This window comes from Pseudophryne corroboree, chromosome 4 (genome assembly GCF_028390025.1).
Source record: "Pseudophryne corroboree isolate aPseCor3 chromosome 4, aPseCor3.hap2, whole genome shotgun sequence".
Classification (NCBI taxonomy): Eukaryota; Metazoa; Chordata; class Amphibia; order Anura; family Myobatrachidae; genus Pseudophryne; species Pseudophryne corroboree.
The window spans coordinates 366,803,416-366,875,504 of NC_086447.1; positions in this window are offsets into that span (position 1 = coordinate 366,803,416).

The window sequence follows — 72,089 nt, forward strand, 5'->3', positions numbered from 1 at the left end:
AAACTCCAAAAGCTGGGACTCTCCGCTTTCAGTGGACACTGGCAGCTTGTCTCTACTATGCCCAGATTCAGAGATATCAGCCTTCAAGCAACTGGTCCCTGCTACAGCTCCACATACCTAATATGCAGTTTTATATTTTCGTCGGTGGATTGCTCTGGCTCCTGAACTCTGATCTCCAGGTCCCCAGTACCTCCTGAAAGGCGGGACTCTCTAGTTTTTTTTCTTTATCCCATTCAAAGCTACGAAATCTATTTCTAGGAACTTGAGATATCTGCAGTCAAGCAAGCTGCACTCCCAACAGAAAATGATGAATATTAAGCCCACTCCTCTATCCACCCCTCACCTACATATTAAACACCCCCTACCACCCTGGAAGTCATGTACCAGGGCCCCTTCCTTCAGCACAATGCCCCCTTCTACAGTTTAGTGTTCTCCCTCCCGCCCCATCTTTGCAGTAAAGGAGTAAATAGCAGAAATTACTGCTCCAGGTCCTACATGCTGAGCTGAAGATAGAACAACACCTACTGCCAGCGGGACATCAAAGCTGCTGCTGACAGCACCCCCCACCACTACCACTGGAGGATGGGTAGGGGCCCCAGTACATTGCTGTGCCCAGGGGCCTACACTGCTGTTAAGGGCACTGCCGCAGATACCCCACCGCCTGCATCCACCCTGTCGCCCACAGCTACGCTGGAGGTAGCCTAGCTGCGGCTTTCCCTCCTGTCTGCTACCATGGCATACTGTGTGAAAAGGGCTCTGCTGTGGCGTAATATGTATAAGTGGCTCTACTGTGGTGTAACATGTATAAGTGGCTCTACTGGGTGGTGTAATGTGACTAACAGACACCAATGTGTGGTGTAATGTGAATAGTGGACACCACTGTGCTGTGTAATGTGAATAATGGATACTACTGTGTGGTGTAATGTGAATAGTGAACACCACTCTGTGGTGTAATGTGAATTGGTACTATTCTGTGGCCACTCCCCTTACCCATGAAGCCATGCTCCTATATATTCCACTTAGGGGCGCCAAAATATATTTTCACTTACCAAAAAAATTAGGCTCGAGCCGACCCTGATTAGACCCCTGGAACGACATGGCAGGTAAACAACGGTTCCAGTTCTGAAGTGTGCAAGTTGCTTATAGCTGCACTTCGGTACTGCAGGCTGAGGGTTTTAGCCAGCAACGTGTTTCGAAAACCACTGTTAACTTTTTCAAGTGTAGACGCTTTTGTTTTGCTAAATACTAAGGAACCGCTCATGCTGCACTTTCCGAACAGAGGTTTATTATCCTCAGTTTGCACCATATGTGAATATTTGAATTTCTTTTTGTCTCTCTGCAGTATACTGTAGTAAAAGAGTTTCAAGCAGACACATACTGTATGCATCTAGCTACTAGATTTTATATGTCTTTTTTTGAATAAAGTCTTTGCACCTATTTCCTTTTATGGATAGTGTTTAATTTTTTTTATTTAGTTTCAATGTATATATGTAATATTTACCATATGTGGACATTCATCAATGTATTGTATTGCTGTTTAAATACAAATTTTTATATAATGGCAATGTGATGACGGCAGGTATGTGCTGTTCTGGACACCCCATGTTTCTATAGCTCATTGCTGCCAAGTTCTTCCAAGAGATATAAATATCCCATTAGCATATCTCCCAACTTTGAATTCTTGAGACAACGAACAGCTCTGTCCGCACCCGCCAGAAAAGGGGGCATGACCTCAGCAAATGGGTTCATGGCTTCACGGCAATGCTACGACTGCCTGCCACGCCTCCCATTATCGTCACAGTGGGGGCATGCCCAGCGCTCTGTGAGCTGCTGGCATGCCCCCAGTCCCTCTGTCTCCTGTGAAGAGACGCTGTGCACATGCGCACAGCATCTGTTCACCGCTGAGCAGAGTGACAGGAGACCTCCCAACAGCCCCACCACCACCACGGGACACTACGCCCCACGGGTGGGAGAACGGGACAGTCCCAAAAAAAAGGGACTGTCCCACAAAAATCGGGACAGTTGGGAGGTATGCATTAGTTAATGGCTCATAGCCTCCAACGTGAAAAAAATAATTTGATTGTTCAAGTACAATGTGGCTGATTACTGCCCAGTTCTTCCATGGTTTATAAATAAATCCAGGTAACCTGTGGCCAACTGCCATCCCATTAGTTACTGGCTAATAGCCTTCAACATGACCCCATCCCACCAGGTACACAATGGCCTGGTCCTGTACTTCTCACTTCATTTATGATTGTAGTCACAATTGTTAAAGACACCCTTCTTATCAATATACTTGTCCAACTGCAGGTGGCTGCAGTCATAAACTGTGGGAAGTCCAGGAGCAGAGCCTCTAGTACCTGGTGGAAGGGGTCATGTTGGAGGGTCTGCTGACATATGTTTTGTTTATGTTGCACTAAATGGGTGCTTTATTGCAAGTTTCTAACGTTTGTTTACATGTTAACTTAAGTATTTTACATAATAACTAAAATATCTTTGGATTGATGCTTTGCATTATATATAGTAAATTATGTTTCCAAAATTACTTTGGAAATTGCATCTCAAATTGTACTGTATTTCATTATGTGGGAACTAGCATGGACACTTTATATATTGTGTTTTAACAACATATAATTTTTTTGTTAATTGTAAAACGTTTTGGATTTCTGTACTTTAATATGCTTGTGCTCCAGGTGCCATGATACCGTCAGCCAGGATGTCGGCGATCAGCATACCGATGCCGGGATTCCGGCCTCCAGCATGCCGCAACGGGACTGCGCTCGCCACAGGTTCTATTCCCACTCTATGGGTGTCATGGACACCCACGAGTGGGAATAGCCCCTGTTAGCCAGGATTCCGTCTGTCGGCACTGTCAGCGTTCTGGATTCCGGTGTCCAGGCTTGGCCCACAGGGGCACAGGGGAAACCACCGGTGGGTCCCACTGCCTGGGGGCCCAACTCATGCTTTAAGGATCAGGTTCTAGACTGTGCACTTGAATTATACATCATACATATGTTACCTTATACTGGACTATGGTGTATTTTCTACAGTGCTTTGCTGTTATTAATCTGGTACATTATCATGCATGCAGCAGATGAATTTACTGTATATATTTATTAAGGGGCCCAGACGTTGCACTCTCTAATGGTTAGTTAAACCAATGAGGTGGCAGGCCACACCCCCTCTGTGGACTGGCCAAACCCCTAAACAGGGGCCCCTACCGCCGCATTCCCCCGGTGGGCCCTACATGCCCCAGTCCGACACTGCCGGCGTCGGTATCCTGACCACCGGGATTCCGACTGCCGGCAATGTAACTGTATTCCTTTGTTTTACGTTGCAGTGTACTAGCAATGCCCCATCAATGTGCCGTAATATTGTGAATGGAGGCCCCCAGCAGGTGGGCCTGTGTGCTCCAAATGCCAGGGCTGATTTTTGGTCCCAGTCCGGCCCTGTTCAGAGATATGTCCTATTTACAAGATGAACAACAATTCATACAGCATTGTTCTTATTCAGATAACTGTATTTTTCCTTATTTTGCAATTCAGAATTTAGATCTTGCTAAACTTGAAGTTCAGGTTTGTGCTGTGCTGCCGTAGTTACTCACTGGGGGCGGGATGTACTAATGTACATCGCCGCCCATCGCCGCCCTGCGCCACGATGCAGATCGCATATGTACTAACATATGCGATCAGCATTGCGGAGGACAGCTCTTCCGATAAGAGCTGTCCTCCGCGATGCGCAGCGGCAGCCTGACTTCCGGGATTCGGCCCCAGGAGTCAGTCTGCGCATGCGCGGGGTGACGGGGGCGGCCGCAGGGCATGCTGGGAGGGATTCGATCGGATCCCTCACACAGCGCCGCGGAGAGAAGCCCATAGGCTTCTATGGACGTACGCCCCGCCGCGGCGCTGTCCTGCCGGCAGGGGGTTAGTACATCAGGAAAATGCGGTAAACAGGGAGTTTACCGCATTTTCCGCTTAGTACATCCCGCCCTGGAAATCACAAGTGATTTCTTGCTATTGGGCCATTGAGTGTGTAAGATAAGGGCCGGTGTAGTATGGTATGCCGGCGGCCGGGCTCCCGGCGACCAGCATACAGGCGCCGGGAGCCCGACCGCTGGCATACCAACAGCGTGGTGAGCGCAAATAAGCCCCTTGCGGGCACGCTGCGCTCGCCAAACTGTGGGCATGGTGCCGCGCTACGCGCGCCACGCTATTTTATTCTCCCTCCAGGGGGGTCGTGGACCCCCACGAGGGAGAAAAAGTGTCGGTATGCCGGCTGTCGGGATTCCGGCGCCGGTATACTGTGCGCCGGGATCCTGACAGTCGGCATACTGAAGACCACCCACAAGGGCTGACCTCTGGCAGTGAACAGGGACTCGGATGGCAACAGGGGTCACTAAACTGACATAACTGTAGCCAGGTTACTTGAGATACGCACACAAATTAGCCTCTGCCAGACCTATCTCCAGTGTCATACTACTGCTGCACTGAGTCTTACTGATTACTGTTGCCCTGTGTGTCATTATAGCAGAGTTAAAAACACAGGGGGTCATTCCGAGCTGTTCGATCTGTATTTTTTTCTCGCAACGGAGCGATTAGTCGCTAATGCGCAATGTCCGCAGTGCGACTGCGCCAAGTAAATTTGCTATGCAGTTAGGTTTTTTACTCATGGCATTACAAGGTTTTTTCTTCGTTCTGGTGATCGTAATGTGATTGACAGGAAGTGGGTGTTTCTGGGCGGAAACTGGCCGTTTTATGGGTGTGTGTGAAAAAACGCTACCGTTTCTGGGAAAAACGCGGGAGTGGCTGGAGAAACGGAGGTGTGTCTGGGCGAACGCTGGGTGTGTTTGTGACGTCAAACCAGGAACTAAACTGACTGAACTGATCGCAGATGCCGAGTAAGTCTGGAGCTACTCAGAAACTGCTAAGAAGTGTCTATTCGCAATTCTGCTAATCTTTCATTCGCAATTTTGATAAGCTAAAATTCACTCCCAGTAGGCGGCGGCTTAGCGTGTGCAAAGCTGCTAAAAGCAGCTTGCGAGCGAACAACTCGGAATGACCCCCACATACAATACCCACAGTACTGGGAAAGAATTTTGACCATAATTTGGTTATAAGAGTTGGAAAAGCAGTAACAACATGTGTACAAGCCTAGCGCTGTATGCATATAAATGCGTATGTTAACAGCACAAATGGTCGCCATTACTTCATCATATATTGGAAATATTTATTAAACTGCAATTTGTCAAAATTTCAAAGAAAACATCGGTTTTCACTGGAGATTTGCTATCACAGCTCTTCCTGTAATTATTGAAGTCTGCATGTAGAGATTTCTCCAGCCTTAGGGGCATATTTGTCATGCATTTTTTTTTTTTTTTTCAAAAATTACCTAGAAACTGCAGTTTTTGCAGAATTTTATGAATTGTTGCTATTTGCTAACAGCCCAGTGCAGGAAATTTCACAGAAATCTCCTGCAGAAGGTTAATTAGTGCTATTACAGTATGTGTGACGCTTTTCAGAGTTTGGTCCTATTAGTTTACACCATCTTCAGATTTTGTAAACCACTTTATGTCTATGGAGGCTAATACCCCTTTTACAACTAGAAACGCGGGTCGCAGCTGGGAGCCTGACCCGGGTGCTAACCGGCTGCGACCCACATCAGCCCCCTTTCCTGCTGCAATCACCAACCCTGGCATATTGCCGGGTTGGTGACGTTGCCGAGGCGGCGCTGGGAGATCACATGATCTCCCAGCGCCAACCTTACATACACTGTGAATGAGAGCCGGGTTGCTTCGACCCAGCTTCTGTTTACACAGCACAGCTTGCCGGGTTGAACCCGTGTTCAACCCTGCAAGCTACCCGAGTTGGAATACCACTCGACCTGGATTATTCCACCTCAGCCCTGTTACACCAACCAGCAACACGGGTTATGTGCGTTCATGTGCAATAACCCGTGTTATATGCTGGTTGGTGTAAAAGGGGTATTGCTTGCAGGAGAGAGATCTCCTGATCCTCCTCCCACAGCCTCTATCTGACAGCAGGAACTGACACTGTGTGCAGGCTAAGACTACCGGACACGTGCACATAGCTTGAAATCCTTTCGCTGGCAACATTGGGGGTCATTCCGAGTTGATCGTAGCTGTGCTAAGTTTAGCACAGCTACGATCGTTAGCTCAGACATGCGGAGGGACGCCCAACACAGGGCTAGTCCGCCCCGCATGTCAGTGCTGGCCCCCCCCCGCACAAATACAAAAGCATTGCACAGGGGCGATGCCTTTGTATTTGAGGAGTAACTCCCGGCCAGCGCAGCTCTTGCGGCTGGCTGGAAGTTGCTCGTCGCTCCCGCTGGCCGCAGCGGCTGCGTGGCACGTCACGCAGCCGCCGCGGCCCGCCCCACCAACGTTCCGGCCACGCCTGCGTTGGCCGGAATGCTCCCCCTAAATGGCGGCTTAACGCCGCTGTTCAGCCACCTCCCGCCTAGCGACAACCTCTGTCTCAGAGGCGATCGCTAGGTAACGAAAGCTGCCATGCGCCGGCGCACTGTGGCGCCGGCGCATGCGCAGTTCCGACCCGATCGCTGCGCTGCAACAAACTGCAGCGAGCGATCGGGTCGGAATGACCCCCATTGGCCTGTCGGATAAGGAAAATTTTCATCACAAAGCGAACTGACCACATACATTACATGTTCTGTTAACATAACAGTCGTGAATGAGCAGAGCTGTGTATTTCCATTATGAATAGCTAAAATAGTATGTCAGGTACTGTCCTATTTATCATTTTCCACAAATGGGCCCCATAAACTATCATTCCTTATAACAGCATATAGTAGCAGTCAGCGGCGGATCCTACCTCTTTGAAGGAGGTAGCCAGCCTAATCCCAGCACCTGTGCAATGTGTCTGGCAGGCGCCGGGACTGGCAAGGCCTGATTAACAATGGGGTGGATGAAGCTCCAGCTCCAGGCCCCCCATTGAAAATAGGCCCACAGGATCTCCTGCAATGCAGCCAGTGTTGACAGTAAAGAAAAACTGGCTGCATTGCGTAGTCCCCACAGAGGCCTGCACTTACCCCTCCACTAGGCAGGCTGCCGTCAGCTCCGATCGGGCAGGGTATGGTAGGTGTCAGCACCCCGCGCAGCAGTGGCGGAACTAGCGAGCGGTGGGCACAGGTGCGACAAAATGCTTTGGCCCCCCACATCCCATCCAAGTCCACCCCCTCACCCCTGGAGAGGATCTGGTGAGGGGGACCTGCTCAGGGCCAGAGAAATGGATACCTAGCAACAGTGCCGTAACTAGACATTTTAGCACTGTGTGCAAGAAACGGCATCGGAGCCCCACCCCTGCATGCAAAACAGGGGCAGTGCGCGCCGTAGGCGCGCGCAAAAATACATAGTGGCGTGGCTTCGTGGGGAAGGGGTGTGGCCACAAAATAATACCAATTCATAAAACGGTGCACAGTAGTCTCCATTCTTCAAATTACGCCGCACAGTAGCATCACTACACCAGGTATAGACCCTTTTACACCTTACAGCGGACAGATTCCTCTTTTTACACATTACGGCAGACAGCGTCCCCTTTTTACACATAACGGCAGACAGCGTCCCCCTTTTTACACATTACGGCAGACAGCGTGCACTATTTACACATAACGGCAGACAGCGTCCCCTTTTTACACATTACGGCAGACAGCGTCCTCCTTTTTACACATAACGGCAGACAGCATCCCCTTCTTACACACTACGGCAGACAGCGTGCCCTTGTTACACATTACGGCAGACAGCGTCCCCCTTTTTACACATTACGGCAGGCAGATTCCCCCTTTTTACACATAGCGGCAGGCAGATTCCCCATTTTTACACATAGCGGCAGGCAGTCCCCCTTTTTACACATTACGGCAGGCAGATTCCCCCTTTTTACACATAGCGGCAGGCAGATTCCCCCTTTTTACACATAGCGGCAGGCAGATTCCCCATTTTTACACATTGCGGCAGGCAGTCCCCGTTTTTACACATTGCGGCAGGCAGATTCCCCATTTTTACACATTGCGGCAGGCAGATTCCCCCTTTTTACACATAGCGGCAGGCAGATTCCCCATTTTTACACATTGCGGCAGGCAGTCCCCCCTTTTTACACATTGCGGCAGGCAGATTCCCCATTTTTACACATTGCGGCAGGCAGTCCCCGTTTTTACACATTGCGGCAGGCAGATTCCCCATTTTTACACATTGCGGCAGGCAGATTCCCCCTTTTTACACATTGCGGCAGGCAGATTCCCCCTTTTTACACATTGCGGCAGGCAGATTCCCCATTTTTACACATAGCGGCAGGCAGTCCCCCCTTTTTACACATTGCGGCAGGCAAATTCCCCCTTTTCACACATTGCGGCAGGCAGTCCCCCGTTTTTACACATTGCGGCAGGCAGATTCCCCATTTTTACACATTGCGGCAGGCAGATTCCCCCTTTTTACACATTGCGGCAGGCCGTCCCCCATTTTTACACATTGCGGCAGGCAGTCCCAACAAAGAAAGAAAGAAAGAGACAGAAAGAAAGATACAGAAAGAAAGAAGAATTAGACTTACCCTCTCCGCTGGCTCAGGCTCCTCGGTGCAGCGTCAGACGATTCCCGGGCTGGAGAGGAGGAGGAGGAGGGAGGTGGAGGAGGGAGCCGCAGCAGCGCTGTGTTATTGGTGGAGGCGCTGCTGCTGCTGCCCCTCTGCTTCACTATAGGCTGCTCTCGGAAGACAGCCTATAGTGAAGCAGAGGGGCAGCAGCAGCAGCGCCTCAACCAGTAGTAAAGCGCTGCTGCGGCTCCCTCCTTCACCTCCCTCCTCCTCCTTCCCCCGTACCGCTGCTCCTCTCCTCTCTCCGGCTGGCTGTGCGCTGCGGGCAGCGGTTGCCCGCAGCGCACAGTGGCATGTAATGAGTCAGTTTGACTCATTACATGCTTTGGGCCCCTGGACAGAGGCGGGCCCCAGTGCAACGCACTGGTTGCACTGGCGGTAGTTCCACCTCTGCCGCGCAGCCCGTATCCCTGATGCTGCAGCCTGTGCTGGTGCTCAGTGGCTGGGCTGTGCAGCACTTCCTGATGCTGCATGCCCCGCCCACTGCATGACATTGTGCAGTTGGCGGGGCCAGCACTCGACACTGCGGCAATCCATGTCACACACTATACTGAGCTGAAGCAGGAAAAGGTAATACCCCTTTTCTCATACGTCCTAGAGGCATACTTGCCTACCCTCCCGGAATGGCCGGGAGGCTCACGAAAATCGGGTGACCCTCCCGGCCCCCCCTGCCCGGCTGCCCACTTAGCGAGTGAAGTGGGCGGTCCGGGCAGGCGATGACGCGATTCTTGCACAGTGGGGGGCGTGGCTTGCATGACGCGATCCAGCAGCCACGCCCCCGTCCCTCCACTAGCCCGCCTCCGGCCCGCTCCCGTGCCGCCTCCGGCCCGCCCCCCTCCTCACATCAGCTCACTGCCCGGCGTTCCCGCCCCCCTGCTGAGCCGACTGGCAGCTCTCTCCCGGAGAGAGCAGCCCAAAAGTCGGCAACTATGCCTAGAGGATGCTGGGGTCCACTTCAGTACCATGGGGTATAGGCGGTTCCGCAGGAGCCATGGGCACTGTAAGACTTTTTCAGAGTGTGAACTGGCTCCTCCATCTATGACCCTCCTCCAGACCTCAGTTTAGAAAATGTGCCCAGGCAGACTGGATGCACTCCAGGGGAGCTCTACTGAGTTTCTCTGAAAGACTTTATGTTAGGTTTTTTATTTTCAGGGAGGACTGCTGGCAACAGTCTCCCTGCTTCTTGGGACTTAGGGGGCAGAAGTAGGAACCAACTTGCTGAATAGTTTCATGGCTCTGCTTCTGGCTGACAGGACACCATTAGCTCCTGAAGGGTACTGAACACTAGCTGCGGCTATACGCTCACTCCCACAGCCCGCCGTCACCCCCCTTACAGAGCCAGAAGTCAGAAGACAGGCGAGTGTACAGAAGAGGATCTTCAGTCATCATGACGGCTAAAAGGTACCGCGCAGCGGGCGGGAACGCTGCGCGCAATGCTACCCATCAACACAAGCACAGCAGGGTGCAGGGCGCGGGGGAGGGGGGCGCCCTGGGCAGCATGAACCTACTCAAAACTGGCTAACAGGGGACATAAGATGCTGAGGCACAGTCCTACCCCCGCCAGTATAAAAAAATAGTATTGAAAAGTCTGAGGGGAAAAGCGCCATTACGGGGGCGGGGCTTCCTCCTCAGTCAGCCAGCACACTGCTCAGCGCCATTTTTTCTCCTAGCAAGCTGCAGAGAAGAACGCTGGTCCTCCTCCACTTCTGAACCAAGTATCAGGGTGCAAAACAGGGGGGGGGGGGGCACAGTATAAATTGGTGCTGTATGGTGAATTTGTAATTATAAAAGCGCTACAGGTCTGTGGGCATTTTGTGTTACACAGGGATTATATCACTAGTGCTGAGTTGTGAACTGGCAAAATCCTATCTGTGTCCTTCTGACAGATTTTACTGTGGGTTTGTCCCCTATAAGTCCCAGAGTGTCTGTGGTGTGGTTGTGCACGTGTGTGACATGTCTGAGACAGGGAGTTCTTCCCCTGAGGGAGCCATTTTAGGGACACAGAGTTGTAATGTGGTGGCGCTGCCGGCACACCACGAGCATGAATGGGTGAAAGAATTACGTGATAGTGTGAATCATATCAGTAAGAGATTGGATAAGTCAGAGTCTCATGCATAAAACTGGAGAAAATCAGTGGAAGATGTGATTTTTCATAGTTCTGCCTTTTCATCCACAGGGGACCCCTCTGGGTCACATAAGAGGCCATTTGCACAAATAGTACAAACTGATACCGACACGGACTCTGATTCCTATGTCGAAACTAGTGATTCCAGGGGAATAGATCCTAAATTGGCAAAAAGCATTCAATATATGATTGTTGCTATAAAGGAGGTCTTAGAAGTTACGGAAGCCCCTCCTTTACCTCAGGAGAAGGCTTATTTTTTATAAGGAAAAGAAAATTAATGTAATCTTTCCCTCCTTCTCTCGAGCTAAATACTCTCTTTGAGGGAGTTTGGGCAAGCACTGAAAAGAAATTTCAGATTCCCAAAAGAATTCAGGTTGCTTATCCTTTCCCGGCAGAGGACAGGAAAAGGTGGGAGTCACCCCCCGTTTTAGTCAGTGCCCTGTCACGATTAACTAAAAAGGTGATTCTTCCTGCGCCTGGGACGGCTTCACTAAAGGAGCCGGCAGACCACAAGTTGGAGACTACGTTAAAATCTATTTATGTGGCTAATGGTACGCTACTCAGACCCACCATTGCTTGTGCGTGGGTAAGTAGTGCTATCGAAAAATGGTCAGACAACTTGTCATCTGAAATTTACACGATAGATAGAGACGAGATACTCCTAACGTTAGGTCATATCAAAGACGCTGCTGCATACATGCTAGAAGCCATGAAAGATATTGGGCTCTTGGGTTCAAAAGCCGCTACCATGGCAGTCTCAGCTCGGAGGGCGTTGTGGATTTGCCAATGGAATGCTGACGCAGATTCCAAAACAAATATGGAGGCTCTCCTGTATAAAGGTGAGGCCTTGTTTGGAGATGGGCTGGATGCTTTAGTCTCTGCGGCTACCGCTGGTAATTCGACATTCTTGCCTTATGCTCCTGCGCCGGCGAAAAAGACACATCACCCTCAGATGCAGTCCTTTCGGCCCAACAGATACAAAAAGGGTAAAGGTTCCCCTTTCTTTGCAGGTAGAGAGAGGGGAAGAGGAAAAAAGTCCACAGCGTTTCCAGGATCACAGGAGCAGAAATCAACCCCTGCTTCTGCCAAATCTGCAGCATGACGCTGGGGCTCCCTTGCAGGAGTCCGCTCGGGTGGGAGCACGTCTGAAACTTTTCAGTCAGCTCTGGGTTCAATCTGGCCTGGACCCATGGGTCTTGCAAATAGTGTCCCATGGATACAAACTGGAGTTTCAAGACGTCCCCCCATGCCGATTTTTCAAATCGACCTTGTCAGCTTCTCTCCCGGACAGAGAAATAGTAACAGCTGCAATTCAAATATTATGTCAGGATCAAGTCATTGTCCTGGTGCCCTTGTCACAACAGGGAGAAGGGCTTTATTCAAGCCTCTTCATAGTTCCGAAGTCGGACGGCTCGGTCAGACCAATTTTAAACCTGAAAGATCTGAATCTCTACCTGAAAAGGTTCAAGTTCAAGATGGAATCTCTGAGGGCAGTGATTTCCATTCTGGAGGAAGGGGACTTCATGGTGTCAGTGGACATAAAAGATGCCTACTTACATGTTCCCATTTATCCTCCTCATCAAGCTTATCTGAGATTCGCAGTACAGGAATGCCATTACCAGTTCCAGACGTTGCCGTTCGGACTCTCCACGGCACTGAGGGTATTCACTAAGGTGATGGAAGAGATGATGGTCCTCCTACGACAGCAAGGAGTCAATATAATCCCTTACCTGGATGATCTCCTGATAAAAGAGAGATCCAGGGAAATGTTGGTGCAGAACATTGCACTCTCCCTGTCCATACTCCAACAACACAGTTGGATCATGAATTTTCCAAAGTCGCAGTTGGAACCGACAACAAGATTGTCCTTTCTGGGGATGATACTGGACACAGAAGTACAGAGGGTCTTTCTTCCAATAGAAAAGGCTCTGGAAATCCAGAGAATGGTCAAACAAATTTTGAAACCAACAAGAGTGTCGATCCATCAATGCATTCGGTTGTTGGGAAAGATGGTAGCGGCCTACGAGGCCATACAGTTTGGCCGATTCCATACCAGAGTATTCCAGTGGGACCTGTTGGACAAGTGGTCTGGATCCCACCTACACATGCACCAGAAGATAATCCTGTCTTCCAGAGCCAGGATTTCGCTCCTGTGGTGGCTACACAGTGTCATGATCCGTGCCATATATCCTTTCTGCCTCTAGGTGTCACTCTCTGCCTCCTGGTCTGTCTAGCAGTTCCCACTCTGTGACCTGGCAGCATTGATTATCTAGTTATGTGCAGCTGTGGTTTGCACCTGGGAAGCTGCTATTTATCCTCTGTTCACAAGCACTCCTGTGCCAGTTCATCAAGTCTATCTTTGAGGCTGCAATATCTCAGCTCATTGTTAATGGACTACTGAGCAGCTGACCGGCATTCTTCCAGTACTCAGGTAACCTGTATTCCTTCAGCTTGTTGTTAAAGAACTGAGTAGCTGGCCTGCATTCTCCCAGTACTCAGGTAATCAGTATTTTCTCAGCCCTGTTATGATTCCCGTACTCCAGACCAGAGGAGATCTAATGGCAGAGGTCTGAGTACTGGAAAGATATGCTGGTTACAGGAGCGGGAAAGCCTAGTAACCCCTGGCGCCCTAACTCCGTTGTCTCGCCCGTGTTATCAGAAATCCCCTGCGAGACTATGGTTGCTTGAGCCCATGGCAGCCGCGTTTGAAGGGCGGATTATGTCTGCCCAACTTCGATGCCCCCTCAGGTCTTAATGGGAGACAAAGGGAAATCCGAGACAGGGTGATAACAAGGGGGCCTCTGACTAAGCAACCAGGCCAGGGGCTACAAGCTAACTAACTTAAACCAAAAGTATGTGCGGACAAACCGCCAGGGAAAAGGACAACCAAAGATCCACTGATCCGTTACTCCTATCCAGCACCGCTGGATACCAGAGTGGATCAGTGGGAGCGGAATCCTCCGCAAAAGCTCCGGAACACAAAGAAACGAAATAATAAACAGTAAGCGGTCAAGCCGCAACACACGGCTACACCGCGACTCACGAACACCACAGGATGTTAAAGGTGCTCGGTCGGACTCCAGGAATAGATGACAACTTCCGAGTACTGGACCACTGAGGACAGGAACAACCGGATTGAGCAGGACTGGAAACTCTCTGTAACTGACACAGCAAACAGGAAGCTATCACCGGCGTCTGTGAGAAGTCCGGAGAGTGCTTAAATTTGGGAGCCCTCCAATCAAGATCCAGACAGGGTAATCACATAATCATGCCGTGCAGCTGCATGCTGCACGGCCAGGATACAATTGAACCGATTAATTAAGACCTAGCAACGGGGAACGCGGTCCGACCGTGGCGTCCCCGTTGCTAGGGTCTGAGCGGCTCCGTGCGCCCGGCGTCTAGCGTTGCTAGGGAGCCGGCGGCTGTCTGCCTGCGGCGTCCCTAGTTGCTAGGCGCCGGGCCACACTGACGGGCGGACCCTCGGCGCCTAACAGTACCCCCCCCTTGAGGAGGGGTCAAGGAACCCCTAAGGCCAGGTTTCTGAGGAAATTCTCGAAAAAATGCCCTTTTGAGCCTCGGGGCATGGAGATCCTCATCCAGGACCCAAGACCTTTCTTCTGGACCATAACCTCTCCAATGTACCAAAAAATAAAGCCGACCCCGGGACAACTTGGAATCGAGAACCTTCTCCACCAAGAACTCCTGCTGACCCTGTACATCTATTGGTGATTTCCCCTGAGAGATCTTGCGAGGAAATCTACTGGACGAAACATATGGTTTCAACAAGGAGCAATGGAAGGTATTTCCGATCCGTAAAGTTTTTGGTAAACGTAACCGGAAAGCAACTGGATTGACTTTTTTGATAATATGAAATGGTCCAATAAATTTAGGACCCAATCTGGCTGAGGTTTGTCGAAGTTTAATGTTGCGAGTCGACAACCATACCCTATCTCCTACTTTAAAAGTGCACGGCCGCCGGAGCCTGTCAGAAAAAATTTTCTCCCGAAATGCCGCTTTTCTGAGAGCCAGGTGCACTTTTCTCCAAATGAGTTTGAGATGAGAGGTCAAGGTCAGCGAGGAGACAGAGGAATGTTGAAAAAAGGAATTAGCTCTGGGGTGAAAACCAAAAACTGTAAAAAATGGAGACACATTGGTGGAGGAATGACAGGCATTGTTGTAAGCAAACTCCGCCAACGGAAGAAACTCAGACCAGTCATTTTGGAGTTTGGCCGAGTACAAACGCAAATATTGTTTTAATGATTGATTAACTCGCTCAGTCTGCCCGTTGGATTGGGGATGGTAGCCAGACGTTAAAGATAATTTCATCTTTAATGAGGCACAAAAAGGCTTCCAAAATTGTGCAAAGAATTGTGGACCCCGATCAGAAACAATATCAGTGGGTAACCCATGGAGTCTGAAAACATGGCGGAGGAACAAGACTGCCAATCCCTGGGCAGATGGCAATCGGGGAAGAGCAATGAAATGGGCCATTTTGCTAAAACGGTCCACTACCACCCATATGACTCGGCATCCGGCTGACAGAGGGAGGTCCACCACAAAATCCATGGAAATATGAGACCATGGCCTAAGAGGAACATTCAAGGGCATAAGTTGACCGATAGGCAAGGAACGGGGAACCTTATGCTGTGCACAGACCAGACAAGAAAAAACAAACTCTTTAATGTCTTTGGAAAGACCAGGCCACCATACTGAGCGGGAAACTAATTCAAAAGTTTTAGCGATCCCCGGATGCCCGGCAACTTTGCTATCATGAAACTCCGTCAAAACAGTTGCTCTCAAAAACTCTGGGACATAAAGACGACCAGCAGGAGTATTTCCAGGAGCTTGATGTTGAAGCTGCTTTAACTGGGTAAATAAATCTTGTGTGAGGCCTGCCCGAATGACTGAAGACGGAAGTATGGGAGTAACAGGACTGTTGTCTTGAACTGGAAGAAAACTGCGTGACAGGGCATCTGCCTTGGTATTCTTGGAACCTGGCCTGAAGGTGATAATGAACTTGAAACGAGTAAAAAATAAAGCCCAACGAGCTTGCCGGGCATTCAGCCGTTTAGCTGATTCAATGTATTGAAGATTTTTGTGATCAGTCAAAACTGAAATGGTATGAGTGGCTCCTTCAAGCCAATGCCTCCACTCCTCGAAAGCCCATTTAATAGCCAGTAATTCCCGGTTACCAACATCGTAGTTGGTTTCAGCAGATGAGAATTTCCTGGACATAAAGGCACAAGGATGTAATTCTAGAGAATCCGGATCCTTCTGAGATAGGATAGCCCCTACTCCAACCTCCGAGGCATCAACCTCAACAATGAAAGGCAATTCTGGGTTGGGATGTCTGAGGACTGGGGCTGAGACAAAGGCTTGTTTCAAGGCCTGAAAAGATAACTCCGCTTCACGTGACCAGTTGGTAGGATCTGCTCCCTTCTTAGTCAGTGCCACAATGGGAGCAACTAGGTCGGAGAAAGAGTGAATAAATCTTCTATAGTAATTCGCAAACCCTAAAAAGCGCTGAATTGCTTTTAAGTTGGTGGGTTGCGCCCAACTAAGGATGGCTTGGAGCTTCTTTGGTTCCATACAGAATCCCCGAGGGGAAATGATGTACCCTAAAAAGGATACCTCCGTGACATGAAATTCACACTTCTCCAGCTTGGCATATAGGTGATTTTCACGTAATTTTTTTAGAACCTGACGCACCTGGGTAACATGTTGTTCTATAGAGTCAGAATATATCAAAATATCGTCTAAGTAGACTACAACGAATCTTCCAAGAAATTCACGGAGTACATCGTTAATGAGATCCTGGAAAACTGCCGGAGCGTTAGACAGGCCGAATGGCATAACCAGATACTCATAGTGACCCGACTGAGTACTGAATGCCGTTTTCCACTCATCCCCTGACTTGATTCGGATGAGGTTATATGCTCCTCTCAGGTCAATCTTAGAAAAAATCACAGCCGAACGTAGCTGATCAAAGAGGACAGAAATCAGCGGCAAAGGGTAAGTATTTTTCACTGAGATCTTATTCAAGGCTCTAAAATCAATGCAGGGTCTGAGTGATCCATCCTTCTTCTCCACGAAGAAGAAGCCTGCACTTAAAGGGGATTTAGATGGCCTGATAAATCCTTTCCCAAGGCTTTCTTTAACATACTCATTCATGGCCACAGTTTCAGGTCCGGACAATGCATATAACCTTCCCTTAGGCAAAGTGGCACCAGGAATTAGCTCAATAGCACAATCATAAGGCCTATGGGGAGGCAGAATGTCCGCATTGCCCTTGGAAAATACATCAACAAAATCCTGGTATTCCACAGGAATGGGTGCGGGAATGACAGCAGCTATTCTGATGGGAAACGTAATACATTCCTTATTACAGATGGTACCCCATTGTGAGATCTCCCCCGACTGCCAATCAATGATGGGATTATGAAAGGCCAGCCAAGGGTGACCCAGAACCATTGGGACTGCTGGGCAATGGGTAAGGAAAAACTCAATTTTTTCAGAATGCAGAGCTCCTACCGAAAGTAGAACAGGAGGTGTACAGAGAGAAATAACCCCATTGGACAAGGGACTCCCATCTAAACCATGCATGGTGATACACCTACCCAAGGCTAACTGAGGAATACCTAAGGCCTTGGCCCATGTTAAATCCATAAAGTTCCCTGCAGCTCCACTGTCCACAAAAGCCGAGACTGAGGAACAGAGGCTGCCAAAGGAAACTTTAGCTGGGACTAACAGTGAATTATTTGAGGAGATAAGCTGCAGACCAAAGTGAACCCCCTCACAAATCACTTGGTCGAGGCGTTTCCCGACTTGTTCGGACAATTACGGGCAAAATGTCCCTTACCTCCACAGTATAAACAAAGACCAGAATTTTGCCTTCTGGTTCTTTCTTCAGGAGACAGTTTGGAGAGGCCTATCTGCATGGGCTCCTCTATGTCCACAGGAATGGAAAAAACACAAGGAGTAGACCCGACAGATGCTCCTTTTTCAGCCCTCCGCTCTCTGAGACGACGATCAATCTTAATAGAGAGCTCCATGAGTTTATCGAGAGTCTCAGGAGCGGGATACTGAAGGAGACTGTCTTTTATAGACTCGGATAAGCCGAGGCGAAACTGACTGCGCAGGGCTGGGTCATTCCATCCACAGTCGTTCGACCAACGGCGAAACTCCGTACAATAAATCTCTGCGGGATTCCTACCCTGTCTGAGAGCACGCAACTGACTCTCGGCGGATGCCTCTCTATCAGGGTCGTCATACAATAGCCCTAAAGACCCCAGAAAGGCGTCTACAGACAATAAAGCCGGATCGTCTGTTCTTAAACCAAAAGCCCAGGTCTGAGGATCCCCCTGAAGTAAAGAAATAATAATTCCAACCCGCTGAGATTCCGTACCTGAGGAGACTGGTCTTAAACGAAAATAAAGTTTACAAGACTCTTTAAAATTAAAAAACTGCTTTCTATCCCCAGAAAAACGGTCAGGCAAATGCATTTTTGGTTCAGGAATGACCCTCGGGGAAGTCCGTAACAGATCTTCCTGTGACCTCACCCGAAGGGACAGATCCTGAACCATCTGAGTAAGTTCTTGAATCTGGCTAACTAGAAGCTGGCCAGGATTTGGCCCAACACCGGTGGGATTCATGAGGCCGACAAATCTTCCAACTGAATAAGGGAAAAAATTAAATCCTGTTTAATTTTAAATTTTAGTCTGGCCGGTGATAATGTTATGATTCCCGTACTCCAGACCAGAGGAGATCTAATGGCAGAGGTCTGAGTACTGGAAAGATATGCTGGTTACAGGAGCGGGAAAGCCTAGTAACCCCTGGCGCCCTAACTCCGTTGTCTCGCCCGTGTTATCAGAAATCCCCTGCGAGACTATGGTTGCTTGAGCCCATGGCAGCCGCGTTTGAAGGGCGGATTATGTCTGCCCAACTTCGATGCCCCCTCAGGTCTTAATGGGAGACAATGGGAAATCCGAGACAGGGTGATAACAAGGGGCCCTCTGACTAAGCAACCAGGCCAGGGGCTACAAGCTAACTAACTTAAACCAAAAGTATGTGCGGACAAACCGCCAGGGAAAAGGACAACCAAAGATCCACTGATCCATTACTCCTATCCAGCACCGCTGGATACCAGAGTGGATTAGTGGGAGCGGAATCCTCCGCAAAAGCTCCGGAACACAAAGAAACTAAATAATAAACAGTAAGCGGTCAAGCCGCAACACACGGCTACGCCGCGACTCACGAACACCACAGGATGTTAAAGGTGCTCGGTCGGACTCCAGGAATAGATGACAACTTCCGAGTACTGGACCACTGAGGACAGGAACAACCGGATTGAGCAGGACTGGAAACTCTCTGTAACTGACACAGCAAACAGGAAGCTATCACCGGCGTCTGTGAGAAGTCCGGAGAGTGCTTAAATTTGGGAGCCCTCCAATCAAGATCCAGACAGGGTAATCACATAATCATGCCGTGCAGCTGCATGCTGCACGGCCAGGATACAATTGAACTGATTAATTAAGACCTAGCAACGGGGAACGCGGTCCGACCGTGGCGTCCCCGTTGCTAGGGTCTGAGCGGCTCCGTGCGCCCGGCGTCTAGCGTTGCTAGGGAGCCGGCGGCTGTCTGCCTGCGGCGTCCCTAGTTGCTAGGCGCCGGGCCGCACTGACGGGCGGACCCTCGGCGCCTAACAAGCCCATGGTTAAAGAACTGAGTAGCTGGCCTGCATTCTCCCAGTACTCAGGTAATCTGTATTCTCTCAGCCTATGGTTAAGGAACTGAGTAGCTGGCCTGCATTCTCCCAGTACTCAGGTAACCTGTATTCCCTCAGCTTGTTGTTAAACAACTGAGTAGCTGGCCTGCATTCTCCCAGTACTCAGGTAACCTGTATTCTCTCAGTCCATGGTTAAGGAACTGAGTAGCTGGCCTGCATTCTCCCAGTACTCAGGTAACCTGTATTCTCTCAGTCCATGGTTAAGGAACTGAGTAGCTGGCCTGCATTCTCCCAGTACTCAGGTAACCTGTATTCTCTCAGTTCATGGTTAAGGAACTGAGTAGCTGGCCTGCATTCTCCCAGAACCCAGGTAATCTGTATTCTCTCAGCCTATGGTTAAGGAACTGAGTAGCTGGCCTGCATTCTCCCAGCACTCAGGTAATCTGTATTCTCTCAGCCTATGGTTAAGGAACTGAGTAGCTAGCCTGCATTCTCCCAGCACTCAGGTAATCTGTATTCTCTCAGCCTATGGTTAAGGAACTGAGTAGCTGGCCTGCATTCTCCCAGCACTCAGGTAATCTGTATTCTCTCAGCCTATGGTTAAGGAACTGAGTAGCTGGTCTGTATTCTCCCAGTACTCAGGTAACCAGTATTCTCTCAGCCCATGGTTAAGGAACTGAGTAGCTGGCCTGCATTCTCCCAGTACTCAGGTAACCTGTATTCTCTCAGCCCATTGTTAAGGAACTGAGTAGCTGGCCTGCATTCTCCCAGTACTCAGGTAACCTGTATTTCCTCAGCTTGTTGCTATCCTGTGATTCAGCTACCACAGTGCAATCCTGGCATCCCGTGTATTCACAGTCTCCTAGTATCCTATGTCCCCTCAGTTTTCCTTTTCTTTTTGTGTTCTCTAGTTACTCCTGGTTTATATTTATTGTTTACAGTTGTACAGTGTTTAATAAACTTGCTATTATACCGTGAACATCAGTCCCTGCTAACATGTTCTCACAATGGGAGATCCAAACGGATTCTGACAGTATGAACTGGCCCAAAACAAACAGCAGGGGAGATAATTGCAGTCTGCCTGAGGGAGTTTTCTCACAGCTCGTTAACCCCTCAGCTCCCAGGACATCACCTTCTTTAGATTTCTTACAACTGGGAATTTTAAAGGGAAAGTTAGACCAGCTACAGACTTTAGTATCCAGTTTTCAATGCAGTCTACCTGAATTCCTGGGGAGACTGGTGGACCCCAGTAAAATAGCTCCAGAAAAGGGGTTTTCTTCTGACCCATGGACTAGGCATGCTAGGGGCACCTCTCCTCCACCGACAAGAGGCAGGTTACGAAGTTTCCCTCGACCTAGCCTCTCAGAAACAGAATGCCAGTATCGTAGAGACAATAAACTTTGCCTGTATTGTGGGGGTCAAGGACATTTTATTCTAACTTGTCCCATTCGAAAACCAAGGAATGGGACAGAGTGCATCTCCAATCTTTAAATACCATCTGTCACAAAACTGGTCTTCCACCTAAAGTTTCCGAGTCTGTTGCCCCAGGAGGGGGTTCTTCAGAGTGTCCAGCCCCAGGAGGGGGTTCCGAGTGTCCAGCCCCAGGAGCGGGTTCCGAGTGTCCAGTCCCAGGAGGGGGTTCTTCAGAGTGTCCAGCCCCAGGAGGGGGTTCCGAGTGTCCAGCCCCAGGAAGGGGTTCCAAGTGTCCAGCCCCAGGAAGGGGTTCCGAGTGTCCAGCCCCAGGAAGGGGTTCCGAGTGTCCAGCCCCAGGAAGGGGTTCCAAGTGTCCAGCCCCAGGAAGGGGTTCCGAGTGTCCAGCCCCAGGAAGGGGCTCAGAGCATCCAGCCCCAGGAGGGGTGTCCGAGTGTCTAGCCTGATAAAGCTAAATATTTATCTTATTTAAAACCCTTTAAGAGGCCTAAGAACACTATATGCTATTGACGTATGGAGTACCGTAAGGGTACGCTCGTTGCGTAACAATCGCTTAGCCGTGGTCGAGACGCTCAAGCGTCACGTTCGCTCACGGCCAAGAGATCACAGGCAGGCACGCTATTGGCTGCTGACTAACGTAATGGTTCGCTTTAGCGTAGCGGACGCTCGGGACCACGAGGAGATCACCAGCGGCGCAGACGCTCACAATGTTAAACCTTTATATCTAAACCATAAACAATGTAATATGCAGTAAAACCTTAGTGTAGAGATAGGGTGTAGATGCAACACAGTGTAACCTTATTAACTTAAAAGCTGTTTGAGCGTCACCGACGCTCTGAGAATACTTAACACTATAAGAAATACACAACTACCGGGCTTAGGGTCTAACGCCTTATATGAATGTTATACTTGCAAAAAGAATAATACAATACAAGTCATACGCTACAATATAACATAGACTAACTAACCAGGTAACTACACAGTAAATACAATACAATACTATTACGTTTAAGAGAATACGAGAGAAAGAGGAGAAGAGAGAGAGAGAGAGATATGGCCCATAATAACAAGAAAGACAATATGATTGCGGAGAAAAACTTACGCACAAAGGGGAACGATCGCATGCGCCTCTGGACATCCAGCTCCCGATTATCAGCAATGAGAACCGTTGAAGAGTGAGAGCTGGATGTGATCGGCTTGTCTATTTATGCCCCACACACAATACAATTCAATGGTCCCTACAATCTCATTGGACACAGGAATTCCTCCTCGCATTATAACAAAAGGTCATAGGTTGATTCATACAGGTGGGCTGTGACAATTTCCAACTGCTCAGGTGGGTGGGAAACTAGGTTTCCCGCCGCATGGATAAGTAAGTGCAAATAATAGTAAATGGACATAAACTTCTTATGTCCATAACTATTCGCACGAGCGATTAATTCGCTTCAAACCAACACCGGAATATTGCTAATTAAATACTCTTCCGATGGATACTAAACACCACTGTATTACTCCTGTCTGACCCTTCGTATCAAACAAAGAGGGACTTCTCTGTCCATGAACATTCTACATTAACCAAACTTTCAGATTCTATCAAAGGGACCATAATCTCCAAAATACATTATATGGTGAAAATATGTAACGAAAGAGTCGCCCGCTAGACGCATACAATCTCTACCGTAAATGCGCATACCGTGTGCCTGCGGGTGCCCGCAACAGCGAGTATGCGCACGCACGGGAGAGCGCATGCATGCGCAGCAGGGACACATATGAGGTGCAAATATGGCAGTGTGCATAGTGATATTTTTCTGACTTTGACAGTCCACCCTTTGGCAGTCAACAATAACTGCCACTTCCTAAAACATTTCAAAAAGAGAAAAATATATGTCAAGTGTAAATACATTTCCATGGTTGGGTAGGGGAGGAGAGGAGAAGGTAGGAAAAAGGGTATGACCTAGTGAGATAGCAGAAGCATGTGTGTATGAATCCGTGTTTGGGGGTCATGTATCATCGTGCCGTACGTGTTTTAAATCAAGCTTCGAGGTATTGCGAAGTATACATTTGAATTCCTTCTTATCCCGTGGTACGGGTCTGTGGATGGGCTGTCAAACTTTACCGAGCTCTTTTCGGCTGTGGTTGTAACAAAATGGGGAGCACATTTTAGTTGATGATACATGAATGGGGGAATATGTGATTGCTGATATCTGTGCCTGTATTCCCTATCGACTATGTGTGTAATTACCTGAAGGTTGTAGAGATGAAGGAAAGACATAATTACGGTAAATGCAGTGGTATTCTATGTCAGGTTAATGAACATTTGTCGGTTGAAGTCTTGTTCGGTGTCTGTTGAATGCAGTCTTCTTTGTGCTTTTGCCAAAAGGCGTGTGGGCAAAAAGCTTTGTCAATGTCCATAGGCTTACAAAAGTGTTGGGCTAGCGTAATTTTAAAATTTCTAGGGAAACTGGGGGTCTATGGCATAGTTCATCAAATCTCTGTGTATAAGGTTGTCAAAACTTCTTCTTTAATCCATCAGTTGTCTGTATACAGGATCATCAAATTCCTCGTCAAAAGTGGGTCTTTTTACCTTGGAAAAACCAGAAAAACAGGTGAAAGAAACGGACCGTAGAAATCGCATTTTCATCACATCATTGTTTCTACAGTTGGGTCATAAATCAAATCCATTGGAATTACAATTTCCTCACTCCTTAAACTCATCACCCTGGTACTTCGTTTGCACTTCATTAAAGCCTGACCGCATCTAAATATCAAGCCAATCGTTATGACAACACCTAAGATACATAGAAGAAACTTCCCTACATTCATTATGACTCCTTGAGCCCATTCTCCTAAACCAGAGAACCAATTTCGCGGGTTCAACCATGACACCCAACCAGTCAGCTCATTACTCACAGCAGCAAGGGTGAGATTGTGTCTCCTGCGAAATTCCCACTTCAATTGGAGAATATCGTCCATCTTTTGGTCTATGACCTCGACCGGGTCCTCGGTACTATTCGTTATATATGTGCAGCATTTCACGCCGTACTGCGTTGCCAGTGTGACACAATATCCACCTGTTACTGCCGTGAGATAATTGAGAATCATTCTATGCTGAACCAGTTCTGTTTTATAAGCTTGAAGTTCTCTTCCAGTATACCTAAACGTGTCGTCATACATTTCTGTGATATTGTCTAACAAATTTGCGAGCGCAGATATGTATTTATAATTCAACACTCCTCTGGCGGTGCGAGTGATGTCTAACGCGATTAGAAACTGAATCCCGGTGGATTCATGGATCATGTCAGAGGCCGGATGCTCTGTTCTTTCTATCAGGTGCCGTTTAACTACGTGCTCGTAGTGGGTGTGAGTATAAGGAGCTTGGGCAACACGGTGTATATCTTTCATTTTGGCATGTGATACAGTCATTACTTCAGGCAGTACTTTTCCAATATAACACAATCCTTCAGAGTTTGGGGCAAGCCACTTATACGCCTTCCTCCCGCATATGAAATATGCATCATCGGGGAGAACATATGGGACGGAGTAGGACATAACCATATTACACATCTTCCATGTGAAATCTCCTAACCCTAATTCTCCCATCTGTCTAGTACACGTATCAGCTTGTACGATATGTGCACAGTATCCTGGTGATACCTCTCCAACTCTCGTAATCCTACTTCCTAGGGTATACCTATATCGGAAAGATTTTCCTCTACTGGCTATGTGGCGTATAAGCTCTGTATCTGTCGGCATTCTATCTGCTCTATATGAAAAGGTCATGGTTTGGTTACTCCATGACACTTCCCAATTTCCCGGCTTTCGGGGATTGGAAATGTTAAAACATATTAGGGATCTATCCACATGATATTGGTGGAGCTTCAAACTAGGAGGACTGGAGATATTAAACCTCCTGTCCACCGGCCTCCCACCACTTAGCTCAAGTACCTCCCCTATCGTTAAAGGAAATGGTACTAGTCCTGATTTGCTATGACCTTGAGGTACTTGAGAGCATACCCAACAATCTGTTTGATTTAACACACTACCCACTAAAGAGTGATAGTCACTCAAGGGATGCCGGTCCATGTGGATATTAAAACTGGATTGGCATTTCTTGATGCACCCATCCTCAACTACGTTGTCACAGAGCCTACAGATACAGTTTTCTTCAGCTAACAATCCTTCACAATTCCTTCTATGGTCAATGCTATCGGATCGTTTTCTGATACTCGCCTTTGCTTGTTGATTATGTTGTTCTTGGGAAACTACGCCTCCATCTCTGTCATCAGAACCCATTCCAGAACCTCTCTCGAACTCCATGGTACTCTCGCCGGAACAGACTGCTCTGGTCAACATCATGGTCAACAGGAAAATCCGGATCACAGTCTCTTGAGGCAAGTCCATCTTAGGAGGAAACGAAGAAGAATGAGAAGGGGGAAAAAATAATTTGAGGGAGAGGGGATGGGAAGTGGAGAAAAACAATAAAAGGGAAACGGGGGATCGACAACTGCTTTTGATCTTGTGATTCTCGATGCTCGGGTGCCGCCTCAGTCCTCCTGGAACAGACACTCCAGTGATACAACTTCCTCTACCGTCTGTTCCTTATCACGGGACCTCTCTGGATCAGCAACCTTCTTACAGTGGGACGAATGAACCCAAGTCTCTCTCTCTGCAACTTTCAATGCTGTAGTGCTAGTCAATAAGACTTGGTATGGTCCTTCCCATCTGTCAATAAGGCAACCTGAGCGTAGGAAATTCCGTATCATTACATAATCCCCAGGTTCAATGTCATGACAATTACTATCTGGTAAATCAGGAATCACTAACTTCAAATTATCATTTTGATTCCTTAACTGTTTACTCATGTTAATCAAGTATTTTACAGTCACTTCATTGTTACACTTCAAATCATCCTGAGGGTTAATCATAACATGCGGTTGTCGACCAAACAAGATTTCAAAGGGAGACAGATTAAGAGGGGACCTGGGAGTGGTTCTGATGCTGTACAGTACAATGGGTAAAGCTTCTGGCCATGTCAATCCTGTCTCTGCCATAACTTTGCTCAGTTTATTTTTAATAGTGCTGTTCACTCTTTCCACCTTCGCACTCGCCTGTGGACGGTATGGAGTGTGCAGCTTGCTATCAATTCCCATCAACTTACACATTCCTTGAAAGACATCACCTGTAAAATGGGTACCCCTATCACTTTCAATTATTCTAGGGATACCATATCTACATACAAATTCCTGCACAATTTTCTTAGCAGTAAACATAGCGGTATTTGTGGCCGCAGGAAATGCTTCGACCCAATTTGAGAACACATCTATACAAACAAGTACATATTTCAAATTTCGACAAGGGGGTAATTGGATAAAGTCAATCTGTATTACCTGAAAAGGACCGCCTGTAGGTGGGATATGAGATGGTTCTGTTGGTATTGCCTTTCCGATATTCTTTCTCAAGCATGTAAGGCATGACATTGCTCTCTTACTTGCATGAGATGAAAATCCTGGGGCGCACCAATATGCTCTTACCAACTTGCACATTCCTTCCTTGCCCAGATGAGTCAGCCCATGAGCTGCCTCAGCTAAACATGGAAGATATGCTCTGGGGGCCACCGGTTTACCTTGTCCATCCGTCCAGAGTCCTGAGGACTCCTGGCCATATCCCTTTGCCTTCCAAACTGCCTTTTCCTGTGTGGAACACAAATTTTGCATTTCACACAACTTCTGTGTGTTGATGGTGTTAAATACCATCAGTTGTGTGGTGTCTGTCTGTCTGGGGGTGCCAGCTGCTAACTTAGCAGCTTCATCTGCTCGGCTGTTACCAAGTGATACTGGGTCTTGGCTATATGTGTGTGCTTTACACTTGATAACAGCCACTCTGTCGGGTTCCTGTATCGCTGTTAGAAGCCTTTTGATGTGAGCTGCATGCGCTACCGGTGTACCAGCTGCCGTCATGAAATTTCTGAGGCGCCATAGGGCTCCGAAATCATGGACTACCCCGAATGCGTATCTAGAGTCGGTGTAGATATTGGCTGATTTGCCCTTAGCCAATTCACATGCTCTGGTTAGGGCGACCAGTTCAGCAACCTGGGCTGAGTGAGGTGGGCCTAGCGGTTCTGCTTCTATGGTGCCTTGGTCATCTACGACTGCGTATCCAGTACACAAGTCTCCCGAGTCTGACTGTCTGTGACAACTACCGTCCGTGTAGAAAGTTAGATCTACATCTTCCAGTGGGTTGTCACTGATGTCAGGCCTTGCGGTAAAATTTTGGGTCAAATATTCCATACAATCATGTGTGTCCTCTTTGTATTAAATTCTCCTTCCCCACCACTCTCATCCTCCACCCTTTGTGCCTGTCCAGGCACACCTGGGAGATATGTTGCAGGATTTAATGCACTGCATCTCCTTATGGTGATGTTTACGGGGGCCATTAGTGCCAATTCCCATCTTGTAAACCGCGCTGATGAGACGTGCCTGGTTTGGGCAGAATTTAGCAAGGCTGACACTGCATGTGGTGTATGAATTGTGAGGTTGTGACCTAGCACTACATCTTCGCTTTTCGTTACTAGCAATGCTATCGCAGCAACGCTTCGCAAGCATGTGGGGAGGGATCGCGCTACCGTATCTAGCTGAGCGCTATAGTATGCTACTGGCCTGCTGGCATCACCGTGCTTTTGGGTTAAGACGCCTGCCGCGCAACCAGCACTTTCTGTTCCGTACAGCTCAAAGGGTTTCCCATAGTCTGGCATACCTAATGCTGGTGCCTGCGTTAGGCACTGTTTAAGTCTCTCAAATGCCATCTCGGACTCGTCTGTATGCGAAATCCGATCAGGTTTGTTTGAGGAGACCATCTCCTGCAAAGGTAACGCCAGAATGGAAAATCCTGGGATCCAGTTACGGCAATACCCACACATTCCTAAAAATGTTCTGATCTGTTGCTGGGTTTGTGGCAGAGTCATGTCTCTAATTGCTTGAATTCTATCAGCGGTCAGGTGTCTCAGTCCTTGTGTTAGACAGTGTCCCAAATATTTTACCTTAGTTTGGCATAATTGCAACTTGTCTTTGGAAACCTTGTGTCCTGTGTCTGAAAGATGAAACAGGAGCTGTTTCGTATCCTTCAGGGATGCTTCCACTGAATCAGAACACAGTAGTAGATCATCCACGTACTGTATTAATACTGATCCACTCTCTGGTTGGAAAGACTGTAAACAATCATGCAAAGCCTGGGAAAATATACTTGGACTGTCTATGAAACCTTGTGGTAATCGAGTCCATGTGTATTGGACTCCTCTGTGTGTAAATGCAAACAAATATTGGCTGTCAGGGTGCAGAGGTACCGAAAAGAAAGCGGAGCAGAGGTCGATAACAGTGAAAAATTTCGCAGTGGGAGGGATTTGCATAAGGATGACAGCTGGATTTGGCACTACGGGGAACTGACTCTCAACTATTTTGTTAATCCCTCTTAGATCCTGCACTAGCCGGTAACCCCTCCCCCCACTCTTTTTCACAGGGAAGATGGGACTATTGGCAGTGCTGGACGTTCTTACCAGAATGCCCTGTTGTAGCAAGCGCTCTATTACGGGATACACTCCTAACTCCACCTCTGGCTTCAGAGGGTACTGTGGGATTTTTGGAGCTATCCTACCATCTTTTACTTGTACAACTACCGGAGCTACGTTTGCCATTAATCCAGTGTCCTGTCCATCTTTAGTCCAAAGTGACTCTGGTATCTGGGATGTCATTTCTTCTACTTGGGATGGAGTCCTATTTGTCATAATGGTATGTGACATTAATTTTGATGGGGAGTCTAACATGTCTCGCACTTCCTGAGCGTGATTCTCAGGTATGTCCAAGAATACACCTTCAGGAGTACAATAAATGACGCACCCCATTTTGCACAATAAGTCTCTTCCCAGGAGATTTGTCGGTGCCGATGCAGCCAGCAAAAAGGAATGCTTGGTATGTAACGGCCCTATTGTAATCTCGGCTGGTTTGCTAACAGGGTAATGCTGGACTACTCCCGTTACCCCTATGGCTGGAATTGTCTTACCAGTGGTTCTCATGCCCACTGTCGAATTTATCACTGATTTGGCCGCCCCTGTATCTACAAGAAAGTTTAATGTTTTACCAGCTACATTGATTGCAATTTCGGGTTCACTTCCAAGATTTGCAATCAATTTTACTGGCTGCAGATTACAGGTATGGCCCCACCCCTATTGGGTATGGTGACCTCCCTGAATCCCGCTGGCAGCAACTACTTGTGACGGAGTTAATTGGGAACTACCAGTGGCTTGCCAGTCTCTGTTCGGGGGATATCTTTTTGTTTCCCCTGCATGTGGCTCATAACTCCGTTTCTGCGGACCCTGCTCCCAATCTCGTGTGTCATGTCGTTGTCTAGGGGGTTGGTATGATCTCTGTGAATTTTTCGCTCTACAGTCTCGTGCTATGTGTCCCTGTTTATGACAAAAATAACATGTTACCACATTTGACTTACCCACAGGGTTTGGTGATATAAACACAGGCTGTTTTGTGGTCAGGGCCTGTATACTTACTGACATTAACTTATCACCTTGTGACTCCCTGTGTCTGGTGATATTCCGGTCGTGATCAATAGCAGCCTCTCTCAAAGTAGCCACCGACAGACCTCGCCAACATGGTTGTGTGGTCTGTACCCTGGTCTTTAATGCCTCTTTTAAACCATCCATTAGCACAGATACTGCTACTTCTTGATGATTTGCATTGGTCCTAATGTCCTCTATGCCAGTGTATTTTGCCATTTCTAATAATGCCCGGTGAAAATAATCAGCAGCTGTTTCTGACTCTTTTTGTTTAATGGAAAAAATTCTATTCCATTTGGCTACAGCTGGGAAATACTCCTTTAACTGTAAATTTATTCTTTTTACATTGTCTTTGTTGTACACATCTGTAAGAGGTACATCCTGATCCAGTCCACAGTCAGCTAAAAATTGAGCTGCGTCGACATTGGAGGGTAAACAAGCCCTCAGCAATATCTGCCAATCTTTGTTATTGGGCTCTAAAGTGTTTCCTAGGTCTCTGATGTATTTTTGGCTAGCAACTAAGTCTTTTCTGGGGTCAGGGAATTCAGACACTATGGTCCTTAATTCCATTCGGGAAAACGGGCTGTACATGGCAATGTTCCTAACAGGAGTGACTCCTGAAGTGTCCGTTTTCCCATTTGGCACTACTATTACCTTAACAGGATTAATTCTAACAACATCATTCTGTGTAGATTCTACAGCCTGTGGTGAAATAGTCTCAGCATAGTGTATGGTGCCGTACTTACCCGTTGATACGACCTCACCTGTCCCTCCGCTAGGGGGCTTTGTTACTAATCTTATGGGTTGGGCCGTGCCTACTGTTGTTTCTGATATGGTGGCTGCTAGAGAGAGCGCCGATATTGTTGCCGATTCGTCCTCTTGATCACACTCCTGGGGAAAGTTCAAAACAGGGTACAACTTGCACGGGTTAATACTTGCATTGGTTAACTTATTAACATTATCCTTAACATTTATACAGTTGCTAAGTGCCTGTTTGTTACCCCCTGATGCGTCATTCTCCGCAACCAATTTCTCTCCTGATATGTATGGTGGCGGCGGGGCCGTGGCTACCAGTTTCCTGATAGGATTAGATCCCGCCGCCTGAGCCAATCCTCTCTGTATTTCACCCTCCTGTTGCCATAGCTGCAAATAATCATAATGTTGGATTCGTCTCTTTGTTGATTTAATGAGACATATCCTCCTCCTTAAATTCATTAACACTTCTGGGCTGAAGCTACCTACTCTTGGGAATTTCTCCCCGTCATGCATTGTCATTCTCTCCCATTCATCACATAAAATTTCTGTGTGCCTTCCGTATTTTTCACACATTACATACCTTGCCGACCCGACTGGTCGGTTTACAGAATCAACCCGAACCGAGGTTGATCGCCCCCTTCCTGAACAACTGGCCCCCATAATTTGCAGGTGTTGCTTGCTCTACCTCTGACCTTTATATCAGGGTGTTCAGCGAACCCTTACAAAAAACCAAAATATTCAAAGATAGGTTGACGGTGAAGTTTACCGAGCACCTCACTCACTCGCCCACGCCGACCAATATGCCCACACACTGATATAGTGCTGGCGTACTCGACCCAGGGCCCCTATTAACCTTCGTTTACTGGAACATGTGAGTGTGATCCGAAGAGCATTAACCCTTTCCAGTAAAGGTGGGGTTGTCGGATAATTCCTGAGTGACCAGCGAACTTCCCTTTTTGAAAAAATAAAAAATTACACAAATCACGTCAGAATGTACAAATAGCGTTTGTGACCCCTTTACTCTAATGGTACTAGGTCAGATTACTAACTAATGTACACAATTACGTGCGGTACAATCGTTCAGCACATAAGCAACTAATCTTATGTACGGAGCGACCAGTGGAATCGACATTCAGCAGCTGCGAATTCCTTCAGCCTGAGCTTTATGGCCTATATGGGTGTTGCACCAACCCTTCTTGGTGTTGTGCCTTGTCTCTATAGCGGACTTCCTTGTCTGCTGTACCTGGACCTCCTGGTCTGTTATGCGACCTCCTGGTCTGACCTCCTGGTCTGTTACAGTATGACCTCCTGGTCTGCTACACTCTAATGCTCAAATTTTATGTTTAACCAGGGATGCCTCCCTAGCCACCACGTATGTCACTTACACGTATGTACCTTCACGAGAACTCGATGATTTCTGTGGTTCAATCCCCAAAATTGTAAAAACAAACACTCACTCATCACATGTACACTTTTGTTTCTATTTCTATTTCTGCGCAGAAATTTTCTTTAGACCAGATGTGTTGTAAATTTGGAGAAGGATCTGTTATTTTAAATTTCGAATACTAAAATAGATTTGCGCTATTTATCGCCTGTTGAAAATCAACACTATCGTGTGACTTGAGTTACGTGGGCGTACCCAGACGCTCCGTTGCGTAATTTACGCTGCGTGCGTCGGCCTTTGCGTACGCGAGTCTCAGCTCTTTTGTTAGAGACACGTGTACACAAAACCAATGTCCACCGTAACACAATGTACACGTTTATCAATGTAGATGATCCTCGATCCTCTACTGAACCCCACACCAATCTCTCCTTGTACCTTTAGGTAGAGCTGCGTGTGTGCTTTACACTTTATCCCTTAACGCATTACTTTTACACTTTAACTATGAAATAGCGACAAATCTCTCTTAGCACGTTTATCAATTATAAAATGGCAAACAGGAGAGTGATATATGAAAATACACGAATGAAAAAGAAATGCAGATATGTGCGTGCGTACGCAAGACAGAAATAAACAGTTTTAAAAGACACTAGCGTTTTGTTCTTACCTCCGGTTCCGGATTCCCTCAGCACCCTTTACTAAGCGAAGCAGACGCTTATCCCGTCAGCACTGCGAAGAATATGATCTCCCGCCCTTTGCTGATGGATAATGTCTGCTGAAATTACCTAGCAGAGATATGTGAAGGACAGGACGAGCCGCCAATTGATAAAGCTAAATATTTATCTTATTTAAAACCCTTTAAGAGGCCTAAGAACACTATACGCTATTGACGTATGGAGTACCGTAAGGGTACGCTCGTTGCGTAACAATCGCTTAGCCGTGGTCGAGACGCTCAAGCGTCACGTTCTCTCACGGCCAAGAGATCACAGGCAGGCACGCTATTGGCTGCTGACTAACGTAATGGTTCGCTTTAGCGTAGCGGACGCTCGGGACCACGAGGAGATCACCAGCGGCGCAGACGCTCACAATGTTAAACCTTTATATCTAAACCATAAACAATGTACTATGCAGTAAAACCTTAGTGTAGAGATAGGGTGTAGATGCAACACAGTGTAACCTTATTAACTTAAAAGCTGTTTGAGCGTCACCGACGCTCTGAGAATACTTAACACTATAAGAAATACACAACTACCGGGCTTAGGGTCTAACGCCTTATATGAATGTTATACTTGCAAAAAGAATAATACAATACAAGTCATACGCTACAATATAACATAGACTAACTAACCAGGTAACTACACAGTAAATACAATACAATACTATTACGTTTAAGAGAATACGAGAGAAAGAGGAGAAGAGAGAGAGAGAGAGAGAGATATGGCCCATAATAACAAGAAAGACAATATGATTGCGGAGAAAAACTTACGCACAAAGGGGAACGATCGCATGCGCCTCTGGACATCCAGCTCCCGATTATCAGCAATGAGAACCGTTGAAGAGTGAGAGCTGGATGTGATCGGCTTGTCTATTTATGCCCCATACACAATACAATTCAATGGTCCCTACAATCTCATTGTTCATTGGACACAGGAATTCCTCCTCGCATTATAACAAAAGGTCATAGGTTGATTCATACAGGTGGGCTGTGACAATTTCCAACTGCTCAGGTGGGTGGGAAACTAGGTTTCCCGCCGCATGGATAAGTGCAAATAATAGTAAATGGACATAAACTTCTTATGTCCATAACTATTCGCACGAGCGATTAATTCGCTTCAAACCAACACCGGAATATTGCTAATTAAATACTCTTCCGATGGATACTAAACACCACTGTATTACTCCTGTCTGACCCTTCGTATCAAACAAAGAGGGACTTCTCTGTCCATGAACATTCTACATTAACCAAACTTTCAGATTCTATCAAAGGGACCATAATCTACAAAATACATTATATGGTGAAAATATGTAACGAAAGAGTCGCCCGCTAGACGCATACAATCTCTACCGTAAATGCGCATACCGTGCGCCTGCGGGTGCCCGCAACAGCGAGTATGCGCACGCACGGGAGAGCGCACGCATGCGCAGCAGGGACACATATGAGGTGCAAATTTGGCAGTGTGCATAGTGATATTTTTCTGACTTTGACAAGCCCCAGGAGGGGCGTCCGAGTGTCCAGCCCCAGGAGGGGCGTCCGAGTCTACAGCCCAAGGAGGGGGTTCCAAGCGTGCAGCCCCAGGAGGGGTATCCAATGTTCAAGCTCTAGTAGGGGCATATGAGTCTTCGTCTCAAGAAGGAGTACCTGATCTGTCAACCCCAGGAGGGGTGCTGGAAATAATAACCCTGAGAGAGGTGTCTGATTCATCAACCCCAGGAGGGGTCACCAAAGTGTCAGCCCCAAGGGAAGTATCCAGAGCCAAGTTCCCAGATGGAAATTTTTGTGCTACAGATGCAGTCATGAACTCCTGTTTGCCATCCTCAGAGTGCACCACCCTGTTGGCATACAGCAAGGTGCAGGTCCAGGATGGGCCATATAAACATTTGGATTCTACTCACTCCGGTTCCAGACAAAATCTGCCTCCTTTGGTACAAATTGATTCTAATTTCTCTGGACTCAAACCGGTTCCGTCCGTAGGTCCAGGGATTCCTCCGGTCCAAGCCGGTACAAGTTCGTCCGGACTCAATCTGGTCCCGTCCATATGTCCGGTTCAGTTCGTCCCGGTTCCAGCTGGTCCAGCAGTATTCCAGGTCCAGTCTGGTCAGTCCATCCCAGTTCCAGCCGATCCAGCAATACTCCAGGCCCTGCCTGGTCAGTCTACTTCAGTTCCAGTTGAAACCAAAACCTCAGGACCTAAGCTGGTTCCGTCAGTAGGTCTAAAACCTTCATCAGTTTCAGCCTCTAAGCTTTCGTCCGATGCTTTTGCATCTGTTTATTTTGATGGAGATTTATTGCAATATGTTGCTCTAGTTGATCAATTTCGCTCTCTGATGGAATCAGATCCTTCAGGTACAGTAACTCCTTCCAACGTTACTCAATGTCTGTTCCTGGCATTCAGAGGAAGAGCTTTGGAGTGGGCTAATACGCTTTTCGAGAATAATGATCCTGTGTTCCATGATTTACAGACTTTCAGTAATGCAGTCTTTAAAGAATTTTCTCCTAAACCCTCGGAATCTGACTCTGTTAAAAAATCTTGCTCCAAAAAGAATTCCAGTTCGTCTTCATTCAAACTACAACAGTCTGATTCAAAAGTAAGTTTGTGCAGTCCTGCCAAGGATAATCCAAGTATCTCCTTCCGTAAGAATCCGACCATTAGAATTGGCCATGTAGGAGTCTCTCCTAGCCCAATACTAAGTTCTCCACCAAAGAATTTAAAACTACAGTGCACTTTTTGTCATCTGGAAACTGTGTATCTAAGGGAGATTCGTATCTTTCATTAGACTTGGACTCAGACTCTGAATTTGATCCAGTTCGTGATGCTACTCCTTTCCTGTGAGGTCCTGTTCCTTCCCGTTATGCTTTCATGCATGAAGAGGTTCCAGAAGTACCAAAAAGCTCTACAGGTCTCTGTATGAAAAGTCCTGGTTATAGAACAAGATTTAATTTAAGCCTCAGTGGAGTGCTAGCTTCGAAAGCACAATCTTCTTGCATTACAAATCCAGGAAAGGAACCTTCTACAGTTTCCTCAGTCCTTTCAGATGACGGAAATTCTAGTCTTGTCAATGATGGATGGTCTACCTGTTCTGAAGATGAAGATCAGGAAGACTTCTAAAGAATCCAGTTAAGTTTTGTTTCTGGAATCTCTGGTTTCCACTTTTTTGAAGCTTTGTGCACAAGTTGTTCATCAAGTTCCCCTAGTTTTCAAGTTGGGCGTCTGGAATTCGCCCTTGAGGAGGGGGGTACTGTCATGATCCGTGCCATATATCCTTTCTGCCTCTAGGTGTCACTCTCTGCCTCCTGGTCTGTCTAGCAGTTCCCACTCTGTGACCTGGCAGCATTGATTATCTAGTTATGTGCAGCTGTGGTTTGCACCTGGGAAGCTGCTATTTATCCTCTGTTCACAAGCACTCCTGTGCCAGTTCATCAAGTCTATCTTTGAGGCTGCAATATCTCAGCTCATTGTTAATGGACTACTGAGCAGCTGACCGGCATTCTTCCAGTACTCAGGTAACCTGTATTCCTTCAGCTTGTTGTTAAAGAACTGAGTAGCTGGCCTGCATTCTCCCAGTACTCAGGTAATCAGTATTTTCTCAGCCCATGGTTAAAGAACTGAGTAGCTGGCCTGCATTCTCCCAGTACTCAGGTAATCTGTATTCTCTCAGCCTATGGTTAAGGAACTGAGTAGCTGGCCTGCATTCTCCCAGTACTCTGGTAACCTGTATTCCCTCAGCTTGTTGTTAAAGAACGGAGTAGCTGGCCTGCATTCTCCCAGTACTCAGGTAACCTGTATTCCCTCAGCTTGTTGCTATCCTGTGATTCAACTACCACGGTGCAATCCTGGCATCCCGTGTATTCACAGTCTCCTAGTATCCTATGTCCCCTCAGTTTTCCTTTTCTTTTTGTGTTCTCTAGTTACTCCTGGTTTATATTTATTGTTTACAGTTGTACAGTGTTTAAAAAACTTGCTATTATACCGTGAACATCAGTCCCTGCTAACATGTTCTCACAATGGGAGATCCAAACGGATTCTGACACACAGTTGTCACCTACTAGAGGGATGCATGTTCGGGATTCAGGACTGGGTCCTAGTAACCACGGATGAAAGTCTCCGAGGCTGGAGAGCAGTCACACAGGGAAAAAGCTTCCAAGGAAAATGGTCAAGTCAGGAAACCTGTCTTCACATAAACGTTCTGGAATTGAGAGCCATTTACAATGGCCTTCTACAAGCGGTGCATCTTCTTCAAGATCAACCCGTGCAGATCCAGTTGGACAATGTAACAGCAGTCACGTACATAAACTGTCAGGGCGGAATGAAAAGCAGAGCGGCAATGGCAGAGGTGACAAAGATCCTCCTCTGGGCAGAAAGACATGCAAAAGCTCTGTCTGCAATTTTCATTCCGGGAGTGGACAACTGCGAAGCAGACTTCCTCAGCAGACACGATCTCTATCCAGGAGAGTGGGGCCTCCACCAAGAAGTCTTCGCAGAGGTGACAAGTCTTTGGGGAATTCCTCAAGTAGACATGATGGCATCTCGTCTCAACAAGAAGCTTCAGAGATATTGTTCCAGGTCGAGAGACCCTCAAGCAATAGCATTGGATGCACTGGTGGCACAGTGGGTGTTTCGGTCGGTGTATGTCTTCCCTCCACTTCCACTAAGACCAAAAGTTCTCAAGCTCATAAGAACATGGGTTCAAGCGATCCTCATTGTCCCAGACTGGCCAAGTAGGGCTTGGTATCCAGATCTTCAGGAGTTGCTCATAGAAGATCCTCTGCCTCTTCCCCTTCATGAGGACCTGCTGCAGCAGGGGCCGTGCGTGTATCAAGACTTACCGCGGCTACGTTTGACGGCATGGCTGTTGAGCGCCGGATCCTAGCCCGAAAGAGTATTCCCAAAGAAGTCATCCCCACTCTTATTCAGGCCAGGAAAGGAGTAACGTCTAGACATTACCACCGTATTTGGAGAAAGTATGTGTCTTGGTGTGAATCCAAGAAGGCTCCTACGGAAGAGTTTCAGTTGGGACGTTTTCTCCATTTTCTGCAGGCGGGTGTGGATGCGGGCCTAAAATTGGGTTCAATCAAGGTCCAGGTTTCGGCTTTATCAGTTTTCTTTCAAAAACAATTGGCCTCCCTTCCAGAAGTTCAGATGTTCGTGAAAGGGGTGCTGCACATCCAACCTCCATTTGTGCCTCCGGTGGCACCATGGAACCTTAATGTGGTGTTGTAGTTCCTTCAATCAGATTGGTTTGAACCTCTACAGGAGATAGAATTGAAGTTTCTCACTTGGAAAGTGGTCATGCTGTTGGCCTTGGCATCCGCAAGGCGGATGTCTGAGTTGGGGGCCTTGTCTCACAAGAGCCCTTACCTGATCTTCCATGAAGATAGGGCAGAGTTAAGAACTCGTCAGCAATTTCTTCCGAAGGTGGTTTCGTCTTTCCATATAAACCAACCTATTGTGGTGCCAGTGGATACTGACACCTTCACTGCGTCAAAGTCTCTTGATGTGGTCAGAGCTTTGAAAATTTATGTCGCTAGAACAGCTCGGATACGGAAAACAGAGGCTCTGTTTGTCCTGTATGCTCCCAACAAGATTGGGTGTCCTGCTTCTAAGCAGACCATTGCGCGCTGGATCAGAGAGACGATTCAGCACGCTCATTCTACGGCAGGATTGCCGATACCAAATTCGGTAAATGCCCATTCTACTAGAAAGGTGGGCTCATCCTGGGCGGCTGCCCGGGGGGGTCTCGGCATTACAACTTTGTCAAGGAGCTACTTGGTCAGGGGCAAACACGTTTGCAAAGTTTTACAAGTTTGACACCTTGGACGATGAGGACCTCAAGTTTGGTCAATCGGTGCTACAGGGTCATCCGCACTCTCCCGCCCGTACTGGAGCTTTGGTATAACCCCATGGTACTGAAGTGGACCCCAGCATCCTCTAGGACGTATGAGAAAACAGGATTTTAATACCTACCGGTAAATCCTTTTCTCCTAGTCCATAGAGGATGCTGGGCACCCGATCCAGTGCGTACTTTACCTGCAGTGGTTAGTTTTGTAGTTACACAAGTGTTGTGTTACAATTATTTTCAGCATGTTGCTGCAATTGTTCATGCCCGTTGGCATGGGTTATGTTGAATGCCATGTTGTGCGGCATGGTTGATTTGTGAGCTGGTAAGAATCACACCGTTAAATTAAAAGTAAATCCTTTCCTCGAAATGTCCGTCTCCCTGGGCACAGTTCCTATACTGAGGTCTGGAGGAGGGGCATAGAGGGAGGAGCCAGTTCACACTCTGAAAAAGTCTTAAAGTGCTCATGGCTCCTGCGGATCCGTCTATACCCCATGGTACTGAAGTGGACCCCAGCATCCTCTACAGACTAGGAGAAAAGGATTTACCGGTAGGTATTAAAATCCTGTTTTCCACTAGCTCTAAAAACATGGGTAAATGCATGGGGGCGCGCATTTACCCGTGTTTTTTTCTAGTGGAAACGGCCCCCATTGCAAATTCCCGGATCAAGTGATCCGGGAATCCTACCTGGTAGCTTGCCGGGTTGAACACTGTGCGACATGGCTCACGTTCACACTGTATGGAAGGGCGGCGCTGGGAGATCATGTGATCTCCCAGCGCTGCCCCTGCCGCGTCACTAGCAGCGTCACCAACCTGGCAATATGCCGGGTTGGTGAGAGCAGTGGGAAAGGGGGCTGAGCACGGGCCGCAGCCAGGTAGCACCCGTGTCAGGCTCCCGGCTGCGACCCGTGCTCAGTAGGTGGAAAAGGGGTATTAGAGAGAGAAGTAACATGGGAGGGAAAGTAACAGAAGGAATGTAAAGAAGGAGTGCAGTTAAGGAACAGTAATGCACCGGAGATAGACAGTTAGGTAGGTGATTAAGGTATGTTAGAAAAGTAAAGAAAGATTAGAAAGGAAGACAAGCATGATATGAGAGGTGCAGTGATCGCATAATACAGTACGCGCTACAGGCAGTTTGTGACCCTGTTTTAAAAAATTAGTGGGGCCTGCATGATGTGCTGTAACAGTCAGTAACAGTGCCTCTCACCGCTGGCATCAATCTCATCCAATCGCTGCCTGAGACCAACATCCTCCCCTCTCTGCCCACCACACGCACAGCATGACGCTCTACAGTTTAAATCAGGTGTGACTGTGTGCGCATCGGGGGAGAACTTGTTGGTGTGACTCAGGCACCTACTGCTTCCCTGTGCCCCATACAGCATCTGTATCTGACCCGCACTGTATCTAACCTGCACTGTATCCAACCAGCACTGTATCTGATCCGCACTGTATCCGTCCCACACTGTAACCTGCACTGTATCTGACTGCATTGTATCTGACCAGCACTGTATCCCACCCGCACTGTATCCCGCACTGTATCCGACCCACAGTGTATCTCTCCCGTACTGTAACCTGCACTGTATTTGACCTGCACTGTATCTGATCCACACTGTGTCCCACAGTGGAGAGGTGGGTACACACTGATAGATATATCTGCCGATCAATTGATCGGCAGATATATCTATGGACGGATCAGGCAGTGAGCTGTGCATATACACTGCCCGATCCGTCGGGGACTGATGTCATGAACTGGGTGGGCATGTACACAATAGAACGGCCGATATATCGGCCAGTGTGTACCCACCTTAACTCGCTCAATATTTAACTATGTATCCAGCAGGTATGGAGCACTTTTTTATGGTTGGGGAGATTTTGGGGGAGCTGCTCAACAAAATATGTGTTATGGTAAGAACTTACCGTTGGTAATGGTGTTTCTCCTAAGTCCACAGGTTCCACAGGATATCATCAATGGGATATGATGGAGCGACAGCGGATTTGCACCAATCAGCCAATGCTTTCCAGCCTCCCAGCATGCAACGGGCCGTCCATATATATCCCCGCCCCCTGGTTCAGGCAAATCAGTTGTATTCCAAAGCAAAAGGCAGGAGCATCATGTAGAAACCTAATCATGCACACCCTTCCATACAAGAAGGAAGAGGTTAGTGAGTAAAAATGATCCTCAAATCAGGTGCGTCAGGATGGGATCCCTGTGGAACCTGTGGACTTCGGAGAAATACCGTTATCAACGGTAAGTTCTTAGCATAACGTATATCTCCGGCAGGGTCCACAGGTTATCCACAGGATAACAACGGGATTTCCCAAAGCAGTTTAGTGGTGGGGACGCTCCTGATGCCCAGGAGAATCCTTCACCCGAATTCAGCATCGTGAGAGGCAAAGGTAACCAAGGCATAATGTCTTAATTAATGTGTAAACGGAAGACCATATGGCTGCCTTACATACCTGTTCTGTTTAGGCACCACATTGTGCTGCCCATGAAGGACCTACCTTATGAGTAGAATGAACAGAGACATTAGCCGGAACAGGGAGATCAGTTTGAGAATATGCTTAGTCATCCGAAGACATCTTGCCATCGTCTGCTTACCAGCAGCCCATCCTCTCTTGTGAAATCCATAGAGAATGAAGAGAGAATATGCCTTTCTGATGACACTGGTACAATCTACGTAGATCCTTAATGCACGGATCACGTCCAGCGATGCATCTCCCGTCGAAAAGGCCCGGAACCTAAAAGGCCGGGACAACATTTTCTTTGTTAAGGTGGAACTTAGTCATCACCTTAGGAAGATACCCAGATCTAGTTCTGAGAACTACTTTATCTAGCTAAACAATCAGAAATGGGGAACAATATGACAATATCCCTAAGTCTGATATTCTTCTAGCTGACGCCATAGTCAGTAGAAAAGACACTTTAGCTGTCAACCATTTATGATCCATATTATTAAGTGGTTCAAATGGGCAACTTGAAGGGCTTTCAGGACTAAACAAGTCCCATGGCACTGTAGGAGAAGCAACCAAAGGTTGAATGCGCAGCATACCCTGGAAAAAAGTATGCACATCCTGTAAGTTGGTCATTTCTTTTTGGAACTCTACAGTCAATGCCAATCCTTGCTCTCTCAAGGAAGTCATCCATTCCTGTCTGAAGGAATGCTAAAACCTTGGAAACTCTGAAAAATTTTTGGGGTCCCATTCACCTACAGCACCTGGAATTCGCAGATGTCTCTCACCCAAGCACTCACCAAGCCCATCACTGCATAGCCTCCAAGATCTGGGGATCTTGGGCATATCCAGTGTGGTGTGGCTGTAGATTTTCTTTCACTGCACCAATGAATGTAGACTTGCCATATTTGGTGATAAATGCGAGCTAAGGAAGGTTTCCTTGCTCTGAATACTGTTTGAAAGTATCCTCTTGACCTCAGGATAGAGGTTTCAATGGCCACGCTGTCAAAGACAGTCGATCCGCATGTCTGTGATAACCAGGACCCAGCGTTAGTAGGTCTGAACGTTGGGGGAGCAGAAGTAGAGCATCCATTGCCATTGTCTGCTGGTCTTCCTGTTTAAACTTTCTCACCACCCTGGGTAATAGGGTAATTAGAGGAAAACCCATCCACCAGATGAAGGTCCTATCTCACCGATAAGGCATCCACAACGATCGCCATTGGATCCTTTGTTCTTGACCCGTATGTGAGCATTTTGTTGTTGAACCAAGATGCTATGAGATATATCTCTAGCAAGCACCTCTTGTTTGCTAGAGTCCGGAAGATCTCTGGGCGCCAATTTACTTCCGTGAATGGTGTGTCGACTTGAAAAAGGCTGTTTCCCCGTTTAGGATTCCTGGATGATGAAGTCCTGCCCACCTAGGTATGTGACTTACCTTCTTCATTACTTTTCGGCTGAGAGTTCCTCCCTGATGTTGAGGTACACTACTGCCATCCCTTTGTCCGAGCGGAACTGGACTGGTTTTCACTGAAGACTGTCCCGTGCCTACACTGGTGCCCTGTATATGGCCCGAGGTTTAAACCTTTATCGATAGACAGCTCTTTGGGAACACAATCTTCCTGACACTGATCCTAGTGTCAGAATCTTCCCAATCTGATATCAAAAGGATTTCCCTTTGTCCAGCTGGGATGTCTGTAGCCACCAAGCTAATGACCTTCTTACTTTTATCGTAAGTACCATAGTCCATCTTTATTATCTGATGCAATCCATTAATACTTACAACATCTTGTATTCCCAGCTGGTCCCTCCAGGTACCAACCAGGCCCACACTGCTGATATTCCATGAACCAATGAAATCTGGGCATACCAAGTGTGGTGTGACTGTAGATTCTACTTTGTAAGAATCAGACGCTGCAGAGACCTAGAGTGGAATTGGGCATTCTCCCTCCTGTCGATGCAGATACCATCAAACCCATCCTCGCATTGCTGCGTGAATGAATACCGTTTGACTGTGTGGCGAGTCCTGAATCCTATAGTGAATATCTTGTTGCTAGGTAAAAAATTACTCTCTGCAGACCTGATCCAGTACAGCCCCCAAGTGACTCATCCGATGTGACGAAACTGGAGACGATTTTCCCCAAGCTATGAGTCACTTGCCTCTGCAAACACGTTATTGCTGTTGCTGATGACAAAGAGCAATCTCTGTGACTGTGCCAGGATTTAAAGATCGTCTAGGTATGGGAAAAACCTTAACCCCTGCTGGTGGACATAAGGTGTTATTACCCCCATATTCCTGGTAAATACTCTGGGGACTGTGGCTAACCCAAAGGGTAAGGCCTAGAACTGAAAATGCTGTCTGCAGGATAGCAAACCTTGGATAACACTGATGGACAGTGGTCTAGGAACATGTAGGTAAGCATCCTGTATATCCAGGGATACCATAAAAAACCCTGGCTCCATGCCACACATAAGGAACGTAACGATTGCATGTTTCCAAATGCATTTGTTCAGCATTCTAGGATTGAACATGAGCCGAATGACCCATTTGGCTTCCGACTCAAACCAGGTTGAAGTAAAACCATGTCCTTGTTTGCCAGAGGAACTGGAATGACTATTCCTGACCGAAGCAATTTGTGACCTGCTTCTTGCAAAGCCATAGCCTTCATCTCTAGCCGTGACAGGCTGTCTTGAAGGCGAAAGCATAACTTGAGATACCGTGCCAGATCTGTGTGACCTGAGGAAGTCGGCCCCCCAACCTGGGGTCTCCCAGGCGGAGCCCACACCATCAGACTGATGGTTTAATTTTTCTACAGCACCTGGTATTACCCGTTGGTCTCCCATCTGAGTACTAACCAGGTCCAACACTGTAGATCTTCTGGTAGCCCAATGCTTTCCTAGTCTCTGACTTGTTAGATACCAAAAAGGGCTGAAATGCAGAACTTTTAGGTTTGGAAGGAACCTGACCTTCTTGGAGTCTGCTTCTGACTCCAGAATATCTGTCAATTCTTACCAAAAAGAATATTTTCAGAAAAAGACAATGATTCCAAAACCTTCCTAGATTCTTAATCAGCTTCCACGTACCCAGCTAAACTGCTCTACGAGCAGGTATAGTTAGGGCTGATGCCCTGGAGTAATATTTTGCCCGTATCCAATGCTTCCAGGAACATTGCAATTTTTTATATGAGCCATATGAAATTCTTGCTCTACTGAAAAAAATCTCCTTCCATTGCATTAGCCCAGGCAACCACTGCCTTTGTCATTCAAGCTGAAGCCAAGGCTTGGCCTCATGACTGCCCTAGACAGGAAAAATATGTTTTTTTTTAAACCCATCCACTCTCCTATCTGTGATGTTGAAAGCAAAGCTAGTGTATATTATTTGTATCTACTTTAGAGGCCACCTCACCTTTTTTAAACAATCCCCAGCTGGAAGCGGATCATTGGAGTTCCATTTCTTAGGAATTCTAATTTCTTATTGGGCGTAGCCCAAGCCTCTTTCATGATTTCCGTCAGCTGATCTGACCCTGGAAACTCAGGTTTTGGGATGTTTAAACACAGGTGCCTTGGTTTTTAACACAGGATCTGCTGTATCCTCTAAGGCAGGCATTCCCAACCACGGTCCTCAAGGCACACTAACAGTGCAGGTTTTAGTGGTATCCAGGCTTCAGTACAGGTGACTTAATTAGTAGCTCAGTTATTTTGATTTAACCATCTGTGCTGCAGCCTGGATATCACTAAAACCTGCACTGTTGGTGTGCCTTGAGGACCGTGGTTGGGAATGCCTGCTATAAGGATAAGATGGTTTCATTGCTTTAATTAACTCCGCTATATTCCAGAGCTGAGACCTACCTCTTTTTCATATGATGAAGTAGAATAAATTGGGCTTTCATCTTCTGATGAATCTAAACAATGTGTAGCCTGTGAGGGTGAAGGTTTACTTACCACTGGTTCTGAGAAGCTGCTGCTGCATGTAAGGGCTAATAGTGTAACCCTATCCCTGGTATAGGATTTTTGGGGGATTATCCATTTAACTTATTAGATAGAGCTTGTGCAAAGATAGCCCAAGGTGGATACACTTGTACCTGCCTCCGCCTTGTATCCTTGCTAAGCTAAAACATTATGCATACAAGCCATCCTGAACCAGATCATAAAAGGATAATACAGCTTTTCAAAACAAGCATGGTATGAGTGTCCTCACCATTGCCGCTTTAATACATGATAAATAATCAGCACTTCCACAGTGTACTACACAATTTTGTGACTGTAATCACTTTAACCTTTTTTCTTTAAAATTATATCCATCCAACCCTACTCATGTACCAGCATTGAGGATCTGCAAAACAAACTGACAAACATATAGTAAAGTCAGCATCATACTAGCAGTCAGTCACATGTTATACATTAGTATAATAAGCAATAGGAGTACATCATCAAATACAATAATATTTTAAGTATGTAGGAGAACACATTTACTGAATCATGGTCAACAGATCTAACGTATTCAGACGCAATGCAAAAGAAACAACAGTAATGGTATACAGACTCATATGCAATATACACTTATCTAACTATTCGTACTCAAAAGGTAGATAGAAATTTAGTGCTGTATTACCCGTACTCAGTAGAGTGGGATACAGAGAGACTCACCCCACTTCCAAGATCAATCATACGTTAGCGAACGCTGAGTGGATCCAGACGCTACTAGTGTACACTGCTGCTCCCTGAACCTAGTGAACACAGTTGCTCTGGTGACACAGCTGCCTATGCTGCGACCGGATCCCCTCGTGGTAGCGCTCAGTGAAAATAAACGCACTGGTCACACAGCCGCCTATGCTGCGACCGGGTCCCCTCGTGGTAGCAATCAGTGAACACAGACGCACCGGTCACACAGACGCCTATGCTGCGACCGGGTCCCCTCGTGGTAGCAATCAGTGAACACAGATGCACCGGTCACACAGCCGCCTAAGCTGCGACCGGGCCCCCTCGTGGTAGCGTCTGAGACGGAAGCGAGGAAACAGTTCATGGCGGGAGACTCGACCGAAACTGGTCATGAACCGGGGGGAGGGGCGACCAGGAGAGCGTCTGACTCCCCCTGCTGACATCAACCCTAGGGATCGCGGCCTGATGCTATTCCTGGAGCCTGTGATTCCTAAGGCCTAGCGCTGGAGCACCCGTGGTGGCGGCGCTTCAGCTACTGTTTGGTAGTCTCCTTCCCAAAACTGTGCAGCTGTGTCCATATTCCTCTTCTAAGCATAACCGATGCCTTATCTTCTCCCCATGCTCCGGCCACAGCCTGGTAACGTCTGCTGGACCTGCTGGTATATCCGACACAGACGCGCGCCGAAACAGCACTGTACTCGTGGGTAAGCGTTGTCGCGACCCGGTGGAGAGTTGTTGGAGCGACTCTTTCTAATATGCGTATAAGATGCTGTTTAGAAAGATCACTCAAAAAAATAGTAAGACTAAAAATAAAATAAGAAAGTTTAGGGCTGCTAAAAAACAGCAGCCCTCTGACCATGGTCCGGGTTCTGTCGCACCAAACAAAAAACTGATTTTCCTGAGCCAAGGGCTGGGGATATATGGACGGGCCCGTTGCATGCTGGGAGGCTAGAAAGCTTTGACTGATTGGTGCAAATCCGCTGTCGCTTAATCATATCCCATTGTCATCCTGTGGATAACCTGTGGACCCTGCCGGAGAAAAGGCTGATTGATCAGGGCTTTACATGAGAACATAGTGCCAGTCATCAGTGACCCAGGGCCCCCAGGAGGGAGGTACAGATTGGGCACTGAGAATAGGCATGTGCACATTCCTAAGCCAGCCAACCATGGGCTGATGCACTGTAGTGAGTAAGCAGACATCCAGAGTACTATCCCTCCCATCCCCATCCTCAGGCTTATCCCTTCTTACCCCTGTGCTGCCTGAACTGCATCACTCTAAACTTCTCCTCTGGTGCTGCTTGCACGCAAAGACCAGAGCAAAGATAAAAATAAAAGGGTTCAATATGAATAGCCGGCGGTCGGGATGCCGGTGTTCAGTATACCGACGCTGGCATCCCGATCATGGCAATGCTGCCAAGGCACACCCTAATCCTCCCACTCCACAGCATAACTCTAACCGCCCCTATTGGTGCCTAACTCTAACCTCCCCCCGGTGGTGCCTTAACCTAACCCCCACGATCCGCAGCCTAAACCTAACCCTCCCCACTTAGTGCCTAACCCTAACACTCCCCCGATGGTGCCAACCCCCCCCCCCCCTCTCTGCAACCTAACCCTTTCATCCCCCACCCCGCAGCCTAACACTAACTCCCCTGGAGTGTGCTTAATCCTAACCCCCTCTCCTGCAAGCTACAACTAACCTTGGCAGTTCAAACTTACCTTCGGAATCCTGACTGTCGGGAATCGTTGTCGGGATCCTAATCTCTTTGGGATGCCAGCGTTGGTATTCTGGCGGCTGGCGGGATTCTGGTATCAGTATTACGGCTGACAGGATCCCGATAGCAGGGATCCTGAACGCATACCAAATAAAAATGTAGTGTGGGAAAGCAGTTCTGTGTTGTGTATAGAGATGTATTGTGGAGAGATAGTGCAGGGATATACAGTAGTGCTGAGATGTAGTGTGGGAAGGTATCGTAGTGATGCAGTGGGGGAGGAAGTGTATTATAGTGGTGAGGTGGTAGCGTAGTGATGTAGTGTGAGGTGGTAGTGCAGTGATGTGGTGTGAAGATGTAGTGTGGGGGAGGTAGCATAGTGATGTAGTGTGGGGTGGTAGTGCAGTGATATGGTGCAGATATGTAGTGTGGGGAGGTAGCGTAGTGATGTAGTGTTGGGTGGTAGTGCAGAGATATGGTGCAGAGATGTAGTGCAGGGTGGTAGTGCAGGGATATGGTGCAGAGATGTAGTGTGAGGAGGTTGCATAGTGATATAGTGCGGGGTGGTAGTGCAGTTATGGTGCAGTGATGTAGTGTGGGGAGGTAACGTAGTGGTATAGTGCTGAGATGTAGTGTGGAGAGACAGTTCAGGGATATAGTTCAGGGATATAGTGTAAGTAAGTAACAGTGATGTAGTGTTGGGAGGAAGTTTGGGTATGTATAGTGCTGGAATGTAGTGTGGGGAGGTAAATAAGTGATATATTGTAGTGCAGGCATGTTAAGCAGTGATATAGGAGGTAATTAAAACCTGATTGTAGCAGCAAATTTGTTAGCAGTTGGGCAAAACCATGTTGCACTGCAGAGGGGGGCAGATATAACATGTGCAGAGAGAGTTAGATTTGGGTGGGGTGTGTTGAAATCTAAATTGTAAAAATAAAGCAGCCAGTATTTTCTCTGCACAGAAACAAAATAACCCACCTAAATCTAACCCTCTCTGCATGTTATATCTGCCCACCCTGCAGTGCAGCATGGTTTTGCCCAACTGCTAACAAATTTGCTGCTACGATCAGGTCTGAATTACCCCCATAGTGCAGAGATGTAGGTAGGAGTGATATAGTGCAGATATGTAGTATAGTAAAGATATGTAATATGGGGTGGTAATGTAGTGATGTAGTATGCCACTACACCACCCTGCCAACCCAGGGAGATCTTCTCTGTGGCGCTGATCACACGGCCCGTGGAGGCACGCAATAGGTCCTTCATAAAGTTCAGCTCCAGGCCTATGTGGACATTAATCTGGCAATGGGGACTGGCACATCTGCATAAACAGTGGTGGGGACTGCTCAGGCGGAAGACACCAGCTTCTATGGACTGCATTGGCTGCAACCTATAGAAACGGGGTAGGGCTGCCCGAAAGGCAGGGAGTGGCTTCCTACAAGAAGCACGCTCTCTGCTAATTGCAGCCTGTATTGGCAGTCCCAGAGGAAGAAAACACCTCCCAATGGGACTGGCTGTCCTGTGTGTGATTGGCAGGTAGCACTCCCAATAAGAAGTCACTGCCAGTTACAGTGAATCCAGTGCAGTCACAGACTGCAACTGGCTCACTGAGGTGGTGGATTTTACTGGGGAAGGGGCTGCAGCAGGGCCGGCGCTACCATTAGGCAGCTTTAGGCAGCTGCCTATAAGCGCCGGCCACTGGAGGGCGGCACTATAAGATGATTAGAACATGCTTTCTTTATTCTCTCCTGCTCTTCCGTAAGAGATGAGGAGCAGGAATGTTGTAGCTGCTCAGTTGCTGCCGCCCCCCCCCCCCCCGTGATAGCACCTTGCCTTGCATAATCCTGACCTGGCCCCCGCTCCATTACAACATTCTCAAACTGATCCCTGCACCCCCTGCCCCTCCGATCTCGAGCATGATGCCTGCACCCAACCCTCCCCCTCCCACCAATTGCCGGCTCTGGCATGTGTCTTGTCTCCCCCCAACCCCCCCGTTCCCATGGCGAATTGCGGACTGGGGGGTGCAGCATATTACTTCTAGCCACCCCCCCTCCCCTCCACAGGCTCAGAGGTTATGCTCCCGCGAGTGTCCCCCCCCCCCCCCCCCCCCCGTGATTGCGGACGGCTGTCCCCCTACCCCTGTTGCCGCGAGTGCAGGTTCAGTTCCGGCGCCCATATGCGAATTCCAGCTTCCAGCCAGCCCCCCAGTGACATATTCCGGCAGTTTACCTGCTGCCCCCCCCAGGGCCGGCGCTACCATTAGGCAGCTTTAGGCAGCTGCCTATGAGCGCCGGCCACTGGAGGGCGGCACTATAAGATGATTAGAACATGCTTTCTTTATTCTCTCCTGCTCTTCCGTAAGAGATGAGGAGCAGGAATGTTGTAGCTGCTCAGTTGCTGCCGCCCCCCCCCCCCCCCCAGTGATAGCACCTTGCCTTGCATAATCCTGACCTGGCCCCCGCTCCATTACAACATTCTCAAACTGATCCCTGCACCCCCTGCCCCTCCGATCTCGAGCATGATGCCTGCACCCAACCCTCCCCCTCCCACCAATTGCCGGCTCTGGCATGTGTCTTGTCTCCCCCCAACCCCCCCGTTCCCATGGCGAATTGCGGACTGGGGGGTGCAGCATATTACTTCTAGCCACCCCCCCTCCCCTCCACAGGCTCAGAGGTTATGCTCCCGCGAGTGTCCCGTCCCCCCCCCCCGTGATTGCAGACGGCTGTCCCCCTACCCCTGTTGCCGCGAGTGCAGGTTCAGTTCCGGCGCCCATATGCGAATTCCAGCTTCCAGCCAGCCCCCCAGTGACATATTCCGGCAGTTTACCTGCTGCCCCCCCCCTGCTACGAGTGCAGGCTCCAATGTGTTACTCATCAGAGTAACCATATTACCCCCCCCCCTCATCCTGCCGCGACTCTCTCACTGCCCCCCCCCCCCCATGCACCATACCCCGTAGCACACGCAGGGGGGGTGTTATGGGCACCCAGAAATTCCCCCTGATGGACTGCATTCCTTATTTTAGAAAGCCGCGATCGCGATCGCAGCTGCCGCTGCGGGGATGAGGGATCTATTGCCGGCATAGTGGCCTGCAGATACTGGGAGCTACTGTGCAATGCTGTGGTGTGTCCTCATCATTCCAGTGGCTGTTCTGTGGCTGGCAGTGTCTCTTCTCTCCAACCCAGGTACATATATGTGCAGTACAATGTATATGTTTGTTTAAATGTACAGTATGTGTGTGTTGTGTTTGTATTATGTATGTTTGTGTGTGGAGTGTATGTATAGTCTGTGTATTTTGCCTACAAAAACACACACTGTAACTGTCGTCTCTCTCCCTGTCGTCACGGTCGTCACTCTCCCTGTCGTCACTCTCCGTGTCGTCCCTGTCGTCACTCTCTCCCTGTTGTCACTCTCCCTGTCGTCACTGTCTCCCTGTCGTCAATCTCCCTGTCGTCACTGTCTCTCTCTCCCTGTCATCACTCTCTCTCTCCCTGTCGTCACTGTCTCTCTCTCCCTGTCGTCACTCTCTCTCTCCCTGTCGTCACTCTCTCTCACCCTGTCGTCAATGTCTCTCTCTCTCCCTGTCGTCACTCTGGCTGTCCCTGCTTTCACAATTTCAGCTCATTCAGTGTCCTACAATGTGAATTTCGGCTCATTCAGTGTGCTACAATGTGAATTTCGGCACATTCAGTGTGCTACAATGTGAATTTTGGCTCGTACCATGTGCTCGTACCATGTGCTACAATGTGAATTTTGGCTCATTCAGTGTGCTACAATGTGAATTTTGGCTCATTCAGTGTGCTACAATGTGAATTTTGGCTCATTCAGTGTGCTACAATGTGAATTTTGGCTCATTCAGTGTGCTACAATGTGAATTTTGGCTCATTCAGTGTGCTACAATGTGAATTTTGGCTCATTCAGTATGCTACAATGTGAATTTTGTCTCATTCAGTGTGCTACAATGTGAATTTTGTCTCATTCAGTGTGCTACAATGTGAATTTTGTCTCATTCAGTGTGCTACAATGTGAATTTCGGCTCATTCAGTGTGCTACAATGTGAATGTCGGCTCATTCAGTGTGCTACAATGTGAATGTCGGCTCATTCAGTGTGCTACAATGTGAATTTCGGCTCATTCAGTGTGCTACAATGTGAATTTCGGCTCATTCAGTGTGCTACAATGTGAATTTCGGCTCATTCAGTGTGCTACAATGTGAATTTCGGCTCATTCAGTGTGCTACAATGTGAATTTCGGCTCATTCAGTGTGCTACAAGGTGAATTTCGGCTCATTCAGTGTGCTACAATGTGAATTTCGGCTCATTCAGTGTGCTACAATGTGAATTCCGGCTCATTCAGTGTGCTACAATGTGAATTTCGGCTCATTCAGTGTGCTACAAGGTGAATTTCGGCTCATTCAGTGTGCTACAATGTGAATTTTGTCTCATTCAGTGTGCTACAATGTGAATTTTGGCTCATTCAGTGTGCTACAATGTGAATTTTGTCTCATTCAGTGTGCTACAATGTGAATTTCGGCTCATTCAGTGTGCTACAATGTGAATTTCGGCTCATTCTGTGTGCTATAATGTGAATTTCGGCTCATTCAGTGTGCTACAAGGTGAATTTCGGCTTATTCAGTGTGCTACAATGCGAATTTCAGCTCGTACCGTGTGCTATAATGTGAAAGGGGCACCAGTACTAGATAGTATAAGGGGTTCTACTACACGGGATACGCCCCCTTTTGGGTGACCACGCCCCCTTTTCTGGAGCGTGCGCGCCGAAGGCACGTGCATATTTACATCCTTGATTTTTGCATACCCCCACTTCCAAATTTCCACTTCGACCATGTGTGTGTGTGTGTATATATATATATATATATATATATATATAATATGAGACTACATGCACACACATATATGTGGGGGGGGGGGGCAGCTGACAATTTGCCTAGGGTTCCGAGAAACCTTGCACCGGCCCTGGGCTGCAGTCTTGCAGCCCATAGGTAAAATCCGCCATTGTTGGCAATAGGAATTCCTTTTACTTTTAGATTTCTCTATATGTGATTTACAAATAAATTGTTACTTTTTACATTGAACAAACCATCCCTTTAATTATTATTAATTATAATTAAATATTTGTGCAGCCAGCGCAGGTATTTACCTCTATTTTCTGATTGTTGGCAGAAAGGATTGCTTTTTCTTGCCAGTGTATTACAAATCTGTTGCCAGGGAAGCAGCTCCAGGGCTGTTTTGGTGAAGAACTTGGCAGTAAAATGATAGCTATAGCTATTACTTATACTGTACATCTATATTGTCCCTTTTGAGACTATTAAAAAAATGGAGTTCAGGAAAAAGGCTTTTTGATGATCTCTAAAATACGTTATACCAACATGAAATGCTTTATGCGGAGTTTAGCCATTAGGCCAGTGGTTTCCAAAATTTTTTGAATCACGGCGCCCTAGAGTATCAGAATTTTTTTCACGGCACCCCTAGTTTGAAAATGTCTCATTGAGAAATTTAGAAACAAATATTAAATTAAGTAGATTTTGTTTATATGTCATCATTAGGCTCAATTGTGTGGTGAGGGACAAGATTTGCTTCTGTTTGTCCCCATATTTTATGACTGACAGCTACTAGCACTAGTTTTGCCTATTATATTGACCATAAATAATTTGAATTGGTCCTGGACCACCAATCCAAGGCACCCCTGCAAGTGTCCCGAGGCACCCCAGGGAGCCACGGCACACAGTTTGGGAACCACTGAATTAGGCATTCTAAATATTTTTAACTTCATCCTAAGGGGAACATTTACTAAGCAGTGATAAGAGTGGAGAAGTGAGCCAGTGGAGAAGTGCCCATGGCAACCAATCAGCACTGAAGTAACATCTATAATTTGCATACTATAAAATTATAAAGAGATGCTGATTGGTTGATGGGGCAACTTCTCCACTGGCTCACTTTTCCGCTCTTATCACTGCTTAGTAAATGTCCCCCTAAGTCATTTCTTTTTTTCTTGTAATCTACAGTACTTCATGGAGGCAGCCCCATTCTGTCTTGCTTCCTACAGTTAGCTGCAATATTACTGAGTAGCATTCTGAAACAGAGCGCAAGGCTATACAATTAACCAGTGATTAGGGAATACAGATTTAGGGCTTTATTTATGAAGATATATTATTTCAAAACCGCCAATTTTCTGCATTTTTTGTAGTGGAATTTAAAGCAGCAATATAATTAAATGCAAAATATTCTGGTTTTACATTTAATTTCATTGCTGCTTCAAATCCTGTGGCAGACACAGCCAAAAATGTTCGGTTTTGAAAAGCACCTCTTTATAAATAATTCCATTTGGGAAAATTGTTTTTTGGGGTTTTTTTGCATTCACAGCTCCCATCTGAAGTGACAATTGGTGCTAGATGCATCATCGCTTGTAGAGTGATAAAATAGAGAAAAAGTGCCAGCCAATCAGCTCCTAACTGTCATGTCACAGGCTGTGTTTGAAAAATGGCAGTTAGGAGCTGATTGGCTGGTACTTTTTCACTCCTCATTTTATCATTTTCCGAGCGATGATGCATCTGGCCCTATTCAGCTGTTTGTGCTGCTGGGCTCAAATCCAGCAGATGCCCATTAGTTATTATGGATTTCTGCTCACAGCCTCCTGAAGTGCAAGCAGAAATCTGTGGGCTTAACTACCTGCGACATCCACAATAAGTTAGGGTGCCCAGCGGCACAAATGAGTGAATAGCCCCTGGTCACTTTATATGGGAGCTGTTGCCGTGGAAAAAAAACAATTAAATTCCCCCCTTAGGTGCCAATTCAGTTATTGTGCACGCCCCTTGCTGGGCATCTATAGGAATGGGCGTGTATCGGAGCTATTCAACTGTTGCTCCGATCGGATGCTCATTAGTAGTTAAGGCGTCTGATAGCTCCAGGTTTAGCTGCACAAAGCGTAAATCAAATGGTCAGATCAGACTGGGGACAGCACACAGCACAGGGCAGCTAGTGCAGACACAGTAGTAGACATTTGTTCCCCCACCACACGGCTTGGGCCATAGTGCAGTCAGTCTCTGGTATGTTATGGCCAGTAGTTTCTGAGTTGGTCTGCAAGGACTGTTGTTTGAAGAGCGATTTACTAATGCTTGTTTAAAATGTACAGTCGTAAGCTGCCAGATAGCTTGCTACACCCCCAAGGTAGAGAGACATCTTAATTCTTTAGCGTTGCTCACCATTATATCTGGATTATTAAGCAGTTTTGATTATGACCACAAAAATAAGGACAGCACACAAGAAACAGCAAGAATCGGGGGAGTGTTAAAAAGGATGTGAAATTGATTTAAAACAAACAATATAGGTCTTCTGAGCCAGTTAGAGATACTGTAGCAGGGATAGTGGGAACTTTGAAAGGAAATGAGAGTAGATAATCTGTATTTCATAGTTCTTATCTTTCACTACATATGGTAAGAACCATCTAAAATTAACTCATACTATCAAATTCCCCTGAAGCTTCTGGTGACCTAGGCGTCCCCCAGGCCTATTCACTTACATTTTCCATACAGTCATTCTAGATTTCCACTTCAACCACTGGAAATCACTATGAGAACTAGAATGAGAATTTACATTTTTATCAGTTGATCACTTGCTATGAAGTTTAAAAAAAAAGAAAAAATACAAACACTTTATAAAGACAAGGGGGTCTAATCATGCAGCAGTGAAAAGCCCTGTGACACTAAGCCATTCAGAGAACAGGGCTTTTCACTGCTTCCTTTCATTCAAAAAGAGTTGTGGCCTTGCAACAAGTTCCCCTGAGATGCCGGGCTGCTCTCAGAAACTTTGTCTGCACTGCCAGATCCTTCACTGAGACAGGAGCTGGGAGCGAAGGGTGACACCTGGGTGTGGCCCTCACCCCTCTTGTGACACCTCTGGGGAGAGCAATTCATGTTTCTGTTTCGCTTCTCCATCTCATTTCGACATCTGGAGATGGTGAAATGAGGTGAAGCATGCCCCCATGTAAGATGAATCATACGCCCATGTGTCCATCGTCCGCCCTGTCACGTAGGCGGGTACTGGAGCATGCGCAGTAGGAAGAAGACTTATTGGACTCCTGATATGTCATTTTTCGCACTGCTTGCTGGGATCACGGAGGGGCAATTTATCTGCGGACGTTGCCGAACAGGTAATTAATACTGAATGGCTACAAAACATGACCATATATTGCATTACATCGATATGATGCAATATATAGTGGTATTTTACAGTAGCCATTTCATAATGTACATCATGAATAAAGCCCAAACTGCCTTCTGGCTCAACCATTCAGCAACATCCTCCTCTGGTTTGTAGTTTGAATCAAAACTGTGTTATTGTCTTTGTTATTACTGAACTGATTTTTCAATCAGTTAAAATGATTCAGTTTATTGTTGTAAGCACTTGAATGTACAGTGTTGCGAGGTCTCCTTATTATATGTTAGCATAACAATGATTCTTTACATAGAAACATAGAAACATAGAATTTGACGGCAGATAAGAACCACTTGGCCCATCTAGTCTGCCCCTTTTTTTATCCTTTAGGTAATCTCAACCCCTTTTGAAACTTTAGAGCTAAAACACACGAACCGGCTTTTGCCGGCCGGGAAAAAGCAGGATGGCTTTTTCCCGTGCCCGCATTGTAATGAACAGTGTGAGGAGTAGTGTCCTTACACACACCGGAACTATCCACTGGAAGGTCCGGCTGCTGGGCCGGTGCCGGGCCGTCTTTGTAGTCAGTGAACCGTGTGTGTGTGAAGGGGAGCTTTCACACACAACGTTTTTTTTTTCAAAGTTTGTCCGGCTTTTTGCCATCCGGGAGAAACCGGCGCGTGTGTTACAGCCCTTATTCTTTGTAAGGATATTCCATATGTCCAGTGCTGCTGTATAATAAGTCCCTTACAGTGTTGCTGTGTTGTCCTGCATCAGACCAGTGGTAACATAGAAACATAGAATTTGACGACAGATAAGAACCGCTTGGCCCATCTAGTCTGCCCCTTTTTTTATCCTTTAGGTACTCTCAAACCTTTTTGAACCTTAATTCTTTGTAAGGATATTCATATGCCTATCCCAAGCATGTTTAAATTGCTCTACAGTCTTAGCCTCTACCACCTCTGATGGGAGGCTATTCCACTTGTCCACTACACTTTCTGTGAAGTAAGTGTTCCTTAAATTTCCCCTGAACCTGCCTACCTCCAGTTTTAGTGTATGTCATTGAGTTCTAATACATCTCTTCCTTTGAAGAATGTTTCCCTCCTGAACTTTGTTAAAACCCTTGGCATATTTGAAAGTTTCTATCATGTCCCCCCTTTTCCCTTCTCTCCTCCAAACTATACATGTTAAGATCTTTTAGCCTTTCCGGGTAAGTTTTATGATGTAGGCCATGCACCATTTTAGTTGCCCTTCTTTGTACACTCTCTAATGTATTTTTATCCTTCTGGAGATATGGTCTCCAGAACTGGACACAGTATTCAAGATGAGGCCGTACCAATGACCTATACAGTGGCATTATTACTTCTTTTTTCCTGCTACTGATTCCTCTGGCTATGCAACCAAGCATCTGGCTTGCCTTTCCAATTGCTTTGTTGCATTGCTTTCCTGCCATCAAGTCACTTGAAATAGTGACTCCTAAATCCCTTTCCTTTTCAGTAGTTTCCATTATAGTACCCTTGATACTATATTTAGCCTTTGGTTTTTTGAGACGCAAGTGCATTATTTGCATTTTTTAGCATTAAACTGCAGTTGCCATGTTCTTGACCATTTCTCAAGCCCAGCTAGGTCATCAATAATTTGTTTTACCACTCCCGGTGTGTCTACCCTGTTGCAAATCTTTCTATCATCTGCAAAAAGGCATACTTTTCCTTTAATACTATTTGCAATGTCACCAACAAAGATATTAAAGAGAACTGGTCCAAGTACAGATCCCTGGGGTACTCCACTGGTCACATTTCTTTCCAAAGATTGCACTCCATTTAATACAACTGTTTCTGTTTCCTATCCTGCAACCAGGTTCTTATCCATTTAACTGTTTTACAATCCACCCCCCACACTTTCAAGTTTATTTAGCAGTCTGCGATGTGGGACAGTGTCAAATACCTTACTAAAGTCTAGATATGCTACTTTTACAGCTCCCCCTTGATCTATTATTTTCATCACAGAGTCAAAAAAGTCAATAAGATTAGTTTGGCATGATCTCCCACCAGTAAATCCATGCTCTTTTGGATCTTGTAAGTTGTTTGATTTAAGATATTCCACAATTCTTTCTTTTAACAGTTTTTCCATTACTTTCCCTACTACTGATGTAAGGCTTACTGGTCTGTAGTTACTTGCTTCTTCGTTGCTTCCACTTTTGTACAGTGGAACTACATTCACCCTTTTCCAGTCCTCTGGAATGGCACCTGTATTTAGTGACTGGTTAAATAATTCTGTTAAATGGTGCCACCAGCACATCTTTTAGCTCTTTTAGTATCCTTGGGTGTATCCCATCTGGCCCCATTGATTTTTCCACTTTTAGTTTTGAAAGTTCTGTTAGGACCTTCTCTTCTGTAAATGTAGTTTCATCTGCCTTATTTTTATGAATGTCCTTACAGATTAACTATGACCCTTTCCCTTCTCCAGTAAATACTGAGCAAAAATAATGATTTAGGTGGTGATCTGCTATTGCCTTGTCTCCCTCCCCCAAATTCTCACTCTCTGTCTTAAGTCTTATTATTCCTCCTTTTGATTTTCTCCTTTCATTTATATACTTAAAGTTTTGCCCAGTTTATCTACTGACTGGGCCATTTTCTCCTCAGCTTCTGCCTTTGCACGTCTGATTACTTTCTTAGCATCCTGCCGTCTGTCAAGATACACCTCTTTGTCGTTACTGTTTTGAGTCTGTTTGTATTTCCTAAAAGCCATCTTTTTTGCTTTCACACTAGTTGATACTTCTTTTGTGAAGCACACTGGCTTCCTTTTCCTGGTGCTTTTCCTAACCCTTTTGATACAAAGGTCTGTTGCCCTTAGTAATGCCCTTTTCAGGTTTTTTCACCTCTCCTGCACTCCTTCCAAGTCCCTCCAGTCTGCCAATGAATCACTTAAACATCTCCATATTTTTGCAAAGTCAGCATTCCTAAAATCCAACACCTTTGTTTTTGTGTGACAGGAGTTGGATCCTGTCTTTATACTAAACCATACTGCTTGATGATCACTGGATCCCAGGTGCTCACCCACATATAGGTCTGATATCCTGTCACCATTTGTGAGAATTAAATCTAATATTGAGCCTTTGCGAGTGGGCTCCCTCACCAATTGCTTGAGAGATGCTCCCTGTAAGGAATTTAGAAATTTGCCACTTGTAGCTGAATATGCAAAAGACCCCTCCCAATTTACATCAGGTAAATTAAAGTCTCACATGATTATGACTTCTCCCTTTAAAGCCATTTTAATGATGTCTAACAATAGGTTCCTGTCCAAATCCTGCCCCTGGCCTGGTGGTCTATAGATCACCCCAATGTGAATAATATCCTTCTCCCCAGTTTCTATTGTGACCCAAAGGGCCTCAGTTTTGTCTTCAATATTTTCGATTAAAGTAGCATTTATGCTTTTTTCACATACATTGCTACCCCTCCTCTGATTCTTCCCATTCTATCCTTCCTAAATAAATTGTATCCTGGTATAGCCATGTCCCAGTCATGATTCTCATTGCACCATGACTCTGTAATTCCCACAATATCCAGGTTATCCCTTGTCATTATTGCAATTAGCTCTGGAATTTTGTCTCCTAAACTCCTAGCATTTTCACACATAGCTTTAAGAATTTGGCCTGTGCATCTGTTACTAGTAGTCATGTCAAGAAAGTACAAAATAAATGACAAGTTTAAAGTTGAAATTACCTGTTTGGTAATGTTGCACAGTGTTTGTTATTTGTTTTCTTTTATTAATCAGTAATCATACTCTGTCCTTTACACCACGACTACACCTCACTAAATATAAAGATATTCTTATACTTAGCTATTCTACCCATGGAGAATATAAGGTATATTTTCCTCAACGTTCATTAAGTAAAGCAAAACACTAGTAGGCCTATTTATTAATATAGCTCAGTAACCAAGATTTTCTATTGTTGGTTATTGCAGTAATAGAAAATCTTTCATGGTCCAGAATACCAATAAAAGTCCAGCAGGGAAGCACAGCATCAATACTATCTGGTAATAGTAACCACTTAACTGGCAAATATAGATATAATTTTTAAATGTTATCAAAAAAGTTGAATTTTTATTAGCATTTTATGCAAATAATAGCTACAGTATTTAAACATGATTCAGTATAATTTTAAGTACACATATGCAGATTTCTCAATAAAATTATAGTAAATCAGATTTAATTAGCTATTATTTACATGATTTGTTTTGCTTTTCAAACCAACAATTTTGAAACATTTAAAAAAAATAGCTTTATACAGTAGTAAAAACAAAAGAGTTTATTGTTTAGAGTTGACACAAGAAAGTCTTTTTTTTTGTAACTGTATAAAACTCTCTTCCCAGTTACACTCTGGAGCACTTCACAGTCCTGCAAGAAGAGCAACCAGTAGGGTTGGATGTTCCTGGGGACAGTGGTGGATTTCCCACTAACATGTGAGGCATGTGTTCTTAAGGGACCCTGTACTTACCAACACTTAGTCCCCAAACCTAGGTTCATATATAAAAGAGCACCTAATATTTATATATAATCTGTTTTTATTGAAAAAATTAAGATGTACATATCATAAGCAATATAAAAAGGCATTCGTCATGACATGTATACAAAGATACCGTTACATGACTTAAGGAGAAGTAGAAATAACATACATTCAAAACAGGAAAATATATAAAAAATGAGCAGGCTTGGTATACAATCGATACAGTCAACATCCGATGCATTATCATTGAAATTGAATGTACATCAATTAGAAAAATAAAATGAGATTAAAGAAAGGGAAGGGGAAGAAAAGGGTTAAGGAAGGAGCAGAAAAACGAGAAAGGTGACCAAACCATGGAGGCCTACCTTGGGAATCTGGGATGAGCATCTTAAGAGACATTCCCCGATTTCACTACTGTTGTTGATAGTACAAAATCACCATAAGCCGATAAAGATTTATAATTTAACCAGGGAAGCCATATGGCAATGAATTCAGACAATCTAACCCTCAAGGCCAGAAGAATATCATCCATGCTCATACAGAAATCAATTCTAGAAAACCATAACCTTTGGGTAGGAGGGGCAGTGGCTCTCTAGAGGGAAGGGATAATTGCGCGGGCGGCATTACTCAGGTGACGAAGTAGAGACATTTTATAATTTGACTGTGACATTGTGGAATGGTTCAACATCCAAAAGGCCGGGGTGAAAGGGACAGCGTTTTTAATTATATCTTGTGAAATCACCATAACGGAGTTCCACCAAATATGCAAGAGAGAGCCCATAACATTTTGGCATCTCCATCATTTATCCAATACATTAGGGTACATAGCATGGAGAAGGGAAGGCGGTCTATACCATCTCATTAAGATTTTATATTGAGTTTCCCTCACTTGTACACAAATGGAGCTTTGGTAAGTTTTAAGGAAAATAGCTTCCCATTCTTTGTCTGAGAATGAAACATCCAAATCTTTCTCCCAAGCTGAAATAAAGGAAGGGGGTGTCATGGAGGAGGGATTCTGTAGCATTTTATATAAAGCAGAAATCATATGAGTAGGGTTACAGGGGGCTATACAAAGCCTCTCAAATGGTGTCAATTCTCTAAAGGCTTGAGAGGCTCTACCGCCCGAGTTCAAGAAATGTCTAATCTGCAAGTATTTCCAGAAATCAGAATGCGGAATGTCCCATTTTGATTTAATATCAGAGAATTGTTTAACCCCTTGTGTTGTCACCAGCTGATGTACTCTGGATGAACAAAGGTGGGTTTAGGGAGCGAGGGGAGCCACGGGAAGATCTCAGAATATTGCTGCATATATAGAGCTTCCAACTACACCCACTGTTTAGTTTCCAGACTCCTGGTCTAGTCCAAAATTCTGTTAAGTAATATTGCGTGGTAATACATTTTGATGTCCGGCAGTTAAAAACCACCACATCTAACAGGTCACGCAAGAATGGACCGGCTCACCAGAGGTCTCTTGCGAAACCATATAAAATTGCTGTGAGCAGATGTATGGACCGGAACCAGGAGTCTGCAGGGCCGGATTAACAATGGGGATGATGGAGCTCCAGCTCCAAGCCCACCCTTCAAAATAGGCCCACAGCATCTTCAGATGTCTGTGCTTTTGTAAACATGATTTTTTTTTCCCGCAGCTGCTTCAGCCTGCATTGTGCTAGGACAACTTTCTGCTCTCAGAGCCGCCCTGTGCTATTCTGGGGATTTCTGCACAGAGGCTTTTCACGCTAAGCTCTTACCGAGTGCCACATCCTGGGAGGAGCTTCCCCCTCATTGCGGTGTTTCCCTGACGGGCAGAGATTATTATTTTTTTAGATACAGTATCTTCCGCATTCATGGCAGCCCCTCAGCCTTAGCTCTGCGCACTAACAGGTGTGCAGATGGTGTAATGGTTGCCTCACAGTACTGAGGTCATGGGTTTGAGTCCCACCATGACCATAACTATGCGGATTTTGTATATTCTCCCCGTGCTTTCTTCTACAATCCAAAAATATACTGATAGGTTAATTGGCTCACGACACAAATATTCACAACACAAATATTAACCCTAGGGTGTGTGAGCGTGTACATGGGCAGACTAGATGGGCCAAGTGGTTCTTATATGCCATCAAATTCTATGATTCGAAGGTGTGAAGGTGCACATGCACCGGTGCAGGCTAATGGCCGATACTGGCTACATTGTGCCCGGAGGCATGTAGTCAGTATCGGCCCCGCCTGCACACACTATATTTTCTTGCGATGGCGATCCCGTGGGGAAAATATAGCTGTACAGTATTTGTGGGATACATGCAAAAGCAGCTGGTATTTTCTCTGCACAGATACAATATAACCCACCCAAATCTAAATCTCTGCACATGTTACATCTCTGAACATGTTACATTTGTCACACCTGCAGTCCAACATGGGTGGTCATTCAGAGTTGTTCGCTCGCTAGCAGTTTTTAGCAGCCGTGCAAACGCTATGCCGCCGCCCACTGAGAGTGTATTTTAGCTTAGCAGAAGTGCGAACGAAAGGATCGCAGAGCAGCTACAAAATAATTTTGTGCAGTTTCAGAGTAGCTTCAGACCTACTCAGCGCTTGCGATGACTTCAGACTTTTCAGTTCCTGTTTTGACGCCTGCATTTTTCCGAACACTCCCTGAAAACGGTCAGTTGACACCCAGAAACGTCCTCTTCCTGTCACTCTGCGGGCAGCAATGCGACTGAAATGCTTCGCAAGACCTTGTGTGAAAATACATCGTTCGTTGTAATAGTACGACGCACGTGCACATTGCGCCGCATACGCATGCGCAGAAGTGCCGATTTTTTGCCTGATTGCTGCGCAGCGACCGAAAGCAGCTAGCGATCAACTCGGAATGACCCCCATGGTTTTGCCCAGTAGTGTGCTTTTTGACTTTGCTTGCAAATCTGAATCAAGTCCTGTGTATGTTTTTACTCCACCTGATTGAAAGGCTCTGAGTAATGCCACCACTTCCATATGCTTTTTGTTTCACCAGACGGGCACCAGAGCATGCTGGTCAAATATTGAGGAGTCCTGGACTGCGATTGTTATATATATATATATATATATATATATATATATATATATATATATATACACACACATATACACACACACACATACACACACTGAAAAATGTTGCCCTTTTTTTGTTCCTAGAGCATTACTAACCTCAATAACATTAGTTTTAATTTATTAACAAACCATAGGTTTTTGGGGGGTTTTTAGACAGGAGGTGTAAGCTATGGTGCTAGTCACACCCCACGGCACAGACCACACCCCCATATCAATAGTCACACCCCCTGTTGTGGAGCACAATAGGCCTTTTATAATTTCCACTCCAGGCCCATCAGGACCTTAATCTGGCACTGGGAGTCTGGAACCCCAACCGGCAGAGTTTGAAGTACATATAAAAGTTTAGGAAGGGTGTTCATGTTTACGACATTCAACGTACCCAGCTAGGAGAGTTGCTTAAAATGCCACCTGCTATAGTCGTCCCTCAATACCCGGAGAAGCGGAGAATAGTTTAGAGAAATTAGACGAGTTAAGTCGCTAGGCAGTTGAACGCCTAAGTATGTGATGTGGGAAGATTTCCAAGTAAAAGGAAAGGAGCGTTTAAGGTCATTCACTATGGTGAGAGGGGCAGAGATATTTAAAGCACAGGATTTTGACATATTAACTTTAAAATTAGAGAATTTGCTAAAAGTGTCCAGTTCACTCATAAAATAGGGTAAAGAAGAGATAGGGGATGTGCCAATAAATCGTCTGCAAACATCGCTAGTTTATATTCCATGTCTCCAACGTGGAGGCCGGATTTAGAATCATTAGCCCTAATAGCCCATGCCAGGGCTTCAATGCAGAGGACGAAGATCAGAGGAGAGAGGGGGCATTCTTGCCTCGTTCCATTACTTATGGAGAAAGACTCGGAAAAAGAACCATTGACACGGATTCGGACTGTTGGACGTGTATAAAGTGCCATTATCCTACCAAGAGCCCGTGAACCCAAAACAATGTGCTCCAGTACAGACCTCATAAAACCCCAACCAACTCTGTAGAATGCCTTCTCGGCATCAGTAGACAATAGAACAGTAGGAGTTCCACCACGAGAAGCTAAGTGGATTAGATTCAGTACCTTAGTGGTGTTATCTTTAGCCTCCCAACCAGGGACAAATCCCACCTGATCGTTGTGAATAAGGGAGGGGAGAAATTCATTTAATCTATTTGCGATCAGCTTTGCAAAGAGTTTGACATCTACGTTAAGGAGAGAAATGGGTCTATAGCTAGAGCACACCGAGGAGTCTTTATCCTGTTTGGGGATTACAGTTATATGAGCTTCTAAGTATTGCCCAGAGAAATGAGTGTCTGCAGATATTGAGTTAAAAGCGTGAAGGAGTCTAGGGGCCAGAGTATCCTTAAACTTTTTGTAATAAACAATGGGGAATCCATCGGGGCCTGGACTTTTGCCGGAGGGGGCATAGGCGATAGCCTGTTCCACTTCCTGCAAAGTAAAGGGCCTTTCTAATGTCTCTCTGTCGGAAAGAGGAAGGGTGGAGAAAGAGACCCCTTCCAAGTAGGCTCTCATACAGAGAGCGTCCCGAAGAAGGTCAACATTCGACATAGGTTTATGTAAGGTATAATGGGCAGCATAATAGTGCTTAAAACAGGCCGCTATTTCGGGAGTCTTAAAGCATAGGGCGCCTTTACTGTCTTTCATGGACCCAATAAATGAGGACGCTCTATGGGCTCGCAGTGCCTGAGCCAAAAGATGACCGGGTTTGTTACCCCACTGATAATTTTTAGAACAACATTTGTGGAGAGAAAGTTTAGTACTATCACTGAGGGTTTGATTCAACTGGGCTCTAGCCTCTGTCAATGCTATGTGATCATCTCTGGATAGGGATAATTTATGCTGGGTCTCAAGAGAATTATTTTTTTGTAGTAAACAGGCTATATGAGCCGTTCTCTGTTTCTTCATATAGGAGCCCAGTTGGATAAATTTACCTAGTAAAGCACACTTATGCACCTCCCATAGGATTACCTGTGAAATATCTGCAGTGTCGTTTATAGCAAAATATTCAGATAATGTCTTTTCGATCTCACCTCTGCAATACTTATCCTATAATAAAGATTCATTAAGTCGCCAGGTCCATTGACCTTGGGAGGGAAAGGGAACTGACAGTGTCATTGATACAGGGGCGTGGTCCGACCACGTTAACGAACCAATCGACGATTCAACAAGAGAAGGAAGGTGTCTGTGGCTAAGAAACAAATAGTCAAGACACGAGAAAGCCTAATGCGGGTGGAATAAAAAGAGTAATCACGCCCGGATGGGTGAAGGACCCTTCAGGAGTTGGCCAGCTGGAGCTCATGGAAGATCCTCTTAACTTGACAATATTTCCATTGAGAGGCTCTAAGGATAGTAGAAGAAGAGTCTAGAGAAGGTTCTATGGTCCAGTTCAAACCCCCCCCCCACCCCACCCGAACTACAATACCGAGGAGGAGAGGTTCCAATTGGAGGTGATGAGAGTGAAAAAAAGATAAATGGCCCTGATTAGGTGCGTATACCACTACAAATGTATAAGAACACAAAAAACATTTACAAATAACTATGAGTACCCTTCCTGGTACTGGCTTGTGAACAGAAACATCAGATACTAGGAGATTCTTAGAAAACAGTATTGCAACACCCTTAGACTTTGTATCTGGAGTATTACAATAAAAGGCTAGGGGGAATCTATGGTTGGATAGTGATGGGCTGCAGGCAGAAATTCTAAAATGTGTCTCATGGACGAGAGCAATATCGACCCTGTCAGACCATAACGACCTAAGTAGAGCGGACCTCTTTTCCATAGTGTTCAGACCTTTGGCGTTAATGGATGCGATTTTTAATTTGCCCAACGAGGTCATGGAGGCCAGTAGATGGTACAGTACGCCACAGCTCCTGGAATGGTCAAGAAAGAGAGAAGAAAGCGAAAAGAGATAGGGCGCGAAGATTGAAAGGGAAGGGGACAAAAATCAAGGAATAAGAACATTATAAACATTAAAGGAAAAAAAAACTTGCTGTGGGGAGACTGAAACCCTAAGGAATCAGAAACTCAAAAGGCACTGAGCCACAAGCAAGTGAGGGGCTAGGGAGTAACTAGTATGGCCCATTGCACATCAGGCAAACAATTAGCAACAAAATAAACAGAAGATGAAGTGAAAATCAAACATAAACAGTCGTAACATCAAATAATCAGCATAAATGGCTAAACAACCATAGAGCCTCTGCGCTGAAGGACCAGAAATTTAAACTATGAAATATATCAACATCCTGACTACAGTAAAAATAGAAAAAGATTAGGCCTCACCACCTTGTATCAAAGTGGTGTCCGGCAATGACAGTAGATAGAAGAGACAAAAGTAGAAAAAACCTCTGCACATATACATAATCAAACAGTCAGGTAACACTGGAGTCATGGGAGCCTGGGGAAGCAGTTGATTTTTTAGCCTTTGGGCTACGGACCTCTTGCCATCGGTATCCAGCCTCTAGTGACCAGGGAAGGAGTAGATTCTGTGTAGCAAATTCCCAGTTGGGTAGGAAAATTTTTGGTAAACAGAGTCCAGAACAGAACTGTGGTAGATCAGATGAGGTATGCAGGGAATGCAGCTTCCCGGATGAAGATACTTGCAGGCTAAAGGGGAAGCCCCAGCGATACTTCAGCTGATGTTTTCGAAGCTCATCTGTCAGTGGTTTGAGAGCTTTCCGCTGCTGAAGGGTGTATCAGGACAGATCTTGATATATGTGGACCGATGTACCATGAAAATCGACTCCGTCCAACTGATGAACCTTGCGCATGATGTCATCTTTTTTTGAGAATAGTAATGCAAACGGCATATGACATCACAAGGATGGTCCGATTGGAACCCTCTAGGTTTGAGTGCCCGGTGGGCTCTATCAAACGTATATGGTTTCACTTGGATCATTTCCCAGGATTGCATTGAAGATCTCAGGGGCAGATTTATTAAGCTCGGTGAAGTGATAAAGTGGAAGGTGATAAAGTACCAGCCAATCAGATTATTACTGCCATGTCACAGGCTGGGTTTGAAAAATGACAGTTAGGATGGACTGGCTGGTCCTTTATCACCTTCCACTTTATCACTTCACCGAGCTTAGTAAATCTGCCCCTCAGTGACGGCATCCACTAGACCAGACTGAGGAACATCTTCTGGCAAGCCCCTGACTCGAATGTTATTTCACCTCCCCCGATTATCAATATCCATCAGTCTACCTTGCAGCAATCTAATTTTTGCTGACTGGGCAAACACAACATCTTGTAAATAACTAAGAAACGTCCCATTCAAATCCTGACAATCTTCCAAAGCGGACACTCGATCAAAAAGGTTGGAAACGTCATACCTAAAAGTGGCAAGTTCACCTGATGGTGTCTTGGAGATCTTTAGTGGGGAGATTCTTCATGAAATTTAGAATGTCTCAAATGTCGCCATCCCCTTTAGGCAGGGAACAATCTCCGTCCACTGGTGTGGAGGCCGCATGAGTGTCAGGAGCGGAGGAGGATGGGCTAGAGGCTGAGAGATTCTCATTAGGCTGAAGCGGAGTAGGCTGGAGGAATGGCCTCAAATCTGTCTGGGACATGGTCACAGTTGGCAGAGGTGTAACAATTGTTTGTGAAGCTTTCCTATTCTTGTTCCTGAACATAATGCAGACACAGAGGATTATAGCGGAGGGTCGGAGAGGTCAGGACATGCAGCTGTTGCTTGTTTACATAGTGCGCTGAGAAAGAAGGGTCTCTAACATAGTGACTCCCTGTGGATTGGCATTAGCAGGCCATTAAGTAGCCATGGACATCATCATCATCATCACATGCGGTGGCATAACCGCCAGTACTGTATCGAGGAGGTAAATGTAAGAGAAGGTGCCTTTGTATGTGTCTGATATTCTGTAGTATAACTGGAAGCAGACTCTCAGAGTGTATATGATAAAGTGAGAAGAAAACATAGGTCCTCCCTTTCATTCACAACTGCCCAATCTGCTTATCAAATATCCCCTGCAATCTGCAAACACTGTGACTGAGGGTGACAAGTGCTAACTGGTTTATTAGTAGAATCTCCCAACTGCTGAACCACACAGAGGAGCGCTGCCTCTCCCCCAGCAAACTGGCTGCCACTTGCTAGTTCTGGCGGGGATCCTTTAATTGCAGCCCGGACCACATGTAGAACATTCACCTGGAGCCTTGGGAGGAGAATACAGAGCACTTCAAGTCCTCCAGCTGGCAGCCTGTGCACAGAAGAGCCCCGCTGCTTCCGCCTAACCGCGACCTCCGATGGAGAGACGCAGCCACGGCTCACAGCACGGAGCTCTCTACGAACAGCACAGGCAGTACAGGTACACAGTCCCGGGTTACAGGCAGTCTTACCGGGAGCTTGACGGAGACCCACGGAGGTGCACAGGTATGGAATCCACTCCTCCGCGCACCTCCCCGCAGTCCCCGGCGTGAGGGTGGAAATTTAGGTCCCGGCTTGGTGTGGGCGGGTAGGCCGCAACCTGCAGTGGAGCCCCGGCTCCGCAGCTCTATCCCACAGGTGGCTGGTGGTCGGTCAGGCAGGGCAGGGGCAGATGTGGAAGTGGACAAAAGCGTGTCTGGGGAGGGGTAATAAGTACGTTTTTGCTGGAGCTCTCTCCAGACACAGCCGACTCTCCTGCTGGCCAAGCCACGCCCCGAGCACCTAATATTAAGGCTCTAATACCTTTATTTGGAAAATCATGAGGAGGAAGTATCTGCAATAAGGGTTTCATAGGTGCAGGGACTGCAGCATGTGCAAATCTCGTCCATCAACAGAAAAAAAAAATTACTGATTTTGAGAATAGTGGACAATCTTACAAGATTCAATGCTTCAGTCCATGGAATTCCAAATATGCTGATTATGCCATCAAATATTTTTGTAATAAGATAAATTGGGGGAAAACCACTCGGACTCTTAAAGTCGGGTGGTCAGAACATGTCAAGAATTTTAAAAAGGGTAACAAAGATCACCCCTTCTCATAGCACTTTAAAAATGTACATCATTTTTCAGTCAGTCATAGTACTACTAAATTTTGGGGTGTATAGCTGGTAAAAGATAACTGACAGAGCACTAACAAAAATACTCTGTTATCTAAAAGAGAAATTAAATGGATCCATAAGCTTAATACCTTAGTGCCACAAGGACTCAATCACGACTTCAACTTGAACTGGTTTTATATTTTTATTTTTATAACTTTTAGCTTGCCACTTCAATTTTATTGACTTCTATTTTATTCATGTTTTTTATAGGTTATAAATGTATCCTACTATAATTATTGTTTGTTATTATGTGATTGATTATATGTGTTTACATATTGCAATATTAACAAATGTTAGGGAACATATATATCAAGATGCATATACTGTATATGAAGACGCTATATGTGGGGTCATCTATGTCATTTCCGGTTCTGGCCCCATTAAGAATTAAAAAATCCTCTTTATTTAGTAGAAATCATAAAGGCTATTTTTACGTGAATGCTAATATTAATATAATTACTGCAGCATTTTATCCTGGGAGTCAGGTAGATGGATGCGGTGTAAGCATTCTGTAACCTCACTTACGTATTTGTTTGGATGGCAGAGGCCGAGCAACTGGAAGCCGCGATCTTTACTTCAATGCTTATTTGGTGGACAGTGGCTGACTAACAGGAAGCCGCAAAACTGATAGACCAGCGCAAGCCAGGAAACACATCACATTACTTCCAGTTTCAACTAACTAATCGGCAGTGGCCATGTCACCGGAAGTGTATCGGTAAGCTTACGTGGTGGATGACCACATCCGGCCTGTGTTATACAGAAGTGGAACTCATTAACACTCATAAACTCATTAACTCTAATATGTATTATTATAAATTGTACAAAGGGGCCAATAACTCTCTTACCTTGATACAGACTTGCTAAATCGAAACACATTGGAGAGACACTGACTGTTTTGAAACACTTATTCATACTAGAGACTGCTGTTCCCCTTAGCTGCGGTCATCGGCCGTAGGACCGCTGTTCAGGTGATATGCTTTCACACTACCATCTTCTATGTATGTTTTAGTGACCTGTATTCAGACTGACAATTTTAATAAACCAATTGTCCTCAACTGAAATGGCTATCCTTTACTTCCATGCTATATTTCCTACATGGAAGAGAGAAAGTCATTTTCAATAGGAGGAGACACTCATGAGTATCACAAAGAAACCGCTATATGATTGTCCATGAGTAATGCTGTGTGAGTATGGTGTGAAGATTTTCCTGAGAATTTTGGTGATTTTCTACTTAACCCCTCTTATGTGGTTGGACAACTAGAAGTTAAAAGATACACTATATGGACAAAAGTATTCAGACTCCTGACCATTACACCAACAGGGACTTTAATGACATTGTATTCAATTATATATGGAATTGGTCCCCCTTTTGCAGTTATAACGGCTTCCATTGTTCTTGGAAGGCTTTTCACTAGATTTTGGACTGTTTCTGTGCCCATTCATTCTGTAGAGTATTTATGAGGTCAGGCAGTGATGTTGGACGAGTAGGCCTGTCTCACAATCTCCATTTCAGTTCATCCCAAAGGTGCTCAATAGGGTTGAGGTCAGGTCTCTGTGCGGACCAGTCAAGTTCTTCCACACCAAACTCATCAAACCATGTCTTTGTAGTCCTTGATTTGTGCACTGGTGCTTAGTCATGTTGGAACAGAAAAGCTGCCTTCCCCGAACTGTTGCCACAAAGTTGGAAGGATAGCATTGTCCAAAATGTTTTGGTATGCCGAAGCATTAATATGTCCCTTCACTTGAGATAAGGGGCCTAGCCCCATCCCATTAACCCTCCTCCACCAAACTTCACAGGTAGCATAATGCAGTCATGCAGGTAACGTTCTCCTGGCATCCACCAAACCCAGACTCACCCATTTGACTGCCAAACAGAGAAGCGTGATTCGTCACTCCACAGAACATGTTTCCACTGCTCCACAGTCCAGTGTCGGTGTGCTTTACACCACTTCATCCGATGCTTGCCATTGGACTAGGTTATGTGAGGCTTGCATACAGTTGCTGGACATGGAAGCACATTCCATTAAGCTCCCGCAGCACAGTTTTTATGCTTACATTAATGCCAGTGGAAGTTCGAAACTCTTCAGCTATGGAATCAGCAGAGCTTTGGTGACTTACGCACCATGCACCTTTGCAGTCGTTGACCCTGCTGTGATTTTACATGGTCTTTTGCTTCATGGCTGAGTTGCTGTTGTTCCTAAACACTTCCACTTTCTAATAGTATCACTTACAGTTGACCATAGAATATCCAGCAGGGATGGAATTTCACAAACTGTCTTATTGCAAAGATGGCATCCTATCACAGTACCACGCTTGGAGTCACTGAGCTCTTCAGAATGAACCATTTTGTATCACAAATGTGTGCAAATGGAGACTGTATGGCTAGGTGTTTGATTTTATACACCTGTGGCAACGGGTCTGATTGAAACACCTGGATTCAATAATTAACAGGTGTGGTCAAATACTTTTGTCCATACAGTGTATCTTAATGTGCACCACTTTCATTGAATAATTGTGAGCACACCTCCCAACATGACCCTCCCCAGGAGGGACAGAATGCTCTGCTCCTGGACTTGGCTCTCAATTTATGATTGACCTCACCTGTGGTGAAACACCTTTCTTATTCATTAACCTGTTCATAACAGGTACCGGCATTCTTCAATTAAGAGAAAAGTCCAGAAAAAGAGCATTTTGTCCCTCCTGGAGAGGGTCATGTTGGGAGGTATGATTGTGATGCTATCTTGCTCTCATATATATTTGGATCGGTGGATTGAATTATTACATCTATCAACACACTCTGATTATACTATATATAAATAAATATAATAAATAGATTTAATTTTCACTTTGCAGCTAAACTCAAACTGTGGCAATTCAAAGGGCTTCCTTTTATCTGTACATGAATAATAAACACACAGAGGTACAGTGCATACAGGTTGTACAAACTTAAAAGAATCAACTTTTTTTACTTTATTTTTTTAACTTTGTAACTTACTTTTTTCGCAACTGAGTGACAACAATACACACTGTAGTGATGCTTATATGTGAACATACAGCCACTTAGATGGACACAGCACAGCCACTTGTGTGTAGTCTGGAGTCCACAACACAGCCACTTGTATACACAACACAGCTACTATCAGTCTGAACACAGCACAGCCACTTGTATACTATGGCACAACACTTGTATGAGTTTGGAGTTCACAGCACAGCCACTTGTATACACAGAACAACCACTATGAGTCTGGACAGCGCAGCTAATTTAACCAGCAGAGTACAGCGCAGCACACAACAGCATGCCTGGTTGCCCTTAAAGATGGCCTCACTTCTGGTACCCA